The sequence below is a fragment of the Puma concolor genome, chromosome E1, assembly GCF_028749965.1.
Source record: "Puma concolor isolate L17-30 chromosome E1, mPumCon1.1.hap2, whole genome shotgun sequence".
NCBI classification, from domain to species: domain Eukaryota; kingdom Metazoa; phylum Chordata; class Mammalia; order Carnivora; family Felidae; genus Puma; species Puma concolor.
In genome coordinates, this window is record NC_141680.1 from 31,269,792 (window position 1) to 31,321,760 (window position 51,969).

Genomic DNA, 51,969 nt, shown 5'->3' on the forward strand with positions numbered 1-51,969 from the left:
CAAGTTACACCCTTAGTCAAACAGAAATAACTGTGTTACAAACATTATTTTAAGCTTTTCCTTATCTAAAGCTTCCAAGTTGGGGATGCTTGGGTGGCTCAGTCAGTTGAGCATCCCACTCTTGATTTTGGCTCAGGTCATGATCTCGAGGTTTGTGAGACTGAACCCCATGTCAGGCTCCTCACTGAGCATGGGCTCTGCTTAAGGCTCTCTCTCTCTCTCTCTCTCTCTCTCTGCCTCTCTCCCCTGCTCATGGGTGCTTTCTCTCTCTCTAAAGAAAAAAAATTTTTTTAAGCATTAAAAAAAATAATAAAGCTTCCAAGTTGGTCTCTGTCACCAGAGCTTTAAATACTCTTAACCATTACATTATAGCTAGACTTTCAGGGTTTCATGTCTTCATTGTAAAAATAAGGCTATAGTAAATATATTTTTCCATATGGTATTTTTCATATTTGGGATTAATTCTCTAAAATAAAATAGAAGTGATAACCATTGCATAAAAGTCGACAAACATTATTATATAACTTTTAAGCATGGGATGGGCTTATATGGTATGGAGATACAGGTAAGGGCCAGGCAACTGCCTGATAAAACAATGGTGTAAAATCAACTAGAAACTATGGTTGCCCCCTGGGGGATAAAACCTCAGACATTGACAGGGAAGGAACATAAGGTAATTTCCTGAAGTAATGGTAATGTATATAGGTGTGTTGAACCAGTAAGATTCAACTGAGTAAGTTTTTTTTTTTTAAGTTTTATTTATTTAAGTAATCTCTACACCCCACACGGAGCTCAAACTCACGACCCCAAGTTCAAGGGTCCCACACGCCTCCAACTGAGCCATCCAGGCATCCCTCAACTGAAAGAAATTTTAAAGATCTTGTTGGCTGTATTCAATGATACATGAATCTCATAGCATACCGTCTAGGAGATAGAAAGAAAGGGGATCCAAGGAGCTATACAAAATGGAAGGCCTTTGTAGGCAGAAACCTCTGGACACGGAAGTTACGAACAAAAGAAAAGAAAGGATTGCTTCAGGCAAGGCTTTTCTTGGGGTGGGGGAAGCGAGTTATCACATAGGTTACTTAACTAGAGCTTACCAGGAAATTCTAATTTGGCTATTAAAGATCACATTCCTGGGGTACCTAGGTGGCTGTCAGTAGAGCTTGTGACCCTCCATCTCAGGGTTGTGGGTTTGAGTCCCACGTAGGGTGTAGAGAATACTTAAAAATAAAACCTTAGGGGGCACCTGGGTGGTTCAGTTGGTTAAAGGTCCAACTTTTGATTTTGGCTTAGGTCACAGTCTCATGGGTTTGTGGGTTTAAGCCCCACATCAGGCTCTGCGCTGCCCCCCAGCTGATTTGTGACAAAGTTTTTTGGAGGAGTGAGAATTCTTGCCCCTTCAAAGGTCCTTTGAGCTGATATACAGCTAGATATATATACAGATTAACAGGAGAAAATCAAATGTAACAGCACACATACAGGGAATCCACACAGACATGGAAATTCCAGAGACAAGCAAAATGAGGTACATATGTCATACTGAACCGAGGAGAAAGGGCTAAGGGTCTGGCACTTCAGAGGAAAGGATAAGAACCATAAGAAGAAGAGCAGATAGAAGGTAATTAGGTGGGGCAATGCCCCACCATACAGATGGGTCCCTCAGATAAAGTTGGTCCCTGCTAATAACCCTTATTCTGGGAAAGACCCCCAAGTTAGATTCTTCTATGTAGTTAAGGGAGGGGCAAATTTTCTCTTGAGCCCATAGGGTCTCAATTGCCTTCGACTCAAAATAATCTTCATGTCAAAGTGGCCCATCTTGGGGTGACCTGTGGACACGCCATACATGGGGACAACCATACATGTCCACACCTGTGGCATGTAGTACATGCCATGTGCTACTGTGGGAAGGGCAGAGAGAGAGGGAGACTCAGGAGCCAAGCCCTGAGATGGTGACTGAGCCAAAGTCAGACACTTAACCTACTGAGCCACCCAGGCGCCCCTCTCCTATAACATTCTTTAATTTCTTTTTCAATGTTTATTTATTTTTGAGAGAGAGAGACAGAATGCGAGCAGGGGAGGTGCAGAGAGAGGGAGACACAGAATCTGAAGCAGGCTCCAGGCTCCAAGGTGTCAGCACAGAGCCTGACTCGGGGCTGGAACTCACGAACCATGAGATCTGAAGTCAGATGCTTAACCGACTGAGCCACCCAGGCGCCCCTAGCATTCTTTTTTTTTTTTTTTTTTTAATTTTTTTTTTTTCAACGTTTATTTATTTTTGGGACAGAGAGAGACAGAGCATGAACGGGGGAGGGGCAGAGAGAGAGGGAGACACAGAATCGGAAACAGGCTCCAGGCTCCGAGCCATCAGCCCAGAGCCCGACGCGGGGCTCGAACTCCCGGACCGCGAGATCGTGACCTGGCTGAAGTCGGACGCTTAACCGACTGCGCCACCCAGGCGCCCCGCCCCTAGCATTCTTGAAATGACAAAATCATAGAAACGGAAAGCCTTGCAGTGGCTGTAACAGAGCAACAGGAAAGATCATTGTGATGATGGAATTGCTCTGTATTTTGATTGTATCAATGTCAATGTCCTGGTTATCACTGGGGCAAAGGTCACATGGATCTCCCTGTACTATTTTCTACAACAGCATGTGACTCTATAATTATCTCATACTAAAAAAACTTAATTTGAAAAAGGACAGCAAATAGAAACATAAAATATATACTTCTCTGCTCCTTGCCCTTTCATTATATCCTAGGCACATTTCCATGGCAATGTATTTGGAACTACCTCAATAGGGGTTTAACTGAATACATTTTGATACAGCGGAATTCTATACAACCATTGGACGTACACTAATTTTATTCAATTAAATCCCCGTCGATGATTATTTGTTTCTCGTTGTTTGTTTTTACAACGTTTCAGCAAACATGACGCAGGAGGCTTTGCACATAGTATTAGTCTATCTGTAGGATAAATGCCTAGATGTGGAATTGCCAGGTCAAAGGGTATCTGAATTTATAATTTAGACAAGTGTTTAGAAACTTCTAAAGGGTAATTTGAAAAAAGCATAGGTCCTTTCTATAAATTTTTGTAGTCACGAACATGGCAAAATACAGATAAGCACACAGAATTGGGTACCTACCACCCAGCCTTATTAAAATAATTTAATACTTTGTTTCAGACTCTTAGATTACATTAGATTCAATTGGATTATAGCTAAGGTTAGATCTGACTCTTAGAATTACAGTGTAGTGTCAACCCTTTGTCATCACGCCTGGTTCCCATAGTAGAGGGAATGGTGACATTTGACTATCTCCAGGAAGGAAACAAGAATAGTCATGCAAGGACTTAAAAGCCACCTGCTGCTTAAGTACCTTTTCACTTTTGGAGCAGCAGTCTTCAGACTGGGGGCAAGTAAGTGCTGAAGAGTACCCAAACACTTTCTTTTCTTTTTTTAAACTGGCTTCTGGATTTATATCTGATTTTTTTTCTTTTTTCTTTTTTTTTTTTACCCAAACACTTTCTAAGGTGAAACAGGACTGCGTGGTTTTAAGAGAATCAGATTATACATCTCTTTTTTTCACTTGAACTTCTTCCTTTTTTTTTTCTTTTTAAGTTTATTTCTTTTGAGAGAGAGAGAGAGAGAGAGAGAGAGAGAGAGAGACGGGGGAGGGGCAGAGAGAAAGGGAAAGAGGGAATCCCAAGTAGGCTCTGGGCTGTCAGTGCAGAGCCTAATGCAGGGCTAGATTCCAGTAACCTGTGAGATCATGACCTGAGCCAAAATCAAGAGTCAGACGATTAACCAACTGAGCCACCCAGGCACCCCGAGATTCTGCATTTTTTAAAATATTTATTTATTTATTTATTTATTTATTTATTTATTTATGAGAGAGAAAGAGGGAGCACAAGCCAGAGAGGGGCAGAGAAAGAGGGAGCCAGAGGATCCCAAGTGGGCTCTGTGCTGGGGTACCTGAGTGGCTCAGATGGTTAAATGTCCGACTTTGGCTCAGGTCATGATCTCACAGTTTGTGAGTTTGAGCCCCATGTCGGGCTCTGTGCTGACAGCTCAGAGCCTGGAGCTTACTTTAGATTCTGTATCTCCCTCTCTCTCTGTCCCACCACCTCTTGCACTTTCTCTCTCTCTGTCTCTCTCAAAAATAAATAAACATTAAAAAAATTAAAAAAAAAAGCAACCGAAGTGGGCTCTGTGGTGCCAGCAGACAGCTTGATGTGGGGCTCAAACTCCTGAACCATGAGATCCTGACCTGAGCTGAAGTCAGACACTTAACTCACTGAACCACCCAGACCACTCACTTTCATTTTTTAAAGACAATTTCACGGGGTAAAGAGTTTCAAGGTCACAGTATTTTTCTTTCAGCATTAAAAAAAAAGTTTTTGATACTTATCTATTTTTGAGAGAGAGACAGAGTGAAAGCGGGGGAGAGGCAAAGCAGGCTCCAGGTTACAAGCTCTGAACTTGGGGCTGTCAGCACAGAGCCTGACAAGGGGATGGAACCCACAAGCTGTGAGATCATGACCTGATGCTTAACTGGCTGAGCCACAGGTGCCCCTCTGTGTCTCATTTAAGATAGCTCCTATTACTGTGTCTTCAAGTTCACTAATCTTTTCTTTTTCATCTGTGAATCTTTTTTTTTCAATGTTTACTTATTTATTTATTTTGTAGGAGACAGAGAGAGGGAGGGAGGGACAGAGAGAAAGGATCCCAAGTTGGCTCTGCACTGTCACCACAGAGCCTGACATGGGGCTCAAACCCAACAACTGTGAGGTCATGACCCGAGCTGAAATCAAGAGTTGGACACTCAACAGACTGAGCCACCCAGGCGCCCCCACTTGAACTTCTTCCTAAAGCTGATTGCCTGAGAATGTGATGGCACTGTTTCTGTTCTCCAAAGTAAAAGTATCTTTTTCTCTCTCCTGCCTCCATCTATGTAGCCTTACTGGCACCTACTATACTTGGTTATTTGTTTGTACCAGGTTTATTAAATTTAGATTAACTTTAGGGAAAACTGTAGTGCATTCTACAGTAAATAATGGACAAGGCAGCAATCATTGATACATAAAATCTAGTAATGCCCTGACCTTGAGAAAACGGCTTCTTTCTATTGGGATCAACTCCTTTCTCTTAGATATTGATACTCTCTTTCAAGCAGTCAAGTGAGTGCTTATAAACATAATTGATTTTGACTATCAAATTAAATTGCTAGTAAATCTGTAACAGTTCAAACGTCCACCATCTCTCTACCCATGAATATTCAAGTCTTTGATTACAATTCTCATTTTTTACCCATTTCATCTCATTTAGCTCCATAAACCAAGCACCTCTAAATGTAAGATTAAGTGGTGTAGTCATCCCTTAAGTCTCAGTGGAGCTGTCCCAAATATTGAGAAAGTGAATGACTCTAGCGACTGGGCAAACGCTCCTTTTGGATGTCAGGTGATTCCCAATTCTTTGTTTTTAACATTATGCAACATAATTGAATTGTTGGCTGATGGAGTACTGAAAATAAATTTTTTAAGTGTTTTTCTTTATTTTTGAGAAAGAGAGAGAGAGAGAGAGAGAGAGAGAGAGAGATTTTGAGTGGGGGAAGGGCAAAGAGAGAGGGAGACAACAGAATCTGGAGCAGGCTCCAGGCTCTGAGAAGCTGTCAGCACAGAGCCTGACGCGGGGCTCAAACTCACAACCGCGAAATCATGACCTGACCGAAGGTGGATGCTTAATTTAAGGGCTTGAGCCACCCAGGTACCCCTGAAAAAAAATTTTAAAGGAAGATCTCTAGGAAACTTTAGCATGTAACTTGGAAGGAGTTTAAACAACTGGCTGACATTGCCAACGACATAAGGCCTTCTATTTTTTTTTTTAATGTTTATTTATTATTTCTGAGAGGGGGGAAAGAGAGTGCATGCATGTGTGAGTCGGGGAGGGGCGGAGAGAGGATCCAAAGCAGGCTCTGTGCTGACAGCAGAGAGCCCTATGCAGGGCTCGAACTCAAGAACAGTAAGATCATGACCTGAGCCCAAGTCAGACGTTCAGCCAACTGAGCCACCCAGGCGCCCCAAGCCCTTCTAGTCTTACCCACTTATATAAATGAACAAGTTTTCTCAGGATTTTACATCTATAAAAACAAAAAAATCGATCTAGAATCAATGTGGAGCCCTGTCTCATTTAGCAATATTCATCCAGAAAGACTTGACCTAATAAATAAAAAAAAAGGTAGCTCCATTTCGTTAATAGATGTCTCCATGTCCATTTTATTTTCCCTGTTTAATAATTATGTACCAAAATGTGTGATGTTTTATGCTATTTTGATCAGTTGTGTACCATTCATAACAGTAATAATAACTCAAATCAGAAGATCTACAGCATTAGGGTTACAGGAAAATAAAATTTCCCAAAAAATTTTCTTTCAATGTGTCCACTGACTACAAAATATTAGCATTTACTAGTCCAGTAACCTTGGGTTAGTTACTTAATCTAAACCCTTTTTTTTTTAATCTTCAAAATGGGAATAGTAATAGTTCATAATTCATATCTTTGTCATGAAAACTAAAGGAATTAATATGCTATGTGAACGGATGGAATGGAAATTTGAATGATGTACACTTTATGATTTACTTACCTAGTGGTTAATAAGGGGGCTTATTTTTATATTTTAAAATATGGATGGGACACCTGGGTGGCTTAGTCGGTTGGGCATCTGACTTAGGCTCAGGTCATGATTTGGTGATTCATGAGTTCGAGCCCCAGGTTGGGCTCTGTGCTGACAGCTCAGAGCCTGAAGCCTGCTTCAGATTCTGTGTCTCCCTCTCTCTCTGCCCCTCCTCCACTTGCGCTCTGTGTCTCTCAAAAATAAACATTAAAAAAATAAAAATAAAATATGGATGGTGGTAGGTATTACACCGATAAGGTCTTTCAATTCCACTAGGCACATGTAAAGGAGTGACAAGTGGTTTTATTTTAAACGTATATTTACAATATACCAGGAAATGCATCTTTTCCAACTCTTTACCAACGAAAAAATTGTCAAATGTATTGGGAGTAACTGCTTTTTTGAAATTCTTTCCCATATATAAGCAAATATCTTAGAAGACAACGACTGAGAAGTGCTTGTTTATCCAGAGAGTTGCCTAAATTTCGACCCTGCATAGAGCTCAGTGGGAAAGGAATGAAGGCATTTATTTCACTTATGCCCTTCCCTAGCCCAGCGATGAGCAAAATTGAATCGACTCAACCCCGCTCCGCGTTCTTGCGGGTCACGGGAGCCTGCAGTAGCCACTGGCAGCCAATAGAGGGCACACGTTAAAAGGCCCCAGGGGGCGGGCCGCCGAGCACGCCTCTTGGTAGCCCTGTGGTGTCTCTCGGTTTCCGTTGAGCAACGGGCAAGATGGCGGCCTCCGAGACGGTTAGGCTACGGCTTCAATTTGATTATCCGCCTCCAGCTACCCCTCACTGCACGGCCTTTTGGCTTCTCGTCGACTTGAACAGATGCCGAGTGGTCACGGATCTCATTAGTCTCATCCGCCAGCGCTTCGGCTTCAGTTCTGGGGCCATCCTGGGCCTCTACTTGGAGGGGGGGCTTTTGCCCCCAGCCGAGAGCGCGCGCCTGGTACGAGACAACGACTGCCTCAGGTGGGCGAGGCGCCGGGTTGGGGGTGGCGGGGTGGGCGGCAGGCCGGGGACGCGCCTGCGCACGCCCGGGGCGCCTCGGGCCTCTGGAGGCCGCGCGTGGGTGAGGGGTGTGGAGTGGGGGTGGGCGTGGGGTGGGGCTGTCAAGCTGCTCATTCGTGCACCGGAGGGATGCTGATTGGTCTAGGCCGGGATGGGGCTCAGGAATCTGCACTGGGAGGAGCATCCTTCCCGGAGTGCTCCGGGGGCAAGTGGTTAGTGGGACAAACCTGGGAAGACACTGGTCTGGTGCCCGGGCCGGGCGCGTGCTTCTTGCAACCTTGATTTAGCAAGCGCGTTCTTAGCCAGACACTGTGTTACATGCGCCCGATGCGGATGTGCGTGAGACCTGGCCTTCCCCTGGCGGCTGGCAAGGTCAGGTGCAGGGGGCCCAGGCAAATAGAACAGTCATGTTCTCTTCCAAGCGTGCAGTTTGTCCAGCCTTAGTAAGCTTCTGCCAGATCTCCTGAGACTTACGGTGTCATTCTTGCCTCACCTGGGTATTTTATGGTTCATTTAAGTAGGTGTTTGGGACCTTTTGGGTTGTGAATTGGAAAATAAACTAGTTTTAAATATGCTTTTGGAAATAAAAAAAAAAAAATGATACTTAGGGGGCGCCTGGGCGGCTTAGTCAGTTGAGTTCAGACTCTTGATTTTGGCTCAAGTCATGATCTTACAGTCGTGAGGTCCAGCTCTGAGTAGGGCTCTGGGCTGAGAGTGCAAAGTCTACTTGGGATTCTCTCTCTCCCTCTGTCTTTGCCCTTTCCTCTCTCTCTCTCTCTCTCTCTCTCTCCAATTAAACAAATAAATAACATTTAAAAATGACACAGAGGTGGGTATCGAGGAGCCATTGTGGTATGAATTGCCCATGTGTGGTTGATTTGTCTCAATAAAATGGTAAGACAGGATCATTTCAGTTTGGATTCTTATCTTAGACTAATTTATTCAGGGCTTCTTTTTAAAACTTCAGGTACGATGAAAAAGTTCTAGAGTTTTGAACCAGGCTGCTTCCTCTGCTTGCTCTTTGTTGAATATTCTTTCCTTAGAGCATGTCAGATTCATGAGATTTCTTCAGAACATCAGGGAATTCAGTTTGGAACAATTACTACATCTTTGTGTGTGTGTCTCTCTTAAAAATGGGAATGCTGTGATTTACTAATGTTTAGTCGTTTCTAAAGACAATTTGAAATAGTTAAAATTTCAAAAAGAGTTCTTTTTCCTTTTTATTCACTGAACTAGCTTTCCATTATTTGTGCAATTCAGGAACTGCTTAAATGTTACGGTTGTAAGGACTGTATCCCCTCCTGTGAAGTTTACTTTCTGACCTAATGAATTACTAACTTGCTGCTCACTAACTGCAGTGCATTATACCTCAAGTAATGAATCACCTGGGAATTACACTCTGTATAATGAAGTGAACAATGTCAAAAGCAAATGATGATGGCTTTTATAAGAAATAAACATAGCACAGTGGCAGGCCGAATTCCTCCTGAACACTTCAAATGCATAACTGTGTATGGTAAGAAATATCTCTGTAGCTGGCTTCAGTGGTTAATGGGGCAGACCTTAGGAAAAAAATTGAATTTGTAAAAATTTTTGTTTAAAATTTTTTTTTAATGTTTATTTATTCTTGAGACAGAGACAGAGCATGAACAGGGGAGGGGCAGAGAGAGAGAGGGAGACACGGAATCCGAAACAGGCTCCAGGCTCTGAGCTGTCAGCACAGAGCCCGATGCGGGTCTCGAACCCACGAACTGTGAGATCATGACCTGAGCCGAAGTCAGACGCCCAACCGACTGAGCCACCCAGGCGCCCCAATTTGTGAAAATTTCGTATGTTTTTGTGGTTTCCTGTTTTCCATCATTTCTGTCTTCCCCCAACAGATTCACCTTTCTCCAGAGCTGCAGAAGAAAGCCTAGTCTCTTTTTTTTAAAGGTTCCTAATATTGTTGGAGTAGACCAAGATAACTAGTGTCATGTTTTTGTATGTTACCTTCTTGTGTGATGCAGGCAGGCAGCCTGGATAATTACACCAGATTGTGTTGCTAAGCGCAGGAGACAGTGGAGAAGGGAGAGATCTTCGTGAAACACAAGGGGTCAGGGAATTTTGCAGCACCTTGAAGGACATGTAGGAAATGGAAATGTTGGGTAGCCCATTACTAGTGGAGGCAAAAGCTAGCTTGACTCGAAGAGATGCGTCTGGCCGCAGAAGGATTCTGGAGGGGTTGCCGGGAGTACTGAAAAGTCTAATGGGAAAAGGTGAGCCAGGTTGGTGGATATCCCATGAGGCTGGAGAGGTTTCTCCTCACTTGTATGCCACGGCCATTTCCTCACGGCCCATTCTCTTACGCGCCTGCAGTCTGACTTTTTCTGCTTTGACAGACGAAAAAACATTTATACTTTAAAATGGCTCAAGGTAAAGAATCCCTTATTTATCTTCTCATGTGCTCTTTCCGGTATTACCCCACTCTCTAGAAGTATCCTCAGTTAAGTTTGGGGTCTGTCTTCCTAGATTTTTTTCTCATACACACGCAAACATATACTTCTTAAATACACATGCCATTATAATATACATATTGTCCTGCACCTGACTTTTTTTTTTTTTTTTTTTTTTAGAGAGACAGAGCGAGTGCCATTGGGGGAGAGGGGCAGAGAGAGAGAGAGAGAGAGAGAGAGCTGGGGAAAGGCAGAGAGAGTGGGAGAGAGAGAATCCCGAGCAGGCTCCACATTGCCAGCATGGAGCCTGAGGGGCTCGAACTCATGAATCGTGAGATCATGACCTGAGCTGAAATCAAGAGTTGGATGCTTAACCGACTGAGCCACCCAGGCGCCCTAAGAGAGAGAGAATCTTAAGCAAGTTCTGTGCTGAGTGCAGATCTTGATGCAGGACTTGACCCCATGACCCTGGGATCATAACCTGAGCCAGAATTAAGAGTCTGACTCTCAATTGACTGAGCCACCCAGGCACCCCTGCACCTCACTTTTTTACCTGACATATCTTGGGTATCTTTCATTTTAGTGTATATAGTATGTGATGTACATCATTCTTTTTTTAAATTTACTTTATTTTTTTGTTTTAAAGAGAGAGTACATGAGCTGGGGAGAGGGGCAGAAGGGGAGAGAGAGAGAAAGAGAGAGAGAGAGAGAGAGAGAGAGAGAGAGAGAGGGAGAATCTTAAGCAGGTTCCATGCTCAGTGTGGAGCCTGACCCAGGGCTCAATCCCACAACCCTGGGATCATGACCTGAGCCAAAATCAAGAGTTGGATGCTGAACCCTATGAGCCACTCAGGTGCCCCTACATGCTTCTTTTTAAATGCCACATAGTAGGGGTGCCTGGGTGGCTCAGTCAGGTGAGCGTCCAATTTCAGATCAGGTCATGATCTCATGGTTCATGGGTTTGAGCCCCGGGTCGGGCTCTGTGCTGACAGCTCAGAGCCTGGAGCCGTCTTCAGATTCTGTGTCTCCTTCTCTTTCTGCCCCTCCCCTGTTCATGCTCTGTCTCTCAAAAATAAATAAATGTAAAAACAATGTTTCTTAAATGCCACATAGTATTCTTTTACATGCCATAAATTTATTTAACCAATTTCTTACTAATGGACATTTTAGGTTGTTATCTTAGTTCATTTGGGCTGTTATAATAAAAATACCATAATCTGGGTAGCTTATAAACAACAGAAATTGGCACCTGGGTGGCTCAGTCAGCTAAGTGTCCTACTTCAGCTCAGGTCATGATCCTGAGGTTTGTGAGTTTGAGCCCCGAGTAGGGCTCTGTGCTGACAGCTCAGAGCCTGAAGCCTGCTTCAGATTCTGTGTCTCCCTCTCTCTCTGCCCCTTCCCTGCTCACGCTCTGTCCCTGTCTCTCTCTCAAAAATAAATAAACATTAAAAATTTTAAAAAATAAATTAAAGGGGCGCCTGGGTGGCTCAGTTGGTTAAGTGTCCGACTTCAGCTCAGGTCGTGATCTTGCTGTCCGTGAGTTCGAGCCCCGCGTCGGGCTCTGTGCTGACAGCTCAGAGCCTGGAGCCTGTTTCAGATTCTGTGTCTCCCTCTCTCTCGGACCCTCCTCTGTTCATACTCTGTCTCCCTCTGTCTCAAAACTAAATAATAAATGTTAAAAAAAAATTAAAAATAAATTGAAAAATAAAGCAACGGAAATTAATTTCTTACAGTTCAGAGACTGGGGAGTCCAAGATCAAGGTGCCAGCAGATTTGGTGTCCAGTGAGGTTTCCTTTCCGGTTCATAGATGGCACCTTCTCACTGTGTCCTCATGTGGTGGACGGGACTAGGAAGTGTTGTAGGGTCTCTTGTGTACAAGCACTAATCTGATTCATGAGGGGTCCACGCTCATGGCCTAAGCAGCTTCCAAAGTCCCCACTTCCTAATTCCATCACATTGGTGGTTAGGATTTCAACATGGATTTTGTGGGGACACCAGCATTTCAACCATGGCAGTTTTTTTGTTTTGTTTTTGTTTCTTAAGATTTTATTTTTAAGTAATCTCTACGTGGGGCTCAAATTCACAACCCTGAGATCAAGAGTCACATGTTCTACCAACTGAGTCAGCCAGGCACTCCCCATGGTAGTTGTTTTCTGGTTTCCACTGGTAAACATTGCTGTAGTGAGCATTCTTGCATGTCTGTGTGTGCTTGGGCAGTGATTCAGCCGGATGCATTCCCAGAAGAGGTACTTGTTGGTCAAATTTTAAAATTTGGTAAGTACTGTCAAATTAGCCTCCAGAAAAGTTGCACAGGTTTGTCTTTATACCAACAATATAGGAGTTACTTTTTTTTTCAGTATGGTGTGAAAAGGAAGACAGCAACGTGATTAAGAATTCAAGGTCGGGAGTCAGAACCCTGGGTGTGCTTCTTGACTCATCAGTTGTGTTCCCTTGGTCCAGTAACTTTACCTCTCTGAAGGTGATAATGCCACAGCCAGACGGGAGGGAGACTGCAGGGAACAGAGGGGACCCAAAGAGAGTGCAGCTCTACCTTTTTACTCTCCTTGTTGAATTTCATCTCCGTTTGATGGGACAAATTCATTAAAGCCCACTAACTCCTGCCCTGGGAGGACTAACAACATTTATTGTATTAACAAAAATTAGAGTTAACATTTGGATAGTACTTGCTCTGAGTCTGGCACTGCCCTAACTATACATGATAGCTCATCTGAGTATTAAAATTATTACTATCCCCATTTTTACAAATGAGAAAGGTTGAGATACTATTTTAAAAATTTAAAGTGGCAGAACAAGGATTTGAATCCAATCGCTTGGGCCTTGGCCAAAAGTGGGTGGCCCGCAGTGGGTGTGGGGGTCAGGCTATGCAGTTGGACGTGCCTGTATTTCTGTGTGATCGAATCCTAGAAGTGAAGTTGCACATTTAGGGGCGCCTGGGTGGCTCAGTCGATTGAGCGTCCGACTTCGGCTTAGGTCATGATCTTGTCGTTTGTGAGTACGAGCACTACATCGGGCTCACTGCTATCAGCACAGAGCCAGTTTCAGATACTCTGTCTCCCTCTCTCTGCCCATCCCCCCCTCCCCCCCCCCCCCGCATAAATAAACATTAAAAGAAAGAAAATAAATTGCACATTTAGTATATGTGCTGCCGAAGCGAGCGCAATAAATTGCACATTTAAAGGAAGCACCTTGGGGCACGTGGCTGGCTCAGTCTAAAGAGCATGTGACTTTTGATCCCGGGGTCTGAGTTCAAGCCCCACAGGGGGTGTCGAGATTACTGAAATAAATAAATCTTAAAAAAAAAAGGAGCGCCTTGCATTTTGATAGTATCACCTGGCTTGCCCTACAGAGTTTGCATGAACACTGGAGAGTCTGTTTTAGAAATTTCTTGGAATTAAATCTCTTTCACTGCTAATTACATAGGTAATTCACTTCTCTTTGTACAAGGACAGCTATGTTTGTTGTCTGTGATCCAAGTAAAGAAATGAAGGACATTGCCAGGGAAAGTGCATACCCTGAAAGGAATTGGTTGGTAACTCGGCAGACCCAGGTGAACCATTTCTTACTCTCTGGATGGCATTTTGTTCCTCAACCTTATTATGTTCCCAAGAGAAATGATTCTCCTCAGGAATCACAGATAGTGAATAAGGCAGCAGCAGTCATAGGTCATACCTTCATATCAGAATCCACAGATTCACTGTCTTCAGAATGGGTAAGGTGATGCCAAGGGCTGCTTTTGTAAGCATGAGGGTCTTGCAGGCTCCTCTGAAAGGCAGCAGGTGCCGGGTTCCAGTGATTTAATAAACTGCAATGACTGAACAGAGTCTTGCAACCATTTTCAAAGTTTGATGGAAAATTCAGTCCTAATTGGTTGCCTTAGAATTGAAACTTGAATCATAGCATTGCTACATAGTAAAACAAATTAATCAAGAATGTCAAGGGACAATCCATTATTCTTACAAGTTCCCCAGTTGTTCTTAGAGTCACAGGATTTCCAGCTAGTTTTTGCCCATTTAAGAATCACTTCCTTGCTGCTAGATGCTAAAGTCCATCCTGGGAATAGAAGATGATGTGTTTTTATAATCTAAATCTCTGATCGTTCATACTTTTTTTTTTCTCTCTTTATCCTGATATCAGTAGCTTTGACTTTGCTTTGTATGTGTCTGTGTATCTGTGTATTCTGAAGAATAATTGAGGGTTTTTTCACCTGCCACATTGAGATAAATCCACCGGTATTACAGTCCCTTAAAAGAATTTAAAGAATGCTTATATATTCTTATTCACCAATTATACTTTATTTTCAAATATGATTATACATCTTTCACTGGTTACTAAAAAAAATTGATGAAATATATAGCTGGATATAAACATATTAAAAGTATATTACCTGTTTTTAGCAGACGATTTTGAGCACCCGCTATGAACTTGACACTGGGGACACTCTGGGCTCTCTGTCATTGGACTGCACATATTAGAGGTAGCTGTTGCCAGGCCACGGAGCAACAGAGCTCCTTTACTGTAATCATTTTGGATGAAATGTGTGTTAGGGTTCTTCAGAGAACCGGAAGCAATAGGAAATGATAAATATATAGAGATATGAATCTGTTATAAGGAATTGGCTCATGAGATTAGAGAGGCTGAGCGGTCCCAAGATTCACAATTGGCAAGCCAGAGACCTAAGAGAACCGATGATAAAGTTCCAGTCCAAGTCCAAAGGCCTGAGATCCAGGGGAGCCGATGGTGTAAGTTCCAGCTCTAGTGTGAGTCTGAAGGCGGGAGCAGGCTGAGGTCCCAGCTCAGACAGTTGGGCAGAGAGAGGGAATTCTGTTCAGACCTTCAATGGATTGGGTCAGACCCACTCACATTGGGGTGGGCCATCTGCTGGACTTAGTGTACCCATTCAAAAATTTTTTTCTTTAATGTTTTTTTATTTTTGAGACAGAGAGAGACAGAGCATGAGTGGGGGAGGGGCAGAGAGGCGGGACACACAGAATCCACAGCAGGCTCCAGACTCTGAGCCCAGAGCACAGAGCCCAACGAGGGGATTGAATCCATGAACTGTGAGATCACGACCTGAGCGGAAGGCAGGTGCTTAACTGACTGAGCCACCAAGGCATTAGTCTACCCATTCAAATACTAATCTCATCTAGAAATATCCTCACAGACAAACCCAGAATGATGTTTAACCAAATATCTGGGCTGTCATGACCCAGTCAAGGTGACACATAAAATTAATAATCACAGAATGTCATGGAATTTTGCGATGGCTGTCACTGTCCCAGAGAACATAAATTGTTAGAAGGTTTTCCTAAATTTCAACAAAATAAAAATGAAGTCTGATTTTAAGAAAAAGCAGCCCACATTTAAAAATAAAATTTTTTATTTTTAATACAATTTAAGTTGGTTAAACGTCCGACTCTTGATTTCGGCTCAGGTCATGATCCCACGGTTTGTGCCCTTACCCCACTCCACGCACGTGCATGCTTCTCTCTCTCAAAATAAATAAACATTTAAAAAATAAGGGGCGCCTGGGTGGCTCAGTTGGTTAAGCGGCCAACTTCGGCTCAGGTCATGATCTCGCGGTCCGTGAGTTCGAGCCTCGCGTCGGGCTCTGTGCTGACAGCTCAGAACCTGGAGCCTGTTTCGGATTCTGTGTCTCCCTCTCTCTGACCCTCCCCTGTTCATGCTCTGTCTCTCCCTGTCTTAAAAATAAAACGTTAAAAAAAAAATTAAAAAAATAAAAGTTAAAAAAAAGAAAAAGAAAATAAAAAGAAGAGTGGGTAGTCTGCAGTATTACCATTTGGGGTAGGCGGCATAATAGAGTGGAGAGATTGTGAACTTTGAAGTTAGACTGAGGTTTGAATCCCATCTCTGCTGCCTATTAGCTGTGGACTTTGGGTGGGTTACTTATCTGAATTGTAATTCTGTGATCTGTCTTAAAATGAAGCATACCTACTTCATGGTGGCATTTGATTAGAGAAAATGTCTAGAAAATGCTTGGGATGCAGTAGATATTCAATAAATAAAACTCGTCACTTCAAAGTTGACTCTAAGGATGCCATATAGACCATTTTGTCAAAAAGAGTCTTTTGTCCTGAAGTTATTTGACATTTTTTCATTGACTGATGACAGGTATAGTGTGCGGCCATCCTGGTATCTAACCGTGTCCCAGAGACATGCCTGTGAATGACTCACTGTAGCTTTCTCTCTTGTTGTTTTGCTAGAGTTAAATTAGAAGAGAGAGAAACTGCGGAGAATACTGTAACAGTCAAGAATGGTGACGATAGTCATTTATTACCCAGAAAAGCAAAGAAGAGGGCATTTAAGTTGGAGGAAGGTGAAGAAACCGAACTAGATTACAGAAATTCAAAGAAACATTGGAAGAGGCAAGAGAACAGTAGCAATGGGAAGACCTTGGATCTAGAACCTAAAGCTGCCACAGATCAGAGTATGAGGAAAAAGGGCAAGAGGAAAAACAAAGCCATGTGTGGTGTAGTGGATGGTGATGACAAAGAAACCAAAAGAAAGTCACCAAAGAGGAAGGAGAAATGCGAACTTAAAAGGCAGACCAAGAACTCCAGGTCTTCTAAAGCACAGACAGTGAAGGACTGGGCCATCTCGAACTGTGGTCCTCTGAAAGGCTCACCTGCTAGGAACAGCCTTGTCAAAGCCAAAAGGAAAGGCGGCGCGGGCGTCTGTCCAAAAGACAGCCCCATTTCCTCCTCAGAGTCCGAGTCTTCTCATGAGTCCACCAGTGATGGTGTCAGCAATGTCCTCTTGGAGGTCAGAAATTCCTCAGAGAAAACATCAACTGAGTTATCAAAGGAAGGGCCCTCGACAAAAAACACGACTGCAAACAAAGTGGCTGCCAAAACTGGCTTCACCTGTGCGGCCGTCAAGTGCAAGACGACCAGAGCATCATCTTCCAGTTCGGACTCCAGCTCGGAGTCGGACGACCAGTGCACGGTGTCGAAGAGCGCCCCGGAGCGCGCTGCGGGTTTCTTAAAGCCTGTAGGCCTCTTTGCAGGAAGAGGCTGTCCGGGCCCGGGGCCGTGTGCGCAGACCCCACACGCTGCCGGGTGGAAGCTCTCGGACGCAAACGGTGCCAGACAGGCTCCTCCCGGGCCCCCTCCCAACGTGACTCTCCCCACCAGTTTGGGAAGAGGCTGGGGGAGAGGAGAGGACCTTCTTTCTTGGAAGGGAGCTAGGGGTCGGGGTGTGCGGGGGAGAGGCCGGGGCCGAGGGCAAGCTGTTTCCTTTGTGTTAAATAGAAACCCTGAGTATCAGAAGCACCAGCAACTAAATGAAATGGTAACAAACTCCTCTACTATTATCCAGGCAAGTATTATTTATCGTGAGTGCGCTTCTTCCGCTAGGCCCGTGGGGTGTGTCTGCAGTTGATGTCACGGCTTCACTTTTGTCACCAGTAACAAAGTCACGTGACTCATGCTATCTTTCAGAATCCGGTAGAGACACACAAGGACTACAGTTTGTTACCGCTGTTAGCAGCTGCCCCACAAGTTGGAGAAAAGATTGCATTTAAGGTACATTTTAAAACAACAATTACCACCAAAAAGATTCTTCTCCCTCCAAATAAACTTACTCGTTGGCAGGTCAGGATTATATATGTGTATGTACTAGACCCTTTCCAGATCATATCTGTCCTGTGCCTAGCATGTAGTGGGTACCTACTTATGGTTTTCTGAATGAATAAAAATGGCTAAGCTTGGTGTGTGGAACCTAGCAAGCGCTCAGTTAAGAAAGGCTCTGCATGGGGCGCCTGGGTGGCGCAGTCGGTTAAGCATCCGACTTCAGCCAGGTCACGATCTCGCGGTCCGTGAGTTCGAGCCCCGCGTCAGGCTCTGGGCTGATGGCTCAGAGCCTGGAGCCTGTTTCCGATTCTGTGTCTCCCTCTCTCTCTGCCCCTCCCCCGTTCATGCTCTGTCTCTCTCTGTCCCAAAAATAAATAAACATTGAAAAAAAAAATTAAAAAAAAAAATAAAAGAAAGGCTCTGCATAGCACCAACCCCTCTCCACCCCAAACCGAAGAAACCTCTCCCACTGGAACTTCTGTCTCGCCGCAGGTCATGGCAGGGCTCCCAGAATGGTGGAGTGGGCACCCCGCCACTGCATGTTTTCTTGGGGGCAGGGGAGAGGAACTGCGGGGCTTGTGTATTTGTGGGCTCTTTCTTCTTTTTTAGCTTTTGGAGCTGACATCCGATTATTCTCCTGATGTCTCTGACTACAAGGTAAGGCTTTTTATTTAAAAATAACTAAGTGTCAGTATATTAAACAAGCTAAAGTTGTATTTAATACTGCTAATATGGATAATTTTGATTTTTTTTCAGTAAATAATGTAGAAAATGGGAGCATTATCAAAATGTAAACTTTTTAACAGTATCACTGTGGAGCCCCCAGTGTTATTTTCCTTACATCTGGGGAAGAATGTAGAATAATGACAAGTTTAATTCTTTTAAAGTCATTTTTTTTTTCTAACCAGCTTAGACAACCAGCTTAGCAAGCTTATTTGAATGCCACTCTCCCAGGATCCTAAACTTTGAAAGAAAATACTAAATAGCTTTCAGCCAGAAAATTTGATTACTTTCATCATAGGAATCTCTTTTATATAATTGTGAATTACTGCAGATTCTTATGGTCTAACATGGCCCCTTTTATATTATCTCTTCACCACAGGTAATTCACGAGTACTGTCCCTGTAATTTATTCACTTAACACGCGTATGGGACTTCACATTGGCATGAGCTTTATCACAATTCAGTAAAAGTTTGACCCCATCAGTGGGATTACAGAATTACATGTTCCCTTCCTTTTTTCATCCATTCAAAATTTTGTTGGAAACTTTGTTAAAGGGGTGCCTGGGTGGCTCAGTCGGTTGAGCACCTGACTTTGGCTCAGGTCATGATCTCACAGTTCATGAGTTTGAGCCCCGCGTCGGGCTCTGTGCTGACAGCTCAGAGCCTGGAGCCTGCTTCGCATTCTGTCTCCCTCTCCCTCTGCCCCTCTCCTGCTTGTGCTCTGTCTCTCTCTCAAAAATGAATACATTAAAAAAAAAAAAAAACACTTTGTTAAAATGCACATTTTTTAATTTTTATGTAATATACGGAATGTAAGTCCATTTAAAAAATGAGTTGATACCTTGGAAGACTTTTTTTAAACCTTGAAAGATTTTTAAAATCTTGGTAAGAACCTTTCCTCAAAAGTAGGCTGGAAGGTAGGTCAGTTCTGGGTAACTGGTATTTTATCACATTTTTCATCTTGACCCCTTTATATAGGTGACATATAATTTGTCATCTAAAGCAGGATACTTGTGCATGAAAAGGGTTAATATATATTAATATATTAATATTATATTAATAATTATCCTGGAAGGAAATGTAAATGGACTTGTCTTGGGCAAACCAGGATGTTTTATCACCTTACCATAGATAATTACTTTAATTCTGTGATGTACTACAAGATAGAAATATAGAATTGGTATGTTCTACAACCTCTACAAACTATGATTCTAGATGATACTGATTTTTTTATTTTTTATTTTTATTATTGGTTTTTTATTAAAAAAAATTTTTTTAATGTTTTTTATTTTATTTTTGAGAGACAGAGACAGAGCATGAGCGAGGGAGGGACAAGAGAGAGGGAGACACAGAATCCGAAGCAGGCTCCAGGCTCTGAGCTGTCAGCACAGAGCCCAATGCAGGGCTTGAACTCATGAACCGTGAGATCATGACCTGAGCTGAAGTCGGCGCTCAACCGACTGAGCCACCCAGGCGCCCCATTATTGGTTTTTTATTTCAGAGAGAAAGTGCATGAGTGGGGGAGAGGGACAGAATAAAAAGGGCCTTGGGGGAGAATCTTAAGCAGGCTCCACGCTCAGCACAGAGCCCAACACAGGGCTTGATCCCATGACCGTGGGATCACAACCTGAGCTGAAATCAAGAGTTGGATGCTCAACCAACTGAGCCACCCAGACACCCTGATTCTGATTATTTTTAATGCATATTAAATCTATGTTGGTCATCACAGTTCTTACCCTGGAAAGCTATTTTCTTACTTTCCCCGTATTTAGAACTTTCTGGAAATGATTTTCAAAACCATTTGGAAAGTGAAAATCAGTACCGTTTTTTTTTGCCTTGACCTCAAGTGCTGTTATCTAGCTTGATCACTAGCTTTATTCCTGAAGCTTGTCTTCAAAAGTTAAATCTGTCTTCAAAGGATGTAGTCTCCTCCACGCTCAACCCTGTCTCACGTGTACGTACCTACCTGTGGGATTTTAATTGATGAAGGTGGCTGAGTGATGCCACAGAAGTCAGTGCAATGAAAGAAGAATTTATTACTTACGTTTCCCGAGGGAGGGGGAATGCCACGCCATGCAGGACCCCGGAGGAAAGCACCAGGGTGTCATCCAGAGGCAGAGACAGGAGTGAAGAGAAAGCCCGGGCAGGGCCTTTATTGGGGTTTCCTTGGGATAGGCCAGGCGGGATGGGGGAAGCAGTTTAGGATTGGCTCGTTTGAATAATTAGCAGACTTTGGGCTATAGGGGCCGTGCCTAGTTGTGTGGTACCTGACCCTGGAATGATTTAGATTCAGGGGAAATATTGGCTTGGTGTGTGGGAGTTTTATTTCTCCTACATATTGATTTATTAAAGAAAAAAAGTTTTCATATTGAGATAAAATTTATGTAATGTAAAATTTACCATTTTAACCATTTTAAAGTGTATAATTCAGTGGTTTTAGTATATTCCAGTGTTTCACCTGCTGGTTTTTGACTTGGACTTTTATTTTTGAAAGGAAGGAAAAATACTAAGCCACAATCCAGACACCCAGCAAGTAGATATAGAAATTCTTTCATCCTTACCTGGTGAGTCTTGTAGAAAAGAATTCGAAAATTTAGTCTCTTTATATCTACATTGGTTTCTAAATAGCTTTTACACACAGGAGCTGCTCTCTTGCTTGGCCTCTGGGACTAACTGTCCACTATCCCTGTCCGCACAGAGCAGCCCAGGAGACCCGAGCTCCCCCTAGTGGAGGTGTGTGTCCACTATGGATTGTTGGATCTGTTTACAAAGCTGTTAGGCAAATTGTTCTTATTCCTGTAATTATGCAGTTTCATAAAAACTGCATAAACTAATGAACATTGATTGCAAAAAGAATTATTTCTGTGAAACCCAAGTTGAATGCCAACCCAGGAGTATAACTAAGAAATTTACTATTCAATCGTGTGGGTGGATCTTCTTTGAGATTGGGAGGAATCTGGTAAAAATCTAGGAAGATTCTGAACTCAGGCTGCCTTGCTAGTGTTTGCATTCTTGTATCCCTTTAGAAGAACTCAGAACTGGAAATTGTAGAAATTGCAGATATACATTAAGTATGTGGTTTATGAAAGAAAGAGAACTCTAGTCAGTGGGCTCCTAAGACCTTCTCAGGTCTATCTCCAAAGATTGGCAAATGAGCATACTTCAGTGTGTTAAGTCAAAATAGAATGTCTAAAGTATATGTGCGTGCACACTCTCACACATCGTTTTAAATGGCTCCCTGCTTTATCCCTGATTCATCTCACCCATTATTGGTTCTAAAATCTGAGAATAAGAGAGTTTTACTGTATGTGGCTTCACTTGGGTTGTGTTGTAGGGGTCCCTGGCCACAGATCAGGGGAGACCCTTTTTCTTTAGCAGACCCGAAGGCAATTAATTATATTCTCTTTGTGTTTAAATAATGTAGTGAGCAAAAGATTCAAAACTCCTGTACACAGTAATCAGTTAACATGGTTTTCCAACGAAGTCCCTTTATAATGTTAAGTAAATGATTAGATATAACTTAAATTGGTTTTCCAGCTTTCTTCTCATTAGGTTTTATTTGAGGAAATCTCTCTACCTAGGAATGGTGGGCAAAGAAATTTGTCCATGGTCAGATTCCACGACACAGCCTGATCACTGCTTGTCAGGTGATTGACAGTGATAACATCCAATTAGAACTTTTCTTCTTTGGGGCATCAAGAAGTGTCTTTTATCTGCTCACTGGTGGAAATACAGGTAGTCCTCGCTTTGCATGGTTCTGATATATAGGAACTTTAGTTACCATGGTTTGGTTAACACCAGTTCCCAAAGACGTTAGATATGTTACCTGTTAACTGACTAGTGGCACAAAGTTCTGCTAATTCTTCAGTCCACAGATCGCTACGTAAATAACAGATGCCCATCATGATCGGTGACCAGTCATGTCATGTCCTTCCAAGTCTCCTGGTGATAAGTCACCGTGCAGCTGTTACTCAGTTCCCATACACGCAGCATCGCATGAGGCTGTGCTGTCTCCTTGTACAGTCTCAGTGATAGACCCACAGGGCATCTTACAAAAATGGAGAATGGAGGTAGGGAATTGGTCGACAGAGATGAAAGTACAACAAAGAAACAAAAAGTGATAGTTCTGGAGGTGACACCCAAGTGAAGTTTAAACTTGTGGAGTTAGAAGAAACCGCTAACCGTGGGGATGTTGGAACTGCAGTTTATGTGAGCTTGACATAAAGGAAGAAGGTAGTGGTGATGACAGGGATAAAGAGGTCCCGGAGGTGGCATCAGCAAAAACATCACACAATTGCAAAACAGAAACAAAGAAGCTCCAAGAGTTATTTCACGATGATGTCAAGATCTGAAAGGAAAAAATACTGAAAGCTGATCCACGCTTAGAAAGGTGTCTGCAAGTTCCGTAAAGTGTAAAGATTCTCTGTGTTGTTGTTATGCGACAGGAAGGCAAGCACTGTTCAAGCCACCCTTGATAAGTTTCCTTTTCCTTTTTCTTTTCTTTCGCCTGATAAGTTTCTTACAAAGAAATAGAACACTAGTTCTTGGTCTTTTTGATGTCTCAGATTACAGTGTACTACATAAATGCTAGTTTTACTATTTTTCATCTCTCTGTACAGTAATTTTAATGTTCTGATAGTTTTTAAAGGTCATGAGACAATCATAATTTTTCCATTTATTATTCAGATAGTTTTGCATGATGTCAGCCTGGATGGTCATTTTTATGGTCCCACACTACCATGCAACGCGAGGATTGCTGTATTACCAAGTAGTAAGCACGTTTAATTTCTGAGGACGGAGCAAAATACACAAATTTTGCAGAATTCATATCACGTTAACCTGCTGAAACAGGTCCTGTATCTGTTGGGTTACCTAATGGTCACATGTTCTTTTCTGGGAGTACTAATAACAGTGTATGGAGCTCATTTCTTTTTGATGAAGGAAAGATGGTCTCTGGCAAATGGCCCAGGGGCTCCCGTCTGCTGTTACAGGGTGTTTCCGAGGGTCTCCTGTCACTGAACACTCCATGCTTTCATGTGCGTACCCAGCCTCCACATCAATGGACAATTTGTTTGTGGTTGTTTTTCTAATGATATAAATTCCCTGTAGAGGAACATTTTCACTACTGGGAAATGACTTACTGTCTCTCCTTCCTACCGTCTGGTTTCAGCCATGAAAGAACCTGGGAAATTTGATTTGGTTTATCACAACGAAAATGGAACTGAAGTAGTGGAGTACGCTGTGACGCAGGAGAAGAGGGTAGGCGCGCTTCTCTTCTTGGGATTGCTCGGTCGTCCATTCTCTCTCGACTGGTTGCTGGTAGTCTGGAAGATGACATCGCAGCTTCCGGTTTCTGGTGGTCTGGAAGGTGACATTGCAGCCGCCTGAACTGCCTGTATTAAAGTCGTAAAAGATCTAGGCCCTGGGATCTCTGGTCTGCCTACAGGGTGGCTAGTTCAGTGCCAAGTGCCAAGTTAGGGTACCGTCTCGGATCTCAAAGAGCCTACACGACAAGATTCACGAATAACAAAGTCTTATTTAAGATTATAGAGTTGTATAAAATCTTAATTGCATAAGGGTTTCAGTAGAAAAGAACAGTGTATTTAAAAACTTTTATTGATATATACATTGAGAAAATTATACATATGTATACAGCTTGAACGATTATCACAGATGAACATACCTGTGTCACCAGCACCTAGATAAAAGAAATGGGATAGTAACAGCCTCCCCTGGAAATCTCCATCGTGTCTCTTTGCAGTCATTACTACCTCCCAAATATTACTGTGATTCTGACTGATGTCAGCTTAGATGTTTTGAAAAATGACATGAAAATGATGATTCTGTCTTTTGACTTCCATTTAAATCCTTAAATTGCCCTTTTAAGAAGTCTATGGTTTAGCTTTTAGGCAGCCAGACTTCCAGAGTTGCTGGCAATGCTGGCTCATGAGGCTATGCTAGCATTAAACTAACTAGAATTTATATTTAAGAAAATGCTTCCTCTTAAGGTGTTTATATTTGAAAGGTTATGGATATTATTCTGTAGCTTTCAGTATTGCAGACTCACATTTTACCTGAAATGTAAACTTGTAGAAACCCTAACCAGACTGTGTTTTGCTTTGTCTTTAGGATAGATGACACTCTTAGGGATTTATTCCCAAAACACATTTTTAGGGTCTGTGGTAGGATCAGCAGATTTGGCCACATCTCCTGTACTTCTTTATTGGCAACGTATGCCTCTGCGCTTTTTTGTTGAAATGTATTCTTGGAAACTACATTGGAAAATTAAACCTTGGAAGTTTCCCCTCTCTAGGCCTATTAAACCGGGGCCTGAAGCAGAGCCTGTAATTACCTCTCCTTGACACTAGATGGCCCTCGTGATTCGTCCACACGGGCCGAGTGTTCACATTGGCTGCTCTTGGTGAGATGCGAAGCAGCTCCTGGTTTTAGGCAGCACAGGAGAGCGACTGTAGAGCTGCGCAGAGGAACATCAGCAGTCCTGGGAAGAGTGCATGGGCTGCCTAGCCACAGGGTCTTGTTGGGCAAACCTCCCTGACCCCTTTGTAACCACCGCCCTGCGCCCCACCCCACCCCCTGCTCCAAATGAAAGAAGGGTAAAATGTGTTTAATGTAAAGTGTAGTTGCCTTCTAGGTAAACAAGTTCTTCTGCCCTAATTGAACTCAGCTTACTGGGACTCACATCATTCCAGGTCTTCAACCATTCTGCACAAATGGAAATATACTTGACTGAAGTTTTTAATCGACTAAAATCTAGATGACCTCAAAATGAAGCCTCTAAACCAAATGTTTTGTGTCTTTCCTCAGATCACTGTTTTTTGGAGAGAGTTGATTGATCCAAGACTGATCGTTGAACCTCCGAGTACCATACCAAGTACAGAGCCTGCTCGAGGATGACCTCTCCACCTCCTAGTCTACAAATGTCTTGTTTGTGAAAGGGACTATAACCTGAATTGTTTTTTTTTTTTTTTTAAAGATTTGAAAGTTGTATGCGTTTTTTGTTCACTTTACTGCATAGGAAAAAAATCTACCTCATCATTTAAAATAACATGGGTGTTGCTTTTGTAGACCTTTTTTCTCCTTCTTCCAGGCTTAATTTCAGTAACAAAATTTAAAACATGACATTCCCTCCAGGCATTGTTATATATCAGCGTATATGGTTTCTTCTCTTTTTTTTAATTTATTTTTTGACCATCAAGTAGCCATCGTCAGTAGGAGTTTATAACACCAAGTACAAGAAAATGCTGCATATCTTGTTTCAGTAACATTGTATTAAGTAACATTTTAAGACATGAAAGCATGTTACTTGACCGAATTTTTTAATATTCAAGTTGTTCCATTAAATGTGGAGCATCTTATACCTTTCAAGTATTTTATACTTGTAACTGCCAAGAATTAAAAAGTAGGTGGGTTTGTTGCAGGCAATGAGTTAAGGAATCCTTTCACATTTTCTCAACTTTAAAATTAAGGATTTTCAGAACCTTGTGTAGAACAGTGAAAATAAGATCTCGTGTATTTGCCTGGGGACAAACGGGTGGTCCACCTGGGTGAGAGGATTTCCTAGGAGTTCGGCCCAGGGAATGTGTTATCTTTCTACAAGATCTCAAGCACCTGGCTGAGTGTGAAGTGAGGACTGAACAGAAACTTCCTTTTCTGTTATTATTCAAAACAGAGCTAAAATGGCTAAATATATACTGTGAAAATTGCTTTCTTTTAACAAAACATCGGGTTCCTCCTTCAGCTTCGCAAATTTCTAAATAAAATCATATTGAACTAAACTTCCATGAGTTGAGTATTGCTGTCTTGTTTCACAATGAGGCGAGAGATACCAACAAAATTCATCAGATCTAGGAGCTGTTGGGCCAGTGATGCTGTCCAGTTTTAACCTGGATAACATTTATGTGTATCAAATGTGTATTTATTGATTTGCAATGAAAAGTATTACTCCAGAAAGAGTGAGATCAACATGGATGGTGGATCTTGGCACTGGGAAAGTTCTTGTGTGGCACACTTTTTTTTTTTTTTTTTAATGTTTATTTTTGAGAGAGTAAGCAGGAGAGGGGCAGAGAGAGAAGGAGACACAGAATCCGAAGCAGGCTTCAGGCTCCGAGCTGTCAGCACAGAGCCCGAAGTAGGGCTCAGAATTATTAACTCTGAGATCATGATCTGAGCTGAAGTCGGGTGCTTAACCGACTGAACCACCCAGGCGTCCCTTGCATAGCACACTTTCTTTCTAGGGTTTGGAAAACAAATTAAGTTAACTAGTAAGTACCAACAGGTGTATGGATAAATGCTCAACATCATTCATCATCACAGAAATGCAAATCAAAACTACAATGAAACACCACCTTACACCTGTTAGAATGGATATTCTCAAAAATACAAGAAATAACAAATGTTGGTGAGGATGTGGAGAAAAGGGAATCCACTGTTGGTGGGAATATAAATTGGTACAGCCACTATGGGGAACAGTATGCACCCCTGTATTCATTGCAGCATTGTTTACAATAGTCAAGATACGGAAACAAGTGTCCACCAATGAATGAATGGATAAAGAAAATGTATATGTACATGCACTTCTTCTTCAGCCATAAAAAGGAATGAAATCTTGCCATTTCAGACAACATGGATGGACCTTGAGGGCACTATGATAAGTGAAATAAGTCAGAAAGAGATACTGTGTGATCTCATTTATATGTGGAATCTAAGCAACCCCCCACTCAAAACGAACTCATATGGAGGACAGATTGGTGGTTGCCAGTGATGGGGGGGCAGGTGAGGGGTGGGCAAAATGGGCAAAGACAGAGGTAAAAAGTATAAGCTTCCATTACAAGTCATGGGGATGTAATATACAGCATGGTGACTATAGTTAATAATACTATATTACATACTTGGAAGTTCTAGGAGAGCAGATCTTTTTTTTTTTTAATTTCTTTTTTTAATGTTTATTTTTGAGACAGAGGGACAGCATAAATGGGGGAGGGGCAGAGAGAGAGGGAGACACAGAATCCGAAGCAGGCTTCAGGTTCTGAGCTGTCAGCACAGAGCCTGATGTGGGGCTCGAACCCTCGGACCGTGAGATCACGACCTGAGCTGAAGTCAGATGCTCAACTGACTGAGCCACCCAGGCGCCCCTCTAGGAGGGCAGATCTTAAAAGTTCTCATCACATAAAGTTTTTTGAAACTATGCATGGTGATAGATGTTAACTGGATTTATTGTGGTTATCATTTTGCAGGGAGTGTATACAAATACCACGTCATTATGTTGTACACTTGAAACTCATGTTGTATGTCAATTACACCTCAGTTTAAAAAGATAATTAATAAACATTGACTAGACCAAAGAGAAGTGTTGACCTCAGGGAGTGTTTTCTTCAGTTTATAATCAGTTTATGACTCCCCCTTTCCCTCTGGAGTACTGTTTTTTGAACTGTGACTAGCAGCCTACTAGAAGGGTCATGATGTCGAACTAGGAGGGCGTGACCTTTCCGAAAGATGCAGTACAATAGAAAAATACTGTACCACATCCAGTAAATTTCAGTTTTCTTTATAAAACATAATCTACACATAGCCACGTGAAATGTGGCTGTATTTCTTCTTACTTGAAATCAGATAATTGTCTGATGTGGGAACTCTAAACTATACAGTTTATTCCAGGAGTGAGAGACAAGAGGGGAGATGAGAAAAGGTTCTGGGCAAAGTAGCTGCCAGGGACTAAGTCTTTGCCTCACTTTGCCTGGGCTGGTGGTCCCATTCTAGATGAGGAAATAGGTACTCAGATGCCAGCTATGAATACTATAGGATTAGCCTATGGATTTGAAGAAGCGATGCATCTAATTTCTCCCAACGTAATATTCAGTAACTTGCCAAAGATCACCCATCTAGAGGAGAGAGAGTCTAATTTCAGAGCAGTATTTTTTCCCAAGATGTTCTGGTGGCTATCCCTAAAGCTGCTGTGTCTGGCCTGACAGTAAACAGTGGGGCACCTGCCACATGTTTCCCCCACTGCCACCTGTATCGTTGGGACTGGGAACGTTCTGGCTAATGACTTTCCTGCCCTCACGACTCAGTTTTCTCTATCTTCAGGCTGTCTACTCACCATTAAGTTCTTTTTTTTTTTTTAATTGAATGTCTATATTAATTTTGAAAAACGTTTTAAAGTTTATTTTTGAGAGAGAGAGAGAGAGAGAGAGAGCACAAGTGAGGGAGGGGCAGGGAGAGAGGTAGAGCGAGAATCCCAAGCAGGCTCTGCACTGTCAGCACAGAGCCCGACTCAGGGCTCGATCCCACAAACTGTGGGATCATGACCTGAGCTGAAAGTCTGAAGCTTAACCGACTCTGTCACCCACGTGCCCCTAGACAAAAACTTTCAGTTATTTTAAATATGTTCAAAAAACATTAGGAAAACATGTCTAAGGAGATAAAGTGTGAGAATGGTGTCTCTCTCAATGGAGAAAATCAGTAAGGAGGGAGGAAAAAAATTTTTGTTTTAAAGAACCAAATGGAAATTCTGGAGTTGAAAAGTACAAAAACTGAAATGAAAGATTCACTATGGAGTTCAATAGCAGATTTGAGCAGGCAGAAGAAAGAATTTGTGAATCTGGATATATAGATCAATTGAGATAGATGATCCAGTCTGTGGAGCAGAAAGGGAAAAGAGCAAAGGAAAATGAACAGAGCCTCAGAGACCTGTAGGACATCAACAAGCAGACCAACACACACATGATGGGAGTTCCCTAAGGAGAGGGGAGAGGAGGAGGGCAGAAAGAATATCTGAAGAAATAGCAAAGGAATAAACAAGTACACCAGAAGATAGCATAAAGGAAGGCAGTTATGGAGAAATAGAAGAACCAAGATGATAGAAGACCTTAAAATAAACAGCAAATGGCAGACGTAAATCTTATCAGTAATTTAATGGAAATGAATAAAATGCTCCAATTAAAAGGCGAAGGTTGGTTGGATGCATAAACAAAATGATGCTGTCTACAAAAGCCATGCTTTAAAGACACAAATAGGTTGAAAGGACAAAGATGGAGAAAGAGGTACCACGCAGACAGTAACCCGTAAGACAGACCACATTCAGGAAATAAAACAAGTCTCAATAAATTTTAAAACACTGAAAGGGGCGCCTGGGGGGCTCAGTCGGTTAAGCGTCGGACTTTGGATCAGGTCATGATCTTGCAGTTTGTGAGTTCGAGCCCAGCGTCAGGCTCTGTGCTGACAGCTCAGAGCCGGGAGCCTGCTTCGGATTCTGTGTCTCTCTTTCTCTCTACCCCTTGTCTGCTTATACACACACACACACTCTCTCTCTCTCTCTCAAAAATAAACATTAAAAGAACCCCACTGATATAATACAAAGCATATTCTCCAACCACAATGGGATGAATTTAGCACGATAGTGATGTAGGCAGGCCTGGTCTGAGGACCCACAGTGGGTCCTCAATGGACCAGCCAGGAGGGTCCTTGGCTTCAGGACGGATAGAAATGAAAGGTGAACCAGGAGTGATGAAGTTTTGGGGTGATGGTGGCGTGGTCCGGAGCCGACGGCCAAGAAAGAATTCTTGAAGATGTCTTTGGTGCAAAAAAGGTGATTTTATTAAAACATGTGGACAGGACCTTTGGGTGGGAGCTGTACTGGGGTCGTAATGGGTAACTTATTATATACATTCAGGTTGGGAGGGGATTAGGGATAGATTAAGTCTCTAAGGTATTTTTCCAGGACCTTGAGGGGCTAGCTGTGTTAGGAAAACACTAATTATTACCGTTTAGTAAAACCTCAGTCATGAGACCCTTCAGATGCATATCAGGGGGCCATAGCTTGGAGTACGATCTTGGGGGAGTTGAGATAAAGGCAGTTTCCAAAGGAATTTTTATGTTAAAGTAGACTTACAGGATCCTCGAGGCTGGGATAATGTTAAGGTTCTCTTTTGCCCCTAGCAAAGTGTCATCATTGAGGCAGCTGAGCTCCTAGAGGGAGGTCACTCTGCTGGTTTCAAGGACTTGTCAATGGGCTGTGGGCACTAAGGGAATTTAATCTTTCATTTGTCTTAGTTTCCCACATCACCATGGTAAGCATTTAAACCCCCTTCCTTTGTTCTTGGGTGGCCAGGAGTGTCGAAGGAATACCGCACATATTCCACCCGGGGAAGGGGTGCTGTTAGCCTGTACTTTGTCCCCAGTTTGCCCCATGCTCCTACGTCAAGGAGGAAGTGAACTGTGTTTACTGAGTAGTGTGACAGAGTATAGCAGACAGAGTGTCTAGGAGACTTGGAAAAGGAAAAGTGAGTCTCCCTGTTGCTTGGGGTTAGGGGCTTATACTGGAAAGGGGTTCAGGGTACATATCGCTTCGGGAATCCAGGGGAGGGTCCCCTCAAAGGGAGTGTCAGGCGAACGCTAGGTGTTACTCCACAAATCACTGAAGGGCAGGGGTACTGATGCCAGTGTCCACCCAGGTTTCTTCGAAGCTAATGTCCTGGAACATGTCTGAGAGCTGGTTCTTCTTAGATGGTGTCATGTGTCTTGGGGGCCTGGGGCGAGACTCAGAGAATGATTAACTTCCTCGCTTCCCCCTTGGAGTGGGAACGTGGTTACCCAGACGCAAGGTGGGATACGGAGCATGCGTAAGTGGAGCCTTTCTAAAATGGAGTCCCTTCCGCTTCCCTGTCTCAGGAGGTCGTAGTAAATATCTTGTGCGTGGAATTTGGTAAACATAAACTATGTTCCACCTAGTCGTCTTCACTGTCTAACCAGCCCTTCGAAACTTCTTGGCCTGGAAAGAAACTTCTACAGACATTCTGGCTGAGTCACCAGGCCACCTCACCCACAAGAGCTAAGTCATGGAGGATTTCATAGAATTTATTTCCTGGAAACGGCTCCATCCCTCCCCTTGGGAGGCAACATTTTCTGGTAGGAAATGTTTGGTTTCTAGAATGAGATAGGCTGCACGACAGTATCTGTCGTCTTAAGGAAGCTATTTAGTTTCTCCAAGCCTTAGTTTTCTCATCTGTAACAGGAGATAATAATACCTTCCTTAAAGATTTAGTGGGAGGATTAAATGAGATACTATGTGTAAATCTGATTTCCTGACCCCTCCCTGCCTTCTGCCTTCCTCCTCCCCATGCAAACAACAATGCAATAGGAGAGAGAATAAATGGGGTTAAGAGTCTCGGAGGAATAGAAATAGGAAAACCAGGAATTAGAATTTTAAGCAAAGCAATCCTGAGCTAGAATCCCAGTCCTGTTTTGTATTAAATATGTGACCCTATTCTGGCCCCAACTTGGGCGGAGAAATTATTAAAAAAAAAAAAAAAAAAAAAAAGGAGGGTAGGAACGCCTGTCTGGCTCAGTCCCTGGAGCCTGCTCTCTTGATCTCAGAGTCCTGAGTTTGAGCCTCATGTTGGGCGGAGAGATTACTTAAAAATAAAATAAATAAAAAGTGACCCTCGGGGCTCCTGGGTGGCTCAGTCGGTTAAGCGTCGGACTTCGGCTCAGGTCATGATCTCACGGTCCGTGGGTTCGAGCCCCACGTCGGGCTCTGTGCTGACAGCTCAGAGCCTGGTGCCTGTTTCGGATTCTGTGTCTCCCTCTCTCTCTGCCCCTCCCCTGCTCATGCTCTGTTTCTCTCTCTCTCAAAAATAAATAAAACATTAAAAAAAATTAAAAAAAAAGTGACCCTCACCTATAAAATGGATGTAATAAGATCTGTCTTCTAGTGTTTACGAGGATTAAAGGACATACCATATGTGACTTGTCTCGCAGAGAGTAGATGTCCCATAAATAGTAGCTTTTACTTTTAGCAGTAGTTTAAGACATTTACCTTTTCCTTATTTTTGCTGCTTGCCCCGTCGCCAGTGCAAACTCCAACTAACTCCTCCCAAGGCACTGCCTTGCTTTTTTGCCCCCCCTCCCCTCTCTTGAATATTTCTCCTCTCTCCTCCTGTACACCCGCTTTTCCTGCACCCAGGCCAGGGGCCGGGAACAGAGCCGAATAAAAGGAAATAAATCTAAATACACAATCTGGTGAAAAACGTTTGTTTCAAAATTGTGTGTGTCTGTGTATGACAGAGAGAGAGAGAGAGAGAGAGAGAGAAAACCTTTGTTACAACTGGGATGTCTGCAAATCCCACTAAAGTAGAACTGGAAATTAAAAAAAAAAAAGCATATTCTACAGGTGGTATGGAAAGAAATCGCCAGCTTTAAGTCTGAGTGTATGCCCATGGGCTCTGGCCTTCAGGGGCTCTGGGTCCCTGTGCCAGGGCCCGACGGGGCCGGGGAGGAGGAGGGAGGAAGGGTTTAAAAGCGGGCGGGGAGGCGCGGCTTCACGGTTGGCGGCGCGGACCGGACGTCTCGGGTCTGGGTGAGTTCCCCTCAGAAAGGCACGAGCGGCGGGCGCGCCGGGGCAGCAGCGCGACCCGGGCCGGGGTTCTCACCTGACGCGCAGGTTTCCTCCTCGGCGGGCCGTTGGGGGCAACCTGAGACCCCGAGTCCGGCGCCGGCGCGCACCTAAGGGAGCCTCTGGAGCTCCGCGCGCGGCGGACTTCCACCGCGCGCCGCGACCCCTGGCGCCCCCGCCCCGGAGCGCGGCCCGCCCCGCCCCTGCCCCCACGTGACTTCCTGAAAGGCCCCCGGGGCCCGCCCCTCCCGCCGCTCACTTTCGTTTCCTAGGCTGTGTGGGGCGGCCGCGCGGCGTTCGCGCTCGAAGTGCCAGCACGTCTCGTCCGGTCCCCAGGAGCGCCATGGCGGAGCTGGTCCCCCTGGCCGAGGAGCTGTCGTGCTCCATCTGCCTGGAGCACTTCAAGGTGCCCGTCACCACCCCGTGCGGCCACAACTTCTGCAGCTCGTGCCTGAACGAGACGTGGGCAGTCCAGGAGCCGCCGTACCTGTGCCCGCAGTGCCGCGCCAGCTATCAGGAGCGGCCGCTGCTCCACAAGAACACGGTGCTGTGCGCGGTGGTGGAGCAGTTCCTGCAGGCCGAGGTGGCCCGGGTGGCGCCGTCGCCCCCCGACGGCTGCATGCCGCCCGCCCGCGCCGCGGAGCCCAGCCCGCCCTGCCAGGTGGCCTGCGACCACTGCCTGAAGGCGCCCGCCGTCAAGACGTGCCTGGTGTGCATGGCTTCCTTCTGCCAGGAACACCTGCAGCCGCACCTCGACAGCCCCGCCTTTCGGGACCACCAGCTGCAGCCGCCCGTCAAGGACCTGATGCGCCGCAAGTGTCCCCAGCACAACAGGCTGCGGGACTTCTTCTGCCCCCAGCATGATGAGTGCATCTGCCACATCTGCCTGGTGGAGCACAAGGCCTGTTCGCCTGAGACCCTGAGCCAGGCCAGCGCAGACCTGCAGGTAAGGGGTGTTGGGGGAGGGAGCCACTGTGGGCATAGTGGCCCACCACGGATCACCTGGGGTAGGGGGATGGGCCTTGCTGGGCCTGGGAACCGGGGCCGGGCGTCCCCAGCGTCGTAATAGAAACGGGCGGAGAGAACACACAGCCCTCCTCTGTCATCCTTGGCCCACCCTCTTCCCCCCACCCTCTGTCTTAAATAGGGGAATGCTGAAGACAGGTGGTTGCTTGCCTTAAGCCTAGTATTTGTCTGATGGTGTTTAGCAGAGGGTTTCCAACGTCAAATATGAGCCCTGGAGGTTACCTCTGTTTCCGCATTTAAATCCTGGCAGCTGGAATTGAATATAATTAGTTCCATTTTACAGTTGAGGAAATGGAGGTCCAGAGAAGTTAATTTAGCCTGAGCTGTTGGGACCCCAACGGGTTTGACTCTACGGTTTGCCGTTTCTCCCCATGACCACCCTTATATCTGAGTGCATGGAGCATGCGACATTCTTGCAGGCTTGAGGTCATGTGTGCAAAAACTTTTGGTGAGCCAGAGAGTGACCAGGGAGGATCGTATTGAGCAGGATGGTGGGCAGAGTCCCAAATATCTCTGGATACTACCCAGAGGGACAGCCAAACTCTTGCACCATAGTGACCTCCACCTTGGCTGTGCAACTTTGAGCACAGCCTTTGGTCCCTGGGGCCTGAGTCTTCATCAGTAAAGCAAGGAGGCGGGACCAGGTGGTTTCGTAGGGGGCCTTCCAGATCTGTGTTGATTTTAGTGGTTTGGGGGAAATCATAACTTCCCCTTGTGGACTCCAGGCAGAGGCTGAAAGGTGTAAGTGAACCACCTTTTTTTATATCAGCCTGAGCTCTGAGGCATGGCCTGATTGCCTTTCATTTTCACAGTCAAGGACTGTCCTGTTGTCGAAGGAGATAAGAGACCCGGGGGAGGTTTGCGGTGGCGCCGGGACCAGGCTCCGAGCCCTGCTCCTGTGAAGCCATGGCCCTTCCCGGGCCTGGTCTGCTTCTCTGTCTGAGCTGGGTCCCTTAGGACTTCTTCCCTGAGTCTTGGAGGCCAGACCTCAAAGCACGGCCAGGGGTTGACCTCTGAGGCACAGCTATGTCGGGCCTCGCCGCCTGGGTCTCCAGCGGCCACACTAAAGAACCTGCCTCGCCTTTCGAGCCAGGAGCCCTGCTCTGCTCCATATCAGCTGTGGTTCAGGGCAAGTCGCTGCAGTTCTCCCAGACCCGCTTCCTCATCTGTAAAATGGGGTTAAGAGCATTTCTTCTCGACCTGCAAGGGTGGTCAGGAGGCCCTGGGGAGATGAGCTGTGTGGGAAGTGCTTTGTGGGCAGGTCCTGGTGTCAGGCAGGTGGCTGGTTGACCCAGGCTCTGACCTGGGCTGGGTGTTGAGACCTGAGCTTGAATTCTGCCTCTTCTTCCTAGCCGTGTGAGCGCTGCCTAAGCCCTGCCGGTGTGGTTTCTGGGAAGAGAGCTTGCTGGGGGTGGTGTCAGGCGACCAAGATCTTTGTGGCCCTGGGGTGCCCGGGCCTGTCCCTGAGCACTTGGGCAGCCGGCTTCTGCCAAAAGGCTCTTCTAGAAGTTCTTATCCAGGGAGGCAGAAGGCAAGTAGGGGCAGGAGGGTTCCTCTCAGCCTGGCCTGGAGCTACAGCTGTCTCTCTCAGCCTCTGGGGCCCGGAGCTGGAGTCTGCACCCAGTGTACCTGTGTGCCATACTCGCTTGGCTTTGTAATCCTTGTAACCGGCCTTGCCTTGCTGCTTCTTCCATCAGCCTCCACGTCTAGCCCTGCCACCGCTCACTGCTGGGACAGAGCCAGCCCCATCTGGGCAGTGCCCCAGCTGTGGGAGGCTGGTTCGTCCTGACCACTGGTGTGGGGCAGACCCGGGACTCTGCTGCCTCCCACGTCCTCATGGCGGACCCAAGTCCCTGATCTGTGAACAGGTCCTCAGAACTTCAAAAAGTTCTCTACCCTGGATGAGGGGAATGTTGCACCTCTGAAAGTCCTTGGGCCACTTTCCTGTGTCTGGAGCCAGGGAGGCCCCTCTGTGCCATCAGGGGACTGTCATATGTGTTTGATTACTGACGGATAAAGTTTTCCCGGACACAGAGGTCTGGGGTGCACTAAGAGTGGCTGTTGGAGGTGGAACAGTGTTGGGCTGTTGGCAGCCCCCCAGGTGTTCTGAGTTCTCTTGCCGTTCTGACCCCTGTGAGGCCGGATCTGCCATGGCCTGGCCTCCTGCCTTTGGCCCACAGTTTATCTTGGCTACTGTGAGAGGCCAGGTCAGAGGGCACTGTCACAGAGGTTGAATTGGAAACACCATCCGTAACTTGGGCTTTCGGGGTCAAGTTAGTGTGGCCTTGGTCTCCGCTTCTAGCGCCTTATGTGACTTGTCACTGTGTTGTTCAAATCCAGATTCAAGGTCAGGTTCAGAACTGAATATCTCTAGTGGTGTGGGAGGGCTGGAGGATGTTGAGCTAGCTTGTTAGGGGAAGTAAATGTTTTTTGTCTAGACATTTCTAACGTACTCAGTGCTTTGATTGTAACACCAGGATCTTGGAACACCAGTTCACAGAGATGTGACCTAGGGTGAGCCACTTCATGACTCTGCTTCAGTGTCCTTATTTATGTGGTTTTTTTTTTTAATGTTTATTCTTGAGAGAGAGAGAGGGAGGGGGAGAGAGAGAGATAGAGAGAGAGAGAGGGAGAGAGAGGGAGGGGGAGGGGCAGAGAGAGAGGGAGACACAGAATCCAAAGCAGGCTCCAGGCTCTGAGCTGTCCGCACAGACCCTGATGCGGTGCTTGAACTCACAAACTGCGAGATCATGACCTGAGCCAAAGGCAGTCGCTTAACCGACTGAGCCACCCAGGCGCCCCTCAGTGTCCTTATTTATAAAGGGTGGGTCGCTCCCACTTTACAGTGTTGTTTTTAGCTTTAAGTTAATACCTGAAAAGCACTAGAACAATGCCTGGCTTGCAGTGAATATATAAGAAACAGTAGCTACTCTTACGGTGGTGGTGATTTTCCTTGCCATTTCTACACCATAACGTTTCACCTGAACAGGGAGGCAGGACACTCCAATATCGATTCTGAAAATTGATAGAAATACTAAGAGACCTAAGATGATACTATTTTCCTTCATGCATAATTGACCTTGGTTCCTGGAGGTTGTTAAGGACTTTGTAATTCTGAGTCACCTTAATTCAGTTTCGGGGGTTGACCTGGTGGTGGACTGGCCTCCTGCTTGTTGATCCTCATTCTTAGGGTGTTAGCCCGCGGAGGTCCCTGCCTGTGGGGCATACCAAATGAGCCTTGGACTCTGACTCTTGTTCCTGCTTCCCTGAGGTTGACCGTGGCTCTTCCAGCTGTGTTCTGGAATTGGCAGATGACTCTGGGAGAACAACTCCAGAAACCAGGCTTTTCTCTCTGGGTTTTCCTTTTCCCAGATCTTGGCTGTGTCATTCTTCCCTGCTTAGTTAGCTCTCCCTTGTCATTAAGCAGATTTTTCTTCCCAGTAGTTTGTCTGCTTTTCTGGTTGTTTGCAGTGGGAGGGCTGGCTTGAATGACTGAAGCAACTGTCCCAGCCCCAGCTGTTCTGGCTATGGTGTGAACTTGGCCCCCTTGCTGGGCTTCTTGCCTCAGTTTCATTGTCTGTAAAATGGGTGTGCCAACAAAGCAGCTCTTAGTAACGCAACCTGACATTTAGTTTGGCTGTACTAGGATCCAGGCACTATGCTAAATCCTTACATTGTTTCAGTTAATCCTCCTACTAGCCCTGCGGGGTGGGAACATTTGTATCTATTTCAAGTCCAAGGACCTAGGTGAGAGACTCTTGGACAGCTGGGAATGGGTCGGTCTAAGTCCTGTGCTCCTAACTTCTTTCTTGTACTGTCCCTCTAAAAGTTGGAAGGGAGGCAATAAATAAGAGAATGCTTCAAACAGCTACAGGCAGGCAAGACCTGGGCCAGTAGAAACGCCTGTGGGACCGTTCTGGTGTTGGCTGGTGGGGGCTGGGCTGAGGTGATTTCTCACCTGCTTGTTTTCTCCGCAGACCAAGCTGAAGCATAAACTGACCATCATATGCGATCAGATCAATGGTGCATCGAGGGCACTGGAGGACGTGAGAGCCAGGCAGCAGGACATACGGGTGAGTGACAGGGCTGTCCACTGCCAGCCCCGGCCCCAGACCCTCCCTCAGCCTCCAGGCAGGACAGGCTCAGCTCTGATCTCCACAGGGCTACACACATGGTGTCACACATGGCATTGGAATTAGACATCACCCATGCAGGACATCCAAAAAGCCATGTCCCCAGGGGAGATCCTTCATAGACCCAGACTGAATACTGTCTACAAGCCCTGACCTTGGTGTGAGGAGGACGGGGTCAATCACTAAAAATTAGGGTTAAAAAGTAGTAATATAGATGCGCCTGGCTGACTCAGTCAGTAGAGCATGGACTCTCGATCTCGGGATTGTGAGTTCGAGCCCCGTGCTGGTGTAGAGCTGACTTAAAAAAAGAAATCATGAAGGAGCACCTAGGTGGTTCAGTCGGTTAAGCGTCCAACTTTGCCTCAGGTTGTGATCTCGCAGTTTGGGAGTTGGGGCCCCACTTTGGGCTCTGTGCTGACAGCTCAGAGCCTGGAGCCTGCTTTGGATTCTTTCTCTCTCCCTTTCTCAACCCCTACCCTGTTTGCACTCTGTCTCTCTCTGTCAGTAAAAAATGAATAAACGTTAAAAAAAAATCATGAGGAAAAAAGTATTAATATAAAAAGTGATTATGTGTTCTTTCTTTCTTTTTTTTTTTTTTTTGAATGTTTATTTATTTTGAGAGAGAGCACGCACAAGCATGAGCTGGGGAAGGGCAGAGAGAGAGGGAAAGAGAGAGAGAGTCCCAGGCAGGCTCTGTGCTTCGGACCTCGATCCCACAACCGCCAGATCATGACCTGAATGGAAATCAGGAGTTGGAAGCCCCAAGTGGTCATGGTTTAAATGGGAAAAAAAACAGGAAGCAAAAGTGTATACTCACTAGAGTTACATCTTTTTATAAAAATAAAATGTATCAGTTCTAGGGCTGTCATAACAAATTACCACAACCTCCGCTCACAAGGAGAAATGTATTCTCATAAAGTTCTGGAGGTCAGAATCCTGAAATCAAAGACAGGGCCACACTTCCTCATTCTAGAGAAGAATCCTTCTTTGCCTCTTCCAGCTTCTGGTGGCTCAGGTGTTCCTAGGCTTGTGGCTGTGTTACTTCAGCCCCCACCTCTTGTCTTCTCATGGCCTCCTCCTCCCTCTGTGTCTTTTCTTCTGTCTCTAATAAGGACACTTGTCATTGGATTTAGGGCCCACCTGGGTAATCCAGGATAATGTCATCTCAAGATTCCTACCTTAATTACACCTGCAGAGACTTTTGCTGAGTAACGTCAGCTTCGCAGGTTCTGGACAGATCTCTTGGGGGCCACCATTCAACCCATTATGGGAAGTATGGGAGAAAAGACTGGAAGGAAGTATAGGAAGAGAATAGTAGTACCAGTATTGGAGTGGTAGAGATTTTTTTTTGTCTAGTTTTCACAAATCTTGTAAGTTTTTAATATTATATATAAAAAGAATACGTATATATAGAATGTATGTATTTTATATATTTATATATATTTATATTTTATATACATAGAATATATTTATTATATATATATGTAATATATATAGAAGAATACGTGTATATAGAAGAATACATATATATAGAAGAATACACGTGTGTAGAAGAATACATATGTATGTATACACATACACATATATGTACACATACACATACATACATACATACATACATACATATATATATATATATATGGAAAGTTTTTAAGTAATCTCTACCCAGCGAGGGCCTTGAACTCATGACCTTGAGGTCAAGAGTTGCATGCTCTTCTGACCCAGTCAGCCAGGCACCCCTAGAGTCTTTTCTTATTACTCTAGTACTGCATGGGGGGTTTTCCTCATTTCTTTGGTTGAAGCTGGGTCACCATCAGATCTCTGTTCTAGCCGGGAGTAAAAGGGACAGGGAAGAAGAGTGTCACACATACCACTTTGCTCACACTGCACTGGGAGTAGCTTAGTCACATGGCCAACTCTAGCTGCAGGGAATCCTCGGAAATGTAGTCTGGCAGGGCAGCCATGTGCCCTCAGAAACTCCAGGGGTGTTCTCTTACTGAAAGGAAGCCATTCTGTCTGTTTCTAAGCTTTATATGAAGAGCATCATGCTGGACGTCTTCTTCTACAGGTGGTTTTTCCCTCATTTGTCCATGCATTGCCCCAGCTCATTAGTTTTCATTACTATCCAATATTCTGTCCTGTGAATAATTTGTAGATTTGTATCAAGTCTCTTACTTATTTTTAATTTTTTTAACTTTCAAATTTATTTTAGAGAGAGAGGGAAAGAGAGAGAGAGAGAGAGAGAGAGAGAGAGAGAGGGAGAATCTTAAGCAGGCTGCACACTTACTGCAGAGCCCGATGTGGGGCTCAGTCCCACGAACTGTGAGATCGTGACCTGAGACAAAATCAAGAGTCGGACGCTCAACCGACTGAGCCACCCAGGCACCCCTCGAGTCTCTTATTGTTAGACATTCAGTTCTTTCCGGGGTTTTGCCAATTCAAACAGTGCTGCTTGTGAGCGTTCTTGTGTCTGTTTCTGGGGCGGGCATCTGAGAATATACCTTGATTTGGTCTGAGCACCTTCAGATTTATTAGATGTTGCCAAATTCCCACCCAAAGCAGTTGTGCCCGTCTATACTCCCACGAAGTACAGGGAAGAGTCTCCAGTGCTCCACACTTCACCACTGCTCCGTACACAGGCTTAGCTTTTTTGTCTGATGGACGCCCCTGTGTCTTACCCCGCTAGGAGACTGCCCGCAGGAAGACGGAGCAGCTCAGACAAGAATATGTGGAAATCAAGATACTCATTGATGCCGCAGAGGCCATCTGCACACGAAAGATAAAGGAGGAGCAGAAGAGAGTCAGTACCAAGTTTGACAACATTTACCAGATCCTCCTCAAGAACAAGAGTGAGATCCAGACTCTGAAGGAGGAGATTGAACTTGCCCTGACCAAGGAGGATGAGTTCGAGTTTCTGGAGGTAGGTCTTGATGAACACTCTTTCTGCCTGCCATTACGATGTTGATTATAGGTGCAGTGGGGCCCTCGAGGTGGGGCTGTAAGAGGTCATTTGAAGCATCCCCCAGACACACTGTATCTACTTTCTATGCCGTGTGACAACTTACCACAAACTCAGTGGCTGGGGAGAGCATGTGTGTTATCTCACTCTCCATGGCTTAGGAGCTGGGACGGGCTGAGCTCGGCTTGGCTGCTGAGCTTGGGGTCAAATTCACTTCCCGTGGTGCAGGCCTGAGGTCCCCGCTTTCTTGCCGGCTGGTGGCTGAGGTCTGCTCTCCGTTCCCACAGGCTGCTGCCTTTCCTTGCCACGTACGTGGCCCTCTCTCCACTTGGCAGTTACCTCTTCAAAGCCAGCAGAGAATTTCTCCCTCCAGGAAAGTCTGTTCCCTTTTTTTCCTGCTTAGATTATTAATCTTTTCTTTTTTTCCTTTTTTAGAAAGAATATTCTTCTTCTTTTTTTTTTTAAGTTTATTTATTTATTTTGAGAAGAGAGAGAGCACTAGTGGGGGAGGGACAAAGAGAGTCCCAAGCCCTGTGTTGTCAGTGCAGAGACTGACGTGGGGCTCGGTCTTACGAACTGAAATCATGACCTGAGCTGAAATCAAGAGCCGGATGCTTAACCGACTGAGCCACCTAGGCGCCCCTCTTTGTTTTTGTGTTTTTTTTTTTTAATATTCCAGTGTAACACATACAGTTTTACATTAGTTTTAGGTGTACAATATAGTGATTTAACAATTCTTTTTTTTTCCTTAAGTGATTCAGCAATTCTATACGTTACTCAGTGTTCATTGTGATGAGTGTGCTTTTTTCCAAAATTATTTATTTCTTCTTCTTCTTTTTTTATTTTGGAGAGAGTGCAGACAGGGGAGAGGGGCAGAGAGAGAGAGAGAGAGAATTCTAAGCAGACTTCCACACTCAGTCATGGGGCTTGATCCCATGACTTTGGGATCATGACCTGAGTGGAAATCAAGAGTCAGACACTCAACTGGCTGAGCCATCCAGGTGCCCCATGATGTGTGTGCTCTTAATCCCCTTCACCTATTTCACCTATTTCACCTATTTCACCACTCACCTCTTGGTAACTGTCAGTTCTCTACAATTAAGAGTCTGTTTCCTGGCTTTCTCTCTCTCTCTCTTTTCTCTTTGCTTGTTTGTTTTGTTTCTTAAATTGCCACAAATGAGTGAAATCATATGGTAGTTGTCTTTCTCAGACTTAATTTCAGTTAGCATAATGCTCTCTAGCTCCATTCATGCTATTGCAAATGGCAAGATTTCATTCTTTCTTACAAACTCGGTCCCTTTTAGTGGCTCCTACCTGGTTAAGTCAGGCCCACCTGGGATACTCACCTTTCTGATGAACTCAAAACCAACAGATTTGGGATCTTCATTACATCCGCAATATTCCTTCAGTTTTTCCATCTAAGGTAACCTGATTCCAGGAGTGACATCCTACCATAGTCACTGTCCTGCCTATACTCAGAGGGAGGGGATTATATAGGGTGTGTACCCCTGGATCAGATGGGCATTTTGGGGGCCATGTTAGAATGTTGCCTATGCCCCTTCCCCCCTCCCCATGGACCCTGGAAGTGTCTTTCTAAAGCACAGACCCCCCCCTGCCCTATCTGACCTCATGTCCCTTAGCACCCCTGTCTTTGGCATCACACTCCTCTCTTGCCCCGTGCTGTAACCACAGCAGAGCATCACCATTGCCCAGACAGACCCGGCATTGGATGGGAATGCCGTGGCTGTCCTTTTCCCAAGGCCGCTCCAGACTCCCCCACCCCCGTCTTCCTTGGATCCTGCTCTTCTGCCCTTCCTGGTGATCGAGTGGGTCGGTCTGCCTCTGCTGTAGCACTCGGTGGTGGCGTGGTTTTAGATGTGCTTGTCGATGTGTCTGCTGTCCGCCCCTTTGGGCCAGCCCTTCCCTTAACTGCCCCCTTCTCCTGGCCTGCAGCGTGCAGCGGGTATCCCGGTGAGCCCCATCGATGGGGTGACGACACCTCAGAGGCCCAGGTTCCTTGTTCAGGTCCTGGGGAGAGTAGAGGAGTGGCTGGGAGTCTTCTCTTCCCCCTGCACGGACTTCTTTCCAGGCCTAGGCTCAGTGCCATCGAGTTTCATCTCTGTGGTCCTTCTTGTGTATTAGAGTAGCTGCCTAGAGCTCTCGGAGAAGGATTCTAAGTCCCTGTCTGGGGACCTCTTGATGTTGTGTGACCCGATTTTAGCTCAAGTCTGGGGACTTTTGTAAGATCCTCCCTTTTCCCTGGATGTGCCCTGGCCGAACCCTCTGCCCGCTGAGGCAGCCCTGTCCAGTTTTAGAATGGGTGTTTGGAGCTGGTCTTTTGAGGGTTGGAGATGGTCCTGAGTCTCCTGTACTTTTCCAGCCACAGCTGGAGGAGTGGAAGAGCATTATTCACGGGGGTCAGGAGATTTATGTCCCAGCTTTGTCCCTGCCACCAACTGGCAGTGTTCCTAGCAGGACACTTTTTCTCTTTCTGTCTCCCCCCATTCCTTTCTTCCTCTCTCTCTCTCTGTCTCTCTTTCTTTTCCTCCTTTCCTTCCACGTTATTTATTTATTTCCAGTTTATGTATTTTGAGAGAGAGCGTGCGAGCAGGGGTGGGGGGCAGAGAGAGAAGGGGACAGAGGATCTGAAGCAGGCTCTGTGCTGACAGCAGAGAGCTTGACGCGGGCTTGAACTCATGAACTGTGAGATCATGACTTGAAACCAGCAAGAGTTAGATGCTTAACTGACTGAGCCACCCAGGGGCCCCCACGTTGGTTATTTCTTGACTTCAGTTTCCTCCTTGGTAGGTGAGTGGCCTCTGAGGGCCCTGATCCACAGCGCTGTGACCAAAAGTGGCACATTAGCCCCCAGCAACCTCTGGCCTGTAATTTGAGAAGGCTGATTGGACTGAGCGCCCGTGGACACGGGGAATCTCCTCCTGGAGTTCATGAGGGCTGAGCTCAGACCCTGGCTTCCCCACAGCTGCCTGAACTAATACCCTGGCTTGTTTCAGAAAGCGATCAAACTGCAGGGAATCTCGACAAAGCCGGTCTACGTCCCCAAGATGGAGCTGAATCAGGAGCTGATAAAGGGTGTCTGCCAGGGCACCTCAGACCTCAAAAACGAGCTGAAGCGGTATATCAGGTTGCCCCAGGACAAGAAGCCCGAGGGACCCACTGGCTTAGGTAACTATTAGCAGCCCCCATGCTCCCCTTCTGGGACCCCTGAAATGGAATCAGCATTTTGGAATCGGGGAGAGGGTTTTGACCCAGAGCACTGGGGCTTCAGTTTTGGGATCCTGAAACATCCGCCCTCCATCTGGGAGGTAGTGGGGAAACATCCTGACATTGTAGCCATCCTTCCTGAAACATTTCTGGGGGCCTTGATGTCAATGATGGGACTTTTGGACAGGCTCTTTTTGCATGTGATCTTGAGGCTGGCTCAGGTGGCTCTTTCTTTTCTTTTCTTTTTTTTTTTTTCTTTTTTAATTTTTTTTCTTTTTTAATTTTTTTTTTCCACGTTTTTATTTATTTTTGGGACAGAGAGAGACAGAGCATGAACGGGGGAGGGGCAGAGAGAGAGGGAGACACAGAATCGGAAACAGGCTCCAGGCTCCGAGCCATCAGCCCAGAGCCTGACGCGGGGCTCGAACTCCCGGACCGCGAGATCGTGACCTGGCTGAAGTCGGACGCTTAACCGACTGCGCCACCCAGGCGCCCCTCTTTTTTTTTTTTAAGTTTATTTATTTTGAGGGAGAGAGCACGAGTGGGGGAGGAACAGAGGGAGAGAGAATCCCAAGCAGGTTCTGCACTGTCAGCGCAGAGCCCGATGTGGGGCTTGACCTCACAAACCAGGAGATCATGACCTGAGCCGAAATCAACAGTTGGGTGCTTAACGAACTGAGCCACCCAGGCGGCCCTCAGATGGCTTTTGAATGAACCCTGGGTTATCAGTGTGTTTGGTGGAAGAATGGCTGGTTTTAGGGTCAGAGAAACCTGGAATTCCCCCCGGTACCCCCTTTTTTTCCTCATGCTGCCATATCCAGTCCATCACCAGGTTTTACTTCTTAAATATCTCCTGACTCAGTCCAGTGGTTCCCCTGCCAGCTATCACCTGTGGCAGCTTTCTAAATAGTCCTGCATCCACTCCTGCTACAGCCAGAAAGAGCTTTTTAAGATGCAGATCTGATTTCTCCCTCTCACCCTGTTTAGAAAATATCCCTTGCTTGTAGGTTTCAGACCACGCTCTTGACCCTGACCCTACAAGCCCCTGCCTGGTCAGGTCCTGTCTATTTCTCCAGCCCTGAAGTGTCCCCTCCTCCCATACATCTCACTGCATTCAGTTGCTTGCATATGCTAAGCTTCCTGCCACAGGGCCTTTGTACGTGCTCTTCTCACTGCTTAGAAGACTCAGACTCCACCATCTTCACCAGTTAACTCCTGTCACCCTTCAGAGAGCAGTTGAAACAATATGTTTCTCAGCAGACCTCCCTATCGCCACTCTCACTGCTCAGACTAGGTCCCAGGATCCTTGTCATCCCTTGGGAACCTTTGCACATCTGTCATTTTATTCTTCCCCCACTAGATTGCCATTTCTGTGAGGGCAGGGGCTGGGTCTGTTTTTCATCCAGCATTCTCTCCCCAGTGCTTAGCACAGAGTCTGGCACATAGTAGATTTTACTGTGTAACCCAGGGTGGGGGGAGCTTGAATTCCAGCTTGTCGAGCCGCGTGTCCTTGCAGAGGAGCCTCTGGGACAGGTGTGGTGCACTCCGTAGCGGGTAAAGCTTTGATGCATTGGACGCGCATATTTGTTTTCCTGCTACAGCAGTGATCGCTGGTCTGGGGGACGAGGGGTGGTGGAAAAACTGGAGGGAGAGGAACCAGCACTGCACACCAGGCGTCTTGGCCACCCCACCGCAAGCAAGGTGCTCATCCCCAGCTACACCGGGAGAAATGGAAGTGTAGAGAGGGTTCAGAGGTCACGAAGCTGGGCGCTGGCAGAGAAAAGACTTGATCCCGGCTACGTTTTAAGCCAGAGAAAAGAGGGACACACCAAACTCGTCTTTCTGTCCCCTTGTTTCTAGCTCCTGTAAATGACTGGATGGGAAAAGTCCGTGGAAGTTGCCTTTGTAAAACACTTTCTCTGCCGGCCCGTGGCAAAGCTGGTTCCTAGGGTTGCTTTGGAAGAGCTGCATAAACTAATCCCTTCTTCTTTGGCCCAGGGAACCTTGGAGATCATGGCCCAGCGTCCACGCACAAACCCGCACACTTTGTGAAGAAGGTCCTGAGTAAGTAACCCTGCTGCTGTCCCTGTGGCTGTGGCCTGGCCGTGGCTGGCCGGAGCTCTGGCCGACACACTCACAGGTGTTGCCGCTCCTTCTGGGTGGGCTCAGCCCGTCCCAGGTTGCCGGGGGCCCGAGTGTATCTGGAGACCGGCATGGCTACGGCCACAGCGAGTGGAAGTTGGAGGGGCTGTCGCAGGAGCTCCCCTGGGGTGCTTAGCAGGACTGGCCCATCGGCACTGGCTGTGCAGGCTGCCTGGGCTTGCAAGGTTACCAAAGGTGGCTTGTCTTGAGAAATACTTAGCGATACCCAAGTTTTGGCACTCGGGCAGAGCCCCCGGGAGGGGCCTGGCCATGGTCCTGGAGGAGCAGAGGCCAACCCTCGCCGGTAGTTCAGCGCTGTTCTGTCTTGAGTTGTCATGTGCTTGTACCATCATAGCACTTCCTTACCTTTTGTCATTATTGCCCTTCTCTTACCCGCCCTGCTCCCAGCCATTGAAGACATTTTTTTCCTAATGGCCCATACTGGTGAAATTTTAATACCACACATATGTGGTATGCCTGTTTAACTTTTTTTTTTTTTTTTTAATATTTATTCATTTTTGAGAAACAGAGACAGAGCATGAGCTAGGGAGGGCAGAGAGAGAGAGGGAGACACAGAATCCAAAGCAGGCTCCAGGCTCCAAGCTGTCAGCACAGAGCCTGACACGGGGCTCGAACCCACCAACCGTGAGATCATGACCTTAGCTGAAGTTGGATGCTTAACTGACTGGGCCACCCAGGTGCCCCGCAGTATGCCTGTTTATATGTTATGCTTTAAAAAAATTTTTTTAAATGTATTTATTCATTTTTGAGAGAGAGAGAGAGCATGAGAGGGAGAGGGGCAGAGAGAGAGAGACACACACACACACAGAATGTGAAGCAGGCTCCAAGCTCCAAGCTGTCAGCACAGAGCCTGACACGGGGCTTGAACCCACCAACCGTGAGATTATGACCTGAGCTGAAGTCAGATGCTTAACCGACTGAGCCACCCAGGTGCCCCTATATATTATGCTTTTTTAAAAAAATATGTGATGGGGCGCCTGGGTGGCGCAGTCGGTTAAGTGTCCGACTTCAGCCAGGTCACGATCTCGCGGTCGTGAGTTCGAGCCCCGCGTCAGGCTCTGGGCTGATGGCTCGGAGCCTGGAGCCTGTTTCCGATTCTGTGTCTCCCTCTCTCTCTGCCCCTCCCCCGTTCATGCTCTGTCTCTCTCTGTTCCAAAAATAAATAAACGTTGGAAAAAAAAAAAAAAAACCTTCCATTACCCCAGAAAATCCCTTCATGCTGCTTATGATCAGTTCCAATCCCCCAAACCACTGTGGCAGGTTTCTGTCCCCATAGATTCATTTGCTTGTTTCCAGCTAAAACATCCTAGCTTTATTTGCATGGGTCACATTCAAGCAAATGATTGTTATTACGGTATTTTGAAAGTGTCACTGTGCAGTGCTTGAACGTAGCTTAATTCTAAAAATTTTCTTTTTCAGAAGAAGAAAAGAAACACAAGAAACCTCGTAAGTTACGCATTTGTACATCTTTCTGTTTCTTGAGGTTGCCCAGGTGTGGAATTAAATGCAGGGAAGGCTGCCCCCTCTCTCATTAGGTTCTGCGATGGGGCCCGAGTTCTGGGATTCTGTCCTCTAGTGGCAGGCGGGCCTGAGGTTGGAGGTGAGGAGAAGTGTACGTGAGTGAGACAGATAATGAGTGTAGCCCTGTCTGGACGTACCTGTATCCTCCCGGCTGTCCAGGTGTGTGTTTGTGGAAGTAGCTCTTGGAAATCAGTTTCCTCAGGGAGGACTGGCCATCTGGTCACTCTGTGTCAGGTGTCCAATTCATGTTTCCCCTCCTCCTCCCCAGCCACTGCCTCTGCCTCACCCGTCAATATGCCCACCTTTGGAGCCCCAGAACAGTTACTGGGTTTAAAGCAAGCAGGCCTGGAGACTGAGTTATTGCGGGCAAGGGGCAGTGGGGTGTCCACCCTGAGTTGGCTCTGAAAACGGCTCTCTGTGTCCTCATCCAGCTGTAGCCAAGGCCTCCACTGTGCAGCCGAACCCGGTGTCCCTCACGAGCAAGGTGTTGGATACCTTCTTAGCCAAGTCCAGGCCCGAGCTCCTAGAGTGTGAGTAGCATTGGCCCTGACGAGCGGTCCCGCTGGCCCTCGGGCTCTCCTGTGTAGGTCTCTGCACTAGGCCTTTGCCCTCGCCGCTGTTGGGAGGTCCCGCTTGGCTCCCCCTACCCCGGTTAGCAACTCACCCGTCCTCCGTCAGCACCTGCCCTTCTTCACCTCCCTTCCTAGCCAGCACAGACCTTGCAGAGGTGCCTTGAACCCCCAGCCCTCGTGAGCCCGGCTCGTCGCTTTCTCTGGGCTGGCACCTGCTGCCCACGGCTGTGCCTCAGTCCTGCTCTAGGTTTCCCGCCGGCTCCTCTGCCATTCTAGAGCCTTCCCACTTGTCACAGCTTCAGTCTTCTGCATGCCCTTCCCACCCCGCTTCACAGAGAAGAGGGGCCCCTCATGTTCTTGTTATTGCCATTTCTCTTGCATCTACACCTGCTCCCCCCTGCCCTCCCTGGCCCCTCCCCAAGGCCAGCCAGGCCCCTGCTCTGTCTGGACTCATGCTCTTGCTCTGGCACTCACCTCTTCGTCCTCACCTGCTCTCCTGGGGCCTGCCCCTCCGCAGCGTGTTTAAATCTCCCTCATCACAAAAGCAAAGCAAAACAAACAAATGAAAACAAAAACAGCGGCCAGTACAGCCAGCTTTTCTTGGCTCCTGCACTGTGTCCACCTCCCTTCCACCTGAATACTGGTTAAAAATACAAATTCCTGGGCCCCAGGCCAGTGCTGCAAGATCAGACGGCAGGGGACCAGCCTGGAAAGCTGTTGTGAAACTCATTTCCTTGGTGATCTTTTTGAGGAAAGATGGAAAAATGAAGCTGCAATGCCGTCCCCCAGTGCTGGTCCTCAGCTGTGGCTGCGTGTCAGATGCCCCGGGGAGCTTGACACAATCTCCCTGCATGTCTCTGTGTTTCTGAAAGTTTCCGGGCCGGCGGGGAGGGTTGTGGGGGGCCAGAACCAAGAGTCTCATTCTCTCAGGGCAGTCTGGCCTCTGTCCCCACGCTCAGCTCTGGCTGAGGGTAGCGGCAGCCCCCGTGCAGCTAAATGTCAAGGACACCTTTCAGCCTTCAGTTGGCTGGACCTCTCAACTGTATCCCTCCTTCCAGGAACACTCTCTCCCTAAGGCTGCTGAGTCCCTGGGCTCCCCTGGGCTCCACCTGCCCCTCTGGTCACTGGTCACTCATTAAGCTCCTTTGCAAGCTTGCCCTCCCTTGTCCGACTGGAAGTGATTGGAGTTTCTGCCTCACGGCCAGGTCTAGGCTCCTCCCACCATCGCTCCCTCGGTTTCCCTTTTGTACCCGCAGCCTCACACAGCAGCACCTTCCATGTGTACCCACTTCCGTGCAGCGGCCAAGATCTGTCTTGCAAATTGCGGCCCTGGCTCCCCTTTCTCCAGAGCTGTAGCAGGCCTGGGGGGATGGGTGGGTACCTGGGTTTTTCAGGACCGGCCTCCCTGGAGCTTCCTGCCGTCCCCTCCCCCATGCTAGACCCAGGCCTGGCTCTGGGCCAGAACTAACTGCTGCTGAGCTGCTGCTGGTGTGCTGAGCCAAGTGTTTCTGGATCCCCATGCTCCGGGGGCAGGGAAAGTGAGTTCTAGCAGCTCAGGACCTTAGAGAACATGTTCCCCAGCCCATTCATTTTGCCCACGGGGAGACTCAGGGCTCTGAAAAGCATCCCGCCCTAAGCCACCTAGCAAGGGAGTGGCAGGAGGTGGTGAAACCCCAGGGCTCTTGGTTTTCAGGTTCCCAAGCTAGGGATTGTCCCTGTGCAGTGCTGCCTGGAACCTTTCTCCCAGGGTCCAGGGTCTCCTGGGAGGGAAGGGGTAGAGATGGGTGTGTCCTAGGAAGGAGGTGGAGGGTGGGGACCACACAGGGCTGAGCTCAGTCTTCAGCTCCCCTGGAACTGGTTGGAAGTGTGGCAGGAAGGGCGGGGAGGCCATGGGAGTGTCCCAACCAGGGGAATATAGTCCGGTAATTTCTGTGCTCACAAACATTGTTCAGCTCCCCGCTGCCCACCAAATAAAATCTAGACCCCTTAACTCTCTGCTATGTGGCCCCAATATGTCCCCCTTCTCCTGCCAGGGCCTCTCTCTCTCAGTTACCCAGCCTTTGTTGGTCCCAGCATGTGCCCACTATCCTTGTGACCCCAAGCTCTGCTCTCGCTGTGCCCTCTGCCCCACTCCGCTTGCTTCTGTTTAATTCTCATCTTCCTGTTTCTCGGCTCAGATTCCAGCCTACGTGGGCAATGTTCCCTCGCGCTCTCCCCACCCTTCACGTAAGCTGTTTGCCCCTGTAGCGGCGTGCCCGCCACTTAGCGGCGCGTGTTCTCACAGTGTTGTGCGGAGGGGCTCGCCTCGCTTGCTGTGGCGCGAACTCCATGAAGTCAGGTGCCAAGTCTGCTCAGAATCGTGCGTCTTGCGCAGAATCGGTGCTCAGTAAATGGCTTTGGGTGGATGAATAGATAGATGGGTGGCTGATAGATGGACGGATGGCTGGATTGATGGCTAGCCAGATGGACAAATGGCTGGCTGGCTGGACAAAATGGGTGGATAGATGGATATGTGTATGGATGATGAGTGGATGGATATTCGGCTATGTGGGTAGATGGATGTGTGGATGGGTAGACGGAAGGATAGATGGACAGGTGGATAACAGAAATGAGCAAATACGACCAGTTGGGGCAAGGTTTAAAAATGAGAACGCTTTGGGCTCCTTGTAATCGGTTCCTTGGGTCATGCTTTCTTAGATGCCACTAAGTTCAGCCTGGACTACAACACCGCCCACAACAAGGTGGCTCTGTTGGAGAACTACACTGTAGCTTCTGTGGCCGACTTGCCCCTGAACTACCAGCCACACCCCAAGAGGTTCACATACTGCTCTCAGGTGCTGGGCCTGCACTACTACAGGAAGGGGATCCACTACTGGGAGGTGGAGCTGCAGAAGAACAACTTCTGCGGGGTGGGCATCTGCTACGGCAGCATGCCCCGGCAGGGCCCTGACAGCCGGCTCGGCCGCAACAGCGCCTCCTGGTGCGTGGAGTGGTTCAATACCAAGGTCTCTGCCTGGCACAACAATGTGGAGAAAACGCTGCCCTCCACCAAGGCCACGCGGGTCGGCGTGCTTCTCAACTGTGACCATGGCTTCGTCATCTTCTTTGCCGTCACCGACAACGTCCACCTGATGTGTAAGTTCAAGGTGGACTTTACCGAAGCTGTGTACCCGGCCTTCTGGGTGTTCTCTGCGGGTGCCACGCTCTCCATCTGCTCCTGCAAGTAGGCCGGCCACGGACACTGACCTCTGGGTGCCCAAGACAGTGGTGGAAGGCCTGCAGACTCTTCAGGGTTGAGAGTATGGGAGGGGGGAGGGGGAGGTGATCGCGCTGTGGACCAGGAAGCACTTCTGCCTCCTGGTGCCCATCAGGGCAGGGTGACCTCCTCCCTCTTGTTCCCGTAGGTCCCCAGCTGCTGGCAGCTGGATGGGGTTTTGGGAGGTAAAGTCATTAGCGCCCTTTCCTCTTGGAGGGAATCTGTAGCCACTGTGGGCCCTTTC

General features: G+C 46.5%; 2 protein-coding genes and 1 long non-coding RNA gene across 5 annotated transcripts; 2 read left to right on the top strand and 1 right to left on the bottom strand.

Annotated features, from left to right (window-relative positions):
* The first annotated feature begins 7,380 nt into the window (after positions 1–7,380).
* Positions 7,381–26,256, top strand: COIL (coilin). 2 transcript variants are annotated; one of them, XM_086686899.1, is made up of 7 exons: positions 7,381–7,655; positions 16,370–17,483; positions 17,606–17,689; positions 18,347–18,394; positions 20,955–21,024; positions 23,631–23,719; positions 25,286–26,256. In XM_086686899.1, exons 1-7 carry the CDS (start codon positions 7,411–7,413, stop codon positions 25,373–25,375), a joined length of 1,740 nt encoding a protein of 579 aa, XP_086543025.1. In that variant the 5' UTR covers positions 7,381–7,410; the 3' UTR covers positions 25,376–26,256. The 2 variants fall into 2 exon arrangements, with proteins under 2 accessions (XP_086543025.1, XP_086543026.1); XM_086686900.1 differs by lacking the exon at positions 23,631–23,719.
* LOC147574244 (uncharacterized) lies at positions 23,222–33,074 on the bottom strand. Its single transcript, XR_015244055.1, has 2 exons — positions 32,908–33,074; positions 23,222–23,963 (listed from the first exon to the last, which is right to left on the bottom strand). It is a non-coding gene; the product is annotated as an uncharacterized LOC147574244 (long non-coding RNA).
* A 39-nt stretch (positions 33,075–33,113) lies between these two features.
* Positions 33,114–51,745, top strand: TRIM25 (tripartite motif containing 25). Of its 2 annotated transcripts, XM_086686898.1 has the most exons (9): positions 33,114–33,816; positions 37,874–37,969; positions 40,716–40,949; positions 44,003–44,174; positions 46,212–46,277; positions 47,796–47,822; positions 48,166–48,273; positions 48,335–48,427; positions 51,167–51,745. In XM_086686898.1, the coding sequence occupies exons 1-9, from the start codon at positions 33,214–33,216 to the stop codon at positions 51,694–51,696; spliced, it is 1,929 nt and encodes a 642-aa protein (XP_086543024.1). In that variant the 5' UTR covers positions 33,114–33,213; the 3' UTR covers positions 51,697–51,745. The 2 variants fall into 2 exon arrangements, with proteins under 2 accessions (XP_086543024.1, XP_086543023.1); XM_086686897.1 differs by lacking the exon at positions 48,166–48,273 and having other exon boundaries at positions 33,115–33,816; positions 48,329–48,427.
* The last annotated feature ends 224 nt before the right edge of the window (positions 51,746–51,969 follow it).

Bases quoted from the DNA above. Each gene is read 5' to 3' on its own strand.
- TRIM25 (XM_086686898.1), top strand. From the start codon at position 33,214: ATGGCGGAGCTGGTCCCCCTGGCCGAGGAGCTGTCGTGCTCCATCTGC. The intron at 37,970-40,715 runs GTGAGTGACAGG...TTACCCCGCTAG, and splicing joins CCAGGCAGCAGGACATACGG to GAGACTGCCCGCAGGAAGAC. The intron at 40,950-44,002 runs GTAGGTCTTGAT...GGCTTGTTTCAG, and splicing joins ATGAGTTCGAGTTTCTGGAG to AAAGCGATCAAACTGCAGGG.
- COIL (XM_086686899.1), top strand. From the start codon at position 7,411: ATGGCGGCCTCCGAGACGGTTAGGCTACGGCTTCAATTTGATTATCCG. The intron at 17,690-18,346 runs GTACATTTTAAA...CTTCTTTTTTAG, and splicing joins GAGAAAAGATTGCATTTAAG to CTTTTGGAGCTGACATCCGA. The intron at 23,720-25,285 runs GTAGGCGCGCTT...GTCTTTCCTCAG, and splicing joins CTGTGACGCAGGAGAAGAGG to ATCACTGTTTTTTGGAGAGA.